The 72,089-nt window shown below is 46.0% G+C and overlaps 1 long non-coding RNA gene across 1 annotated transcript; it reads left to right on the top strand.

Annotated features, from left to right (window-relative positions):
• Positions 1-35,879: 35,879 nt before the first annotated feature.
• On the top strand, positions 35,880-39,921 carry LOC139178069 (uncharacterized). Its single transcript, XR_011562499.1, has 3 exons — positions 35,880-36,060; positions 36,965-37,091; positions 39,715-39,921. It is a non-coding gene; the product is annotated as an uncharacterized lncRNA (long non-coding RNA).
• Positions 39,922-72,089: the final 32,168 nt, after the last annotated feature.

Below are 72,089 nucleotides of genomic sequence, written 5' to 3'. Positions count from 1 at the left end.
TTGTACAGTTCTTCTGTGTATTCTTGCCATCTCTTTTTAATATCTTCTGCTTCTGTTAGGTCCATACCATTTCTGTCTTTATCGAGCTCATCTTTGCATGAAATGTTCCTTTGGTATCTCTGATTTTCTTGAAGAGATCCCTAGTCTTTCCCATTCTGTTGTTTTCCTCTATTTCTTTGCATTGATCGCTGAAGAAGGCTTTCTTATCTCTTCTTGCTATTCTTTGGAACTCTGCATTCAGATGTTTATATCTTTCCTTTTCTCCTTTGCTTTTCGCTTCTCTTTTTTTCACAGCTATTTGTAAGGCCTCCCCAGACAGCCATTTTGCTTTTTTTGCATTTCTTTTCTATGGGAGTGGTCTTGATCCCTGTCTCCTGTACAATGTCACGAACCTCATTCCATAGTTCATCAGGCACTCTATCAGATCTAGGCCCTTAAATCTATTTCTCACTTCCACTGTATGACCACCTGATCTGCCTCTTGAGAAATTTGTATGCAGGTCAGGAAGCAACAGTTAGAAGTGGACATGGAACAACAGACTGGTTCCAAATAGGAAAAGGAGTTCGTCAAGGCTATATATTGTCACCCTGTTTATTTAACTTATATGCAGAGTACATCATGAGAAATGCTGGACTGGAAGAAACACAAGCTGGAATCAAGATTGCCAGGAGAAATATCAATAACCTCAGATATGCAGATGACACCACCCTTATGGCAGAAAGTGAAGAGGAACTAAAAAGCCTCTTGATGAAAGTGAAAGTGGAGAGTGAAAAAGTTGGCTTAAAGCTCAACATTCAGAAAACGAAGATCATGGCATCCGGTCCCATCCCTTCATGGGAAATAGATGGAGAAACAGTGGAAACAGTGTCAGACTTTATTTTTCTGGGCTCCAAAATCACTGCAGATGGTGACTGCAGCCATGAAATTAAAAGACTCTTACTCCTTGGAAGGAAAGTTATGACCAACCTAGATAGCATATTCAAAAGCAGAGGCATTACTTTGCCAACAAAGGTTCGTCTAGTCAAGGCTATAGTTTTTCCTGTGGTCATGTATGGATGTGAGAGTTGGACTGTGAAGAAGGCTGAGCGCCAAAGAATTGATGCTTTTGAACTGTGGTGTTGGAGAAGACTCTTGAGAGTCCCTTGGACTGCAAGGAGATCCAACCAGTCCATTCTGAAGGAGATCAGCCCTGGGATTTCTTTGGAAGGAATGATGCTGAAGCTCAAACTCCAGTACTTTGGCCACCTCATGCGAAGAGTTGACTCATTGGAAAAGACTCTGATGCTGGGAGGGATTGGGGGCAGGAGGAGAAGGGGACGACAGAGGATGAGATGGCTGGATGGCATCACTGACTCGATGGCTGTGAGTCTGAGTGAACTCCGGGAGTTGGTGATAGACAGGGAGGCCTAGCGTGCTGCAATTCACGGGGTCACAAAGAGTCGGACACAACTGAGCGATTGATCTGATCTGATCCGAAGGGTTCCTAGTTTTCACCCTGATAGCTGTTTATATGAATGTCCTAATCTCCAAACAACTGGAGAAAATAAGTACAGTCGATCCACGCAGAGTTGTTAATGCTACTGTGTTCCTTGGACAAAGGAATTCTATCCTGCTCCCCAGGAAATCTGCAGGGAAGAACCAGTGGCAACAGGTAGCTACTTGTAACCCATAAGCCTGTGGGTGTGATTCCGATTTTGTGTTAGCCTGGCTTCCCAGCTGCGCATGATACTATGAAGCAGCAACACTGCTGTGTTTGCTCTGTAAACTTCAACACCACTGTCCAGCACTCTCCTTTAAATCTAAGATTGTTCTCTTCACCTACCTTAAGTAAGAAACAACATTTGTCACCAAAAGCACCTATTGAGCGTTAGTTGTGTGCTAATGTTAAATTCTCACAGCAACCGAATGAAACAGAACTACTATTATGGCCATTTTCAGACAAGAAACTAGGCACAGAGACGTTAAGCAACTTGCCCAAGGTCACACAGCAAAAAGAGAGACAAGACAGGTCTGAAACGGGGCAAACTACAAGCAAGGTGTGAAGCTGAGTAAACAACCCTTCTGAATTTCAGCTTTATTTTTAAAAGGCCAACAACCTAAGATGATTTTCTAAATTTAGTTTCATGATTCCAAGAAGACAAAAACGACTTTTGGTATATGTCCAATCAGCATAACGTCATCATGGAGAAAAAAAATCTGCCAACACAACACATGCCTTTATAAGCAAGTCAATGCCTTTGCAATAATGTTCTCTTCCTTTGACAAAGAGAGTTTTACATTTTTCTAGAAGCAGACAGCCTGCTGCTCAAAATTTATTAAAAACATGCTTAGTATTCTGCCCCAGTCCTTTTTCCAGTTCTGAATGTGAAAATGTTTTTTATTGCTCTGCATGATTGCCTCGTTGATGACCAAGCTTGGGGTCAGTGGTCAAGCTTGGGGTCAGTGGTCAAGCTTGGAGTCAGCAGGGAGTGATCATTGTGTACTTTCTCAGCAACAACACGATGCTTAGAAAGCTTAGAGAAGCTGATAATCTGGATAATGTGCTGTAAGACCTGTAACATATAATAGATATGACCATCAGTCAACTCTCTATATCACAATTCTAATGAGGATCTGAAAGTGTTAGTCGCTCAGTCATGTCTGACTCTTTGCGACCCTACGGACTGATAGCCCTCCAGGCTCCTCTGTCCATGGAATTCTCCAGTCAAGACTACTGTTGTGGGTAGCCATTCTCTTCTCCAGGGGATCTTTCTGACCCAGGGATTGAACCCAGGTCTCCTACATTGCAGGAGAATTCTTTACCATCTGAGTCACCAGGGAAGCCCTTAATTGGGAGAGGTGGTAATTTTTTTAAAGCATTTTAGATATTTTAAACAATTAAGTTATTTGGCAGTACAGCTCTCAGTCATGGCATATTTGCTCATGATACCGTGAGCTCTTGAGCACTTTCTTCTATTCGCTCTCACCTGTCCGACCCAAGAGCAGTTCATGGACAAGAAAGTGGTGAGAGGAGGGAGGCAGGAAGGCACCCCAGAGGCTCTGGCTTCACTTGGCCTGGGATTCTCATTTTTTCTTAAGTCAACAGGCTTATGAGAACAGCTCACAGCAGGCTCCGCCCGTAAGCATCAACGTTTGCACTGAACAGAAGATGTCTGAATCTCCTCATCACGACCCTACATTCTGGGTCCAGCCAGCAGTCTGGACTCTGAGCAAGTGTCTTTAATCTCAGAAAGTCAGTCACGTATTCTATAAAATGGAACAAATGAATCCTGGGATCTTAAAATAGACAACAGGTATGAAGTGTTGTGTTCAGAAAGTATGGGAAAGAGTTTTCGTTCAGAAGATGTTGGTTCTGCCAATTAGAGAGCTGATGGAATCGGTGATCTGGAAGGTGTGAATTGCAGTTGGGGATGGGCTCTTTTTGTTTCCTGTTTCCAAGTTAGTGGCATTGCACAGTCTTCACTTAAATGGGAGAAATAGTGTCCACTGGTAATTATTTTGCTCTCAGTCCTTTTGAGGAAGAGTATCAAGGTAAGCGGGCTTCCCTGGTGGCTCAGACAGTAAACAATCTACCTGCCAATGCAGGAGACCCAAGTTTGATCCCTGCATCAGGAAGATCCCCTGGAGGAGGAAATGGCAACCCACTCCAGTATTCTTGCCTGGAGAATCCCACCAACAGAGGAGCCTGGTGGGCTACAGTCCCTAGAGTTGGAAAGAGTGAGACACAACTGAGCAGCTAACACAACACACACATCTAGCAAAGGCGAGAAATTGATGGGAGAAGAAAGGACTCAGCTGATGGGAGCACCAGTCTTGAGGGTATCTCTAGTGATCCTAGACCAGAGGTGCCCACGTCTGTTGAGGACTAGGCTCATGTCCAGAACTCACTGTGGAAACAGTGGAGGATCACTGAGTCCGGTGCTGAAGAACCCAAGTTTGAAAATATGTTTCTTATACCAATGAACAGGCCAAAATCCAGCATAACTCAAAAGAGTTGTTCAAGGGCATGTGGCCATTCAGAAAGAGAGGTACAAATCTGGTGACCTCCACGAGGGTTTCCCAACTAGCTTCCATCAGTGACTTTATGGTCTGTGTAGGTTGGAGCAGGAAATCCAAAACTGTTTTGTTATCCTAGCCTGGATGTATTTTGTACTAATTTCAAATACATTCAATTGAAAACTGATGCTGAAGCTGAAGCTCTAATACTTTGGCCACCTGATGTGAAGAGCCAGCTCATTGGAAAAGACCCTGATACTGGGAAAGATTGAAAACAAAAGGAGAAGGGGGCAGCAGAAGATGAGATGGTTAGATAATATTACCAACTCAATGGATGTGAATTTGAGCAGACTCTGGAAGATGGTGAAGGACGGGGAAGCCTTGTGTGCTGAAGAACAACCACCAGTGAAATAAGTAAAAGTCATGATGTTAGCCAACAAAAATATTTATGTTGGTCTTCCCTAGCAGTTCAGTGGTTAAGACTGAGCACCCTCTGCTTGGGGCATAGATTCAGCCCTGGCCAGGGAACTAAGATCCCATATGCTGCCAGGTGAAAAAGCATATTGTGTAAAATACAGTTATTCTAATTGCTAAGATCACTTAACTACTTAAGACTTAGATATAGAAAAATGCAAGAATTTTAATTCTACAGGCAAAATTATATAGGATATTAAAGCAGAGTCCAAAGGCACCATTCAAAATATAATGTCAGAAAAAAAGTATAGAAGACATTAAAATAAGCAAATTTAATTACTGTCTAGGGTATCTTTCATTGTCTTTGAGCCATTAAGCAACCGTGTAAGTGGTAGGCAGCCAACAATAATGAAGATGGCTCTTGTCCATGTAAGGCACCTTCTGTCTGGTGGAGATGCACTAGATTATTGCACTGTGGATTTGATTAATTTTGTATCTATGTTTAAATTCATTTCTATATTCCTTTTTTCTTGATGGTCTATACATGTGTGAATGTGCATGTTTATTTTAATCTTCCTTTGAACCATTTATAACATCATACTGAATTCCTGATTAATTACGGTGCTGAATAAAATCCTTGATATGTGTTAATTTTATAGGTTTCTGAGGGTCATTATTTTGTTGTTGTTGTTTAGTCACTAAGTCATGTCTGAATCTTTGCAACCCATGGACTGTAATCCCCCAGGCTTCTCTGTCCATGGAATTCTCCAGGCAAGAATACTGGAGTGAGTTGCCCTTTCCTTCTCCAGGGAATCTTCCTGACCCAAGGAATGAACCCTTGGCTCCTGCATTGCAGGCATATTCTGTACCACTGGGCCACCAGGAATGTCTTGCCACTTAAGAGCACACACAAAAGACAGTGGCCAGTTTCATCCAAAAGGCTAGAATGCAAGCTTTATCTCTAACTAATAAATGAAACTCTATGTCTTCCCAGAGCCTCTGCAGCCCAAAGCTGTCTCAGATACCTGTGTGTTCACCAATCCCCTCCCAGCTGGCACAGCGGTAAAAAATCCACCTGCCAATGCCGGAGACCCAAGTTGGATACATGGATTGAGAAGGTCCCTTGGAGTGAGAAATGGCAATCCACTCCAGTATTCTAGCCTGGGAAACCCCACAGACAGAGGAGCCTGGTGGGCTACCGTCCATGGGGTTGCAAAGAGTAGGACACGACTGAGCGGCTGAACAGCAACAAAGCAGCAACAACGAAAGCTACATGAAGCAGCCACCAATCGGAAGTTCACCACAGAGAACATGTTCAATGGAAGTAGAAGGTTAAGCTAGAATAAAAAAATTCAGAGGTAGAAGTACTCCAGTTGGCATTTCCATCAAGCTTCACACCACCCGGGGAGGCAGGCACAGCTCCTCCCTCCTTCCTGTGTTTAAAGGTTGTAAATGTCACTCACTCAGATGGAGGCAACAGGAAGTTGACAGCAGAAGTTCCCTGAGAGCCAGCAAAGACGATGAATGCCTGGAACCGTGTTCATGCATCGTGTCAGCTCTGTGTTTAAACAGTTAGGGAGCGGCTTTGACCTCCTGGAATCTTACTGATAAGTTTCAGTCAGTGTAAGAAGAGACTTCCTGGTTTTATCTTAATCTCCTTGAATGTGACTGATTCACATGATACGCGTTTGATGCAAATGCATGGGAAGGAAATCAGTCCACGTGGAAACATAGAGCAGCAGAAGTAAGGCCCTCCCCACCTCAATAGGGGACAAATTATACCTTTTTAGGGAAAATTATGAAAATATATTGCTGCTGTTCGGTTGCTAAGTCATGTCTGATTCTTTGCAGTGCCATGGACTGCAGTATGCCAAACTTCCCTGTCCTTCACCATCTCCTGGAGTTTGCTCAAATTCATGTCCTTTGAGTCAGTAATGCCATCCAATCATCTCATCCTGTCATCACCTTCTCCTCCTGCCTTCAATCTTTCCCAGCATCAGCGTCTTTTCCAATGAGTCAGCTCTTTATATCAAGTGGCCAAAGTGTTGGAGTTTCAGCTTCAGCATCAGTCCTTCCAATGAGTATCCAGGACTGATGTCCTTTAGGATGGACTGGTGGGATCTCCTTGCAGTCCAAGGGACTCTCAAGAGTCTTCTCCAGCACCATAGTTCCAAAGCCTCAGTTCTTCAAGGCTCAGCATTCTTCATGGTCCATCTCTCACATCCCTACATGACTACTGGAAAAATCATAGCTTTCAACAAATTATTTACTAAGGCATTTCTAGGATGAGTTCCTCTTCAATGGGAAGAATGAAGGAAGCATTTTAGGAGAATATGTAAACTGAGTAGAGTAGAAAGGAAAGCAAGCCCAGGGAAGCTGATTTTTCTGGAGCTATAGTGGGTTGGGGGTCAGGGACTGGATGTGAAGGGTGGTTTGGAATCAGATTGGAGAGGGCTGCATCTCGCCTGCTAGGACTGGAACCAGAACAGGCACAGGAGCAGTACTGAAGAGTTTTGATCAATTACCTGATGTTATTTGAGGTTGTCAGAATGAAGAATTAATTGGAATAAGCTTAGCTTTGGAGAGAGAAACTAAACAAGCCATAAAGGCAAGTCTTAAATGGGAAGTAATCAGGCTGGTGCCCAGCACACAGGGTGAGATCAAGAAATAGTTGTTGGGAACTGGGCTGTGAAGCAACAGTAGAAAAGGAGACAGATTCAAGAGAGACTGCGAAACGAAAATGTGTAGGACTCATCAGTGCATTGGATCTGCACCATCCCCCTCCCAAAATGAGCTTCCTGGTGGCTCAGACAGTAAAGAATCTGCCTGCAGTGTGGGAGACCTGGGTTTGATCCCTGGGTCGGGAAGATCCCCTGGAAGAGGGCATGGAAACCCACTCCAGTATTCTTGCCTGGAGAATCCCCATGGACTGAGGAGCCTGACAGGCTGCAGCCCATGGGGTTGCAAAGACTTGGACATGACTGAGTGACTTAGCACAGCACAGCACCCCCAAAATAACACAGTCAGAGCGACTTTGACTGGGGGAAGGGCCAGCCTATTCAGACACCACATTCACCTTGGAAGACTCAGTGCTGACAGTGACCCAGTGGGTCCTATTTTCCTCAGCCAACCACGGAGAAACTCTTCTAGACTCATTTTCTGTTTCAGAGCCTAAGTCCCAACCTTCTGTTACTGGTGTCGTTTCTAAAATGCTATATGAAAAATAACCACCTCATGCAAAAAGAAGCAACAGTTTTTGCCCAAAATATAGCCTGGAAATATTTTCTTAGGAACAGCTGGAATGTCATAATTCACTAAGCAGCAACCTCGTCTCTGGGACAGTGTTCTCCCCCGAGAAACCATCCTTGTTGTTGTTCAGTCTGGGCAGTGGGTCTCTAGATAGGAATCTGGAGCACACAAATGCTAAGACAGATATCCAGAAGGCAGCTGAGTTCACCTGTAGCTTTCCAAGGAAATGACTGTGAATCCAAGGGATGTGTGTCACTGGCACAGGAAAACTGAGCAACTGAGGATCCAACCAGGACTCATCAAGGGTGTGGTGGACAGAATCCTAACATGACCCACGGGTAAGCCACACACCCTGGTAGAATCCCCTCCTCTTAGAAGGGCCCTGTGGATGTGGGGGGACATTCCACAAGTGATGAGGTTCGTCGTGCGGTGCAGGTGACTTGATCAGGTGAGCGTTAAGACAAATGTGGCTCTTCAAAGTTAGAGGGATCTGATGCAAGAGGAACTCTTCATTGCTGCTGTGAAGACAGACAGGATCGAGTGGCAAGGAGTATTCACTGCTTCTGGAGCTGGGAGCAGCTCCAAGTCAACAACCTGCAAAAGAGTGGAGACCTCAGTCATAAAACTGTGAAGACTGAATTGTGCTGTCAACAATTCCTGAGTGGGACAGCCAAGCCAGCCAAGACAGCACCTTGATCTCAGTCTTGTGCTGAGTGTGGGCTTCTGATGTTTATATTATGAATGAGTTTTGCTCTAAACTTTGTTAGGCTTGTGGTGCTCCATCATGCGGCACTAGGAAATGAAAACTGAAGTCTCAAGGCAGTTCATGTCCCTTTGCTATAATTTATTATCACTGTTTTTATTATTCTCAAGTATCCCAGCCTGGGTCCCAACAAGAAAGAGCATGTGATTAAGTCAACTGAGGAAAGTTAATGGAGGGGGTGTCTACAGAGATGTGTGTTAGCTGCTCATGCATGCGTGCATGCTAAGTCGGTCAGTCATGTCCGTCTCTTTGTGACTCCATGGGCTATAACCCACAAGTCTCCTCTGTCCATGCAATTCTCCAGGCAAGGATACTGGGTCACCACTCCCTCCTCTAGGGGATCTTCCCAACCCAGGGATTGGACCAATGTCCCTCGTGTCTCCTGCACTGGCAGGTGGGGGTTGTTTACCACTAATGCCACCTGGGAAGCTCCGTGTTACTTGCTCAGTCATGTCCAACTCTCTGTCACTCCATAGACTGTAGCCATCCAGGCTCCTCCATCCATGAAATTCTCCAGGCAAGAATACTGGAGCAGGTTGCCATTCCTTTCTCCAGAGGATTTTCCCAACCCAGGGGTCGAACCCAGGTCTCCTGCATTTCAGGCGGATTCTTTACCACCTGAGCCACCACCGCCTATGAGATGTGAATGTGGACCGAGTAAAAGAAATCCACAAGGGAAGGTGGAGTGCCGCAGGGCTGAGGGCTCCAGGGAGACCCAAAGGCTCAGCAGAGGGAGCTTCCAGAGCCCAGAGGGCAGCTGCATTAAAAGGAACCACGGCTTCAGGGCAGGAAGTAACCAAGACACTGAGATCTCACAAGTGGGAACATCTGCCCCAGAACCACAGACCAAAACCAAGAGCAAGACGCAGGGAAACTGGTCCTTGTGCTCACCGGGAGGGACAGGGTGGAGAGCAAGACGGAAAAGCAGACTCGACTCTTCAACACAGCAGAAACATCGATACCAAAGGGGGCCCTGGACTGGGGCAGTCAGAGCTCGCGTGACATCTGGCCTCTAGAAGGAAAGGTGACGTGTTGTAAACTGGAGAATCGCAGTGCCTGTGACACATGTAACTCCTCTCGAGCTGGGACAGACTCGGGATGAGGCAGAGATGAAGGCCAGGCCTCAGTGACGCCAGAAGTGGTCATCATCAGTTAAAAAGACACTGGTTACCACTTTTATGGGCTTCCCGGAGGGCACTAGTGGTAAAGAACCTGCCTGCCAATGCAGGAGACATAAGAGACGCGAGTTCAATCCCTGGGTTGGGAAGATCACCTAGGGGAGGACACAGCAACCCACTCCGGTATTCTTGCCTGGAGAACCCCATGGGCAGAGAAGCCTGGTGGGCTGTGGTCCATAGAGTTGCAAAGAGTCGGACATGACTGAAACGACTCGGCACAGCACAGCACATCCCTTTTATAACGTCCTAGTGACTGCTTTTTAAATGGATGGACAGTGGTGGACAGTTTTGACTATGTGGCCACTGGTTTAAAAGATGCTGACTTTGTTTTCTCATTCAGATGTGTGGGACAAGGGGACTTGAACGTAGGCTCAGTCATGCCCCCTCAGAATCGTGGTAAACATGGCTAACAGTGTAGGCACAGAACCACAGTTAGTTGTACATTTGTGATTTTTATCACTCTGTATGTTTGCCAAGGGAATGTGGAGCTTCCGACTCCCGGTAGAGGTAACTCCCATTTCCACCTGCGCAGGAACCGCGCACAGATGGCTGAGAGGAAAAGCAATTCTCTGTGAATGAGCTGGGCCTTTGTGATGGGCCTTGAGTTTGCAGGAAGGAGCAGTGAAAAGTACTCTAGAGGCAGGGGCAGTGTCTGCAAAGGCATGAAGTGAGTCTATTCAGGCATAGAGACGTGGTCCATCGTGACTGGAGTGCAGAGCATGTGTGTGCACCTCGTGAGCAAGGACACTGAAATTGCAGACGGGGGCAAGGCAAGGTGGTGTGAAGAGAGTCACTGCCCACAAAAGCAACTAGTATGGTCTTCCCAACAGTCATGTTTGGGTATGAGATTTGGACCATAAAGAAGACTGAGCATTGAAGGATTGATGCTTTCCAACTGTGGTGTTGGAGAAGACTCTTGAGAGTCCTTTTGACTGCAAGGGGATCAAACCAGTCAATCCTAAAGGAAATCAACCCTGATAGTCACTGGAAGGACTGATGCTGAAGCTCCAGTTCTTTGGCCACCTGATGCAAAGAACCGACTCATTAGAAAAGACCCTGATGCTGGGAAAAATTGAAGGCAAAAGGAGAAGAGGGTGGCAGAGGATGAGATAGTTAGATAGCATCACCAGCCCAGTGGACATGAATATGAGCAAACTCTGGGAGATAGCAGAAGACAGGAGAGCCTGGCATGCTGCAATCCATGGGGTCACAAAGAGTTGGACACAACTGAGTGACTGAACTACAATAAGAAAATGTCTACAGTGCAGAGATGCCTCAAGTTTGAATATAAACCCTTTCACTTGACAGCTTCTCAGGATTAAAATCCAAAGATTAAGTTCCCCTTTACTCATAAGTTAAAATCTAAAGAAATGAAAATGACAAATTTCTAAGCCAAAGGAATTCAAGTACAAAATCTAAAAGCTAAAGAAAAAAATGTAAAGCCTAAAAATATTTTAAGGAAAAAATTTTAAAGTTTAAAGAAATTAAAATGAGGCAAAAAGTACTCTAGCTTGTTCTCTCTCAACCTGGGGCCCCTCTCAGGTGCCTGGGCTACATTCAGCTCCCTTCTGCAGCTGCACCTGAGTTGTCTCCCCAACTCGGGCATGAAGCCTTCAAGACCTAAGAGGTTTCTCTTACTCATCTGACTTACTTCACTCAGTATGACCATCTCTACATCCATCTATGTTGCTGCATTATTTGATTCTTTTTGATGAGTGAGTAATATTCCATTGCCAAAAATTGATGCCTTCAAACTGTGGTTCTGGAGAAGGCTCTTTAAATTCTCCTGGAAAGCAAGGAGATCCAACCTGTCGATCTTTATAGAGGTCAACTCTGAATATTTACTGGAAGGACTGATGCTGAAGCTGAAGCTCTAATATTTTGGTCATCTGATTCAAACAGACGACTCATTGGAAAAGTCCTGAGGCTGGGAAAGATCAAGGGCAGAAGGAAAAGAGGGTGTCAGAGGAAGAGATGGCTGGATGGCATCACTGATGCAATGGACGTGAACTTGGGCAAACTCTGGGAGATGGTGAGGGATGGGGACACAATGCATGCTTCTGTCCATGGGGTCACAAAGAGTCAGACATGACTGGGTGACTGAAAAGCCATAGCAAATATATCTTTATCCATTCCTCTGTCAAAGGACATTTAGGTATTTAGGTTGCTTCCATGTCTTGGCTATTGTAAAAAAAAAGTGCTGCCATGAACACTGGGGTACATGTATCCTTTCAGACCATGTGTTTCTCTGGATATATGCCCAGGAGAGAGATTATCTTACTGAGTCAGACAGAGAAAGAGAAATATCATACCATATCCCTTATATGCAGAATCTAGAAAGAAATTATACAAATGAACTGATTTACAAAACAGATACAGACTCACAGATTTAGAGAACAAACTTTGGTTACCAGGGTGAAGGGTGGCGAGAAGGGATAGTTAGGGAGTTTGGGATGGACATGTACACACTGCTGTATTTAAAATAAATAAGCAACAAGGTCCTACTGTATAGCACATGGAACTCTGCTCAGCGTTAAGTGGCAGCTTGGATGGGAAGGGAGTTTGGGGGAGAGTGGATTATGTACATGTATGACTGAGTCCCTTCCCTGTTCACCTGGAAGTATCACATTATTAATTGGCTACAACCCAGTACAACATAAAAAGTTAAAAGACCACAGAAGTTGAGTACATCCAACACCATGGCCCCCACGAGCCCAGTCTTTAAAGAATCTGAAGAGCTCTTTGGAACGGTAAGACATCTCAATGCTAGTGGCACATCACGAGGTGTAGAGAATTGAGGTCCTACGCGTTACGAGTCCATGGGGATGCTACACACGTGGGTGTCAGGAGCACCATATGTGAACAGGATGGCAGGGGTTGGCGGCCACGCATTTTGCACAGACTTGCCAGTTCTCCACATCATGCTTAAGAGTGCTCTCTTTTCTCTGTTCACATGCATGCTCCATAAAGCATGTATTGAGCCCTTCCGAGTGCAGGCCCATGAAGCAGCCCTGAATGCGGACTCCACAACTTCTGATCCAAGCCCAGGCAAATCTCCCCTCGTGTCTGGTCTTGACACGATGATTTACCGTACCTTGGAAAGAAAGGAAAAAATGTGCACTATCTCTTCCTCTCAGAGAGTCATATTTCAGACATCTGTACCTGGTGGCTTAATAGTAAATAATCCACCTGCCATTACAGGAAACACAAGAGGCTCAGGTTCAATCCCTGAGTCAGAAAGATCCCCTGGAGGAGGGCATAGCAACCCACTCCAGTATTCTTGTCTGGAGAATCCCATGGATGGAGGAGCCTGGTGGGTACAGTCCATGGAGCCACCAAGAGCTGGACAACGATTGGGTGACTGAGCACGCAGTAGTACCTTCTGCAAAGGTGAAATTTGCAATCATGTCGCGCCCGTCTCCAGAGTTCATTTAAGAGGCCCCTCCTCTGCATCTGTGTATTGCAATCCTCTCAATCCCCATTTCCCTGACCTCCCCATTTCCTGCAGGTCCCAGGTTTCCAGGGGTGATGGGCTCTGTCTAAAGGCATCACCTTTGCTTTCTCTTATGAGTTCCCCTGGGTCACAGTGGTGGCCGCCACCCTGTCCTGCTGAGGAATCGTGTAAGTCTATGAACGTTGCCCCACCGGACGCTTTCCCTCCATCCCCACCCATATTCCAGCTCCAGACCCAGTCTCAGCAGACTCAAGAACAAGCACATTGGTGCTTCCAAAGTTGGACTCCTCTGAACCTGCCTGCACTCTCAAATCACGTTTATCCCTCTCCTGTAATGCAGGCTTGGCTTAGCATATAGTCTAGGACATCAGAGTTCTTCTCCAAATGCCTCTAGTGGCTTATCTGCCCCTACGTTCAGTTTTTCTTGAGAGTCCCTTGGACTGCAAGGAGATCCAACCAGTCCATCCTAAAGGAGATAAGTCCTGGGTGTTCATTGGAAGGACTGATGCTGAAGCTTAAACTGCAATCCTTTGGCCACCTGATGTGAAGAGCTGACTCATTTGAAAAGACCCTGATGCTGGGAAAGATTGAGGGCAGGAGGAGAAGAGGATGACAGAGGATGAGATTGTTGGATGGCATCACCAACTCAACGGACATGAGTTTGAGTAAACTCTGGGAGTTGGTGATGGACAGGGAGGCCTGGCGTGCTACAGTTCATGGGGTCGCAAAGAGTCAGACACGACTGAGTGACTGAACTGAACTGAACCGAACTGAAGCTAAGCTGAGCTTCTAATAGTGAGATGTATTTCTTAAGCTACAAAAAATTCTGCCTTCCCCACGAAATGGAAGGTTAGGATCATTTGCCAGAATTCAGTACCTCCCTCCCTTTTATCTTCTTTTAGCTTTCCAGTCTGACATTTGTGGTTCTAGCATATCACACTAGATTTTACCTTGGGAAGTATCCCACAGTGAGAGGGATTCAATCTGGAAGTTCTAAACCTGCCAAAGGCATTCACCACACAATGCGATATTGCCTACGTGTCCCCGAGTGACATAATCCTTCCTGGAGGCAGTCCCCATCAGAGCCAGCTGAATCTACTCCCAATCTTGTGTTGTATATCCTGCCTCACCCTGAATAGCTCTTCGTTGACATGCCTTCTCTCCAGGTCTTAATTCTGTACCAACTGCCTGGGAGATGCCATCATGGGGTACAGACATCAAAATAACAATTCCACCCACTTGCTCAGATGTCCTTTGCCTACTTTATGCTGACTCTCCAGTGCTGCCCTCTTTCACCTCAAGTTCCTGGCCTGCCAGGCTGGCCCAGTCCTCAGGGTGACATACCTGTCCCCAGTGGCTCCCAGATGGTGGCCCAGATCCCCACACCCTCCCGGGAGTCATCCCAGGCTGTTTACTGAGACCGCCTTTCTCTGGTTAGACTTTTCTCGTCCCTTGTTATCCTTACTGATCTGACAAAAAACAAGGAATCTCCTTTTCAAAGCTTCTTTTAAGAGTACTTGGATTAAATCCATCTCACTTTCCCTTTCTAAAGACCTATCCTGATAGGTCCTTTCTGAAGGTCCCTATCTGAAGACCTCAGTGTTTCTCCAGCCTTGTCACTTGGCTTCTGTCCCTGTTCTAAGTCTGAGGAATAGGCTTAATACCATTGCCATCCCTCCTTGATTCCCAGAGACAACCAGATAAGTTCATGTGGACAGTTTCCTGGGCTTCGGTTTTACAGTAACTTAGTTCCATTTTTTTCTCCATCTTAGTCCAGATAGAGAGCGTATTCTCTTTATAATCAGGTCCTTATTACTTTACTTATATGTTGATAAAATTGGCCACCTGTGTGCACAGAGCATCACTTGGGGTCTGGGACTCTGAAACCTCAAGCCACATTCTGTGCTTGCAAGAGACACAAAAATCAGGCACCCAGGAGCCTGTCTCCACTTGCACTCTCTCTATTGGTGATCCTTTCCAGCCCCGAGGCTTTCAGTTCCACCCCCAGACTGACGACTCACAAATTAATATTTCACGTGAGCGCCGAACTAGTTCTGCTTCTCAAAATCTCCATGAGGGTTTTTAATCAGCATCACAAATTAATATATCAAACTCTTTATTCCCCGACTGGAAACTGGCTCCTGCCATGTCTCTCCCTCTTCAGTAAGCTGTCCCCAGCTCCCAGCTGTGCAAGCTTAAAACACTGATTTCATCTTTGATTTCTACCTTGATTTTCTTTTCTCTTTTTTAATTTTTTAATTAAATTATTTATTTTAACAGGAGGCTGATTACAATATTGTGGTGGGTTTTGGCCATATGTTGACATGAATCTGCAAATATTATTGTTCCGCCCGCACAATATTACCCTAACGTGCCAAATTCCCTTCGTGTCCACCGCTATAACCATGTTCCAACCCATCACCTCTCACTCGATTGTCTTTCTGCATCTGCTCCTGCCTTCCTGTAGTGCTAAGACCACAGAAGCTGGAGGGAATCAGGGCATTCGGCTCCTCCAGGTAAAAGTCTTGCCACTCCTCCTAGAGTGTAATTCATCTTCTTCCTGTGGCCAAACAACTCACACAAGTCTCCCCTCTAACCCCACCTGCCCCCTCCCTCCCAGTCCACCATTTTCCAGCCACAGGGATTATCTCTCTGCTCCTAAATGTGCACCCAAGCTCGCCCCCTTCTCGGTGCTCAGGCACTAGCCAGTCCTTTGTCTGGAATGTTCTTTCCTTGGATCTTCACATGGCTGACTCTTCCAAGCAGATCTTAGCTCAATGCCCCTCCTTAATGGACTTTCAATGGGACTGTCCAGCCAAAATTATCCCCATCCCTTCCTCTCTCAGCCCCTTTCCATCAGATTACCCCATTACATGTCCTGCATTGTACTTATCCCACTATCTGGGATAACCTGGATTGTTTATTTATCCCCTTGTAACCTAGTATTGTCAGCTTCATGAGATCAGTTACCTTAACTGGGACATTTTCCTCTTGGTTCCCACCAGAGCACCGGTGGAACAAGAAGAAACATCATCTTTGCGCATCTCAAACCACGTGGGCTGCCTGAGAAGCACCCCCCTTGTCAGAAGCGAGGTGATTTATTTAAGTCTTGATAAGAAAGGAGAATTAAAACTCAACATTCAGAAAACTAAGATCATGACATCTGCTCCCATCACTTTATGGCAAATTGATTGAGAAACAGTGGCAGACTTTATTTTTTGGGCTCCAAAATCACTGCAGATGGTGACTGCAGCCATGAAGTTAAAAGATGGTTACTCCTTGGAATAAAAGCTATGACCAACCTAGACAGCATATTAAAAAGCAGAGACATTACTTTGCCAACAAAGGTCTGTCTAGTTAAGGCTATGATTTTTCCAGTGGTCATGTATGGATGTGAGAGTCGGACTATAAAGAAAACTGAACACTGAAGAATTGATGCTTTTGAACTGTGGTGTTGGAGAAGACTCTTGAGAGTCTCTTAGACTTCAAGGAGATCCAGCCAGTCCATCCTAAAGGAAATTGGTCCTGAATATTTGAAAGGACTGATGTTGAAGCTGAAACTCCAATAGTTTGGCCACCTGATGCAAAGAGCTGACTTATTGGAAAAGACCCTGATGCTGGGAAAGATTGAAGGCAGGAGGAGAAGGGACTGACAGAGGATGAGGTGGTTGGATGGCATCACCAACTCGATGAACATGAATTTGAGTAAGCTCCGGGGGTTGGTGATGGACAGGGAGGCCTGGCATGCTGCAGTCCATGTGGTCACAGAGTCAGATATGACTGAGCGACTAAACTGAGCTGACTGAAGAAAGGAGAGAAGCCAGAAAACTGGGGAGACAACGCAGAGAAAAATACCATTCCTCTCCCCAAAACAGCCCAGAGGAATAGAGTGGGAAAACTTGTTCAGGAACACTGCTGCTGGACGCCAGAAAAGCAGAGCGAAGCCCCTCCTGTGCTTCTAGCCCCGGGGACCTGCCCATCCACCCATCATCTCAGAAGCTTCACATCGCATCCAACCCTCCTTTCACTCCACAGAGCAGGGAGCCTCCTATGGGTCCTACTCCTCTTATGCCCATCTGTGGTCCCCTTTATTCCAGCTGCTCTGGGCTGCCACAGGCTTGGTTCCAGCCTCACCATCCTCAGCTTGATCATCACAGTGCTCACACCCTCTACATACCCATCATCCTCCACGAAGGGGATCTTTCCAAACTGGGCTCTTGTCATGCTACTCCCTGCTTTAAAAACCAAGCTAGTTCGGGGCAGGGAAAATATGAGATGAGTCTGGAGCATTTTGTGGTGGCCTGAAGTAAGAAAATGCTCAGAAATGAAAGAAAGAAAGAGAGACAGGAAGGAAGGAATAAAGGAAGGAAAGAAGGGGAAGCAGAGACAAAGGTAGGCAGGAAGGGAGGGAAGAGGGAGGGATGGACGTGGAAAGGAAGGAAAGGCAAGGGTGGATGGAGACACGTCAAAAGGATACAGGAGCTGAACTGATAAAGATCTCTATGACCAGAGTTGAAACAGTTCAGCAACAAAGCACATAATAATGACAGTATTGGATTGTAACACAAAGAAGCCAATAAATATTCACGAGTTCATAGTGATATAAACAAATGATGGAATAAATACATCACAAGTATTCCTTGCAGAATAATTCCAACAAATAAATGTAGAACAGGTGGGGGAAATGGAAAATGAATGTTAGAACACCATAGCAAAAGTTATTGCAGGCAAGATTCACCAGTGAATGCTTGTATTAAAGGGCAAATACTTAAGGAGAAAGATTTTCATTTAACCTCAAAGTATCTTCCCCAAAATTAAATAGGGAAACGTGGTAACTTCATAATGGAGAAACCCCACCTGCAACATCTTCACTGAGGCACTGAGGTTAATATCACCAAACTGAGCACCTCTTTTCCACGTGCAGAGAGCAGTCCATCACCTCTGGGGCACTCTTCCTATAAATCTATAACCTCAATACGATCTTGCAGAAACATCATAAAAATCCAAAGAGACATTTTACAAAACACCAAACCAACAGTCTTCCAAAATGTCAGGGGAATGAATGATTTGGGGAATACTCAGGAAGAGACCGGCAGAGACTAAAGACTTGAAACTGAGTGCAAATGGAACCTCCATTGGATCTTGGACGAGATAAGGACATTAGTGGGGAAACACAAAATCTTAATAGTCTGTGGTTTAGTTATGATATTATGCCCATATTAATTTCTAATTTTGACAAACGCACCATGGTCAATCAGTTTAGTCACTCAGTCGTGTCCAACTCTTTGCGACCCCATGGACTGCAACACGCCAGGCTTCCCTGTCCATCACCAACTCCCGGAGCTTACTCAAACTCATGTCCACCCAACCTCTGTCATCCCCTTCTCCTCCTGCCTTCAATCTTTCCCAGCACCAGGGTCTTTTCCAATGAGTCAGTTCTTCGCATCAGGTGGCCAAAGGATTGGAGTTTCAGCTTCAACATCAGTCCTTCCAATGAATATTCAGGACTGATTTCCTTTAGGATGGACTGATTCCATCTCCTTGCAGTTCAAGGGACCCTCAAGAGTCTTCTTTAACACCACAGTTCAAAAGCATCAATTCTTCATGCTCAGCTTTCTTTATAGTCCAACTCTCACATCCATACATGACTACTGGAAAAACCATTGCTTTGACTAGATGGCCTTTTGTTGGCAAAGCAATGTCTCTGCTTTTGAATATGCTGTCTAGTTGGTCATAACTTTTCTTCCAAGGAGCAAGTGTCTTTTAATTTCATGGCTGCAGTCACCACCTGCAGTGACTTTGGAGCCCGAGGGTGGCAATGGATGTTCACATTAGAGGAAGTCGGGTATGTAGGAATTCTCTGTCCTGCTTTTGCAACTCTTCTGTAAATCTAAAGTTACTCAGGGGCTTCCCTGGTGGTTCAGTGCTGAGAATCCACCTGCCAATGCAGGAGGCATGGATTCTTTGATCCCTGTCCAGGAAGATCCCACATGTTGTGAGGCAACTAAGCCTGAGAGCCACAGCTTCAGACGCCTCTGCGCCCAGAGCCCATGCTCCACAGCAAGAGAAGCCCCCGCAGCGAAAAGCCTCCTCATTTTGACTGGGGAGTAGCCCCAATCCTCCCCAACTAGAGAAAGCACGAGCACAGCAACAGTGGCCCAGAGCGGCCGAAAACAAATACAGAAATGTTGAAATAAAAGGCAAGCAAAATAATTTAAAAGCCCCTTGCTAGCTTGGCAGGGCCAGTAGAATCCAACCTCTTTGCTGCAGCAACAGAACCGCCCAGGATCTTAGCTCCTGGGGATTCTTGAGGAAAGGTCCCCCTCCATGTGCCACCCCCCAGTACCTTCAAGCAGCATCACTCTCCAACCGCGTGAAGCTCTTCACAGCCCTCTAGGCAGCCCAAGTTTCATAGTCACAGGCCCCAAGCCTTCATCCCTCCTTCATCTTGGAGTCTGTTTCTTAATCAAGTTCTTGGTCAAAGTCAAAGCAGAATTCACTTTTGCATGACTTTCCTGAGCCCCCACTTCCACCACGGGCAGATTAACTCTTCCTGCCCCACGTCGCCCCCTCCCCACCCTCTACACCCTGTGATGACTTCTGCCATGGCCCCCTCCCCATTGTCTGCACAATGACTAAACTCTTGGTTCCCAGGACAGAACTGGGGCATATTTATCTTCATGGTCCTCAGTCAATACTAACGATGTGTGAGATTAATCGGGAAGGAGGGTGTTCCTGGAGCTGGACAAACCCATCTGGTTAATCAGCTTCTGTAGGCAGAGCCTTGGGGAGGGCAGGGAGGGCTGGCACCCTGCGTCCTGGGAGATGGTGCTCATCCATCACTCTCCAGCCCTGCCAGCAGCCAGCAGCAAAGTGCCTGCACCAAAGGTCACCTCCTCGGCTTCTGTGAAAAGCCAGGGTCTAAGCTAAAATGCATAACAACTAGGAAGAAAAGCTTTCTACTCAAGAAATGAGTTGCTTTTAGACATAGCTGAACTAACCAGCAATGCAAAAAAGGTTACTGGAATGTGAACAGGAACTAGATTTACTACTCATTAAACCAAACCATTTGATAGAATTCCCCCTTATGGCTCAGAACGTAAAGAGTCTGCTTGCAGTGCAGGAGACCTGGGTTAGATCCCTGGGTTGAGAAGGTCCCCTGGAGAAGGGAATGGCAACCCACTCCAGTATTCTTGCCTAGAGAATCTCATGGACAGAGTGAGAGAGTCAATTCCTAAACAGGTTGATAAGAAGTCCGGGGGTCCCCGAGGAGAAAGGACTCTGGGGCTCTTGAAGAGGAGAAAGGGGTCTGGGGTTCTCAGGAGGAGGAAAGGACAAACTTTTTTTTCCTCTACATTCCTTAGTCTTAGTCACAGAAAAGGTATTTTTCTTTAAGCCCAGAACTGATAATTATACAATGAACAACTCAGTTTAAACTCTGTGAAAGTGAAAGTGAAGTCGCTCAGCCATGTCCGACTCTTTGTGATCCCGTGGACTGTGTAGCCCACCAGGCTTCTCCATCCATGGAATTTTCTAGGCATGAGTACTGGAGTGGGTTGCCATTTCCTTCTCCATTAAACTCTGTACTGGGGATTATATCCTAGGGAAGGACTAGGATTATATCCTAGGAAAGGACTGATGTTGAGGCTGAAACTCCAATACTTTGGCCTCCTGATGTGAAGAGCTGACTCATTTGAAAAGACTCTGATGCTGGGAAAGATTGAAGGCGGGAGGAGAAGGGGATGACAGAGGATGAGATGGTTGGATGGCATCACTGACTCAATGGACATGAGTTTGATTAAACTCTGGGAGCTGGTGATGGACAGGGAGCCCTTGGGGTTGCAAAGAGCTGGACACGACTGAGTGACTGAACTGAAGTGAACTGAACTGAGGGATTATATAACAACAATGTATCCTGCTTGAGGACAGTTTTTCCTTCCTGAAAACCTTCTGGCTAATCCTGTTACCTTAAAATGTAAATTATGGCAGTGGGTCTGGTAAAATTTTCACAAACTTGAGACATTCTTTTGATTTGTTGTAATAATTAATTCCCTGGAGAAGGAAATGACAACCCCCTCCTGTATTGTTGCTTGGAAAATCCCAAGGACAGAGGAGCTTGGCAGGCTACAGTCCATAGGGTCAAAAGAGTTGGACACAACTTAGCACTATCTTTCTTAACTAATTAAAAAAGCATATAACTCCCTTGCTAACACTAGCGAGGGGGCACTCTCCGCCCCCCTTCTGATGTCTGTGGCAGCAGCTTTCCCTGTCCCTCTCATACTTTAATAAAACTCTGCTACACAGAAGTCTTGAGCGATGAAGCCTGGTTCCTGGTCTCGAAGCTAAATCTTCTTCTTCAGAGATCGTGATCCAAAACTGTTCACTGTAAGCTATCAAGAGGAGCCTGGCAGGTTACAGTCCATGGGATCACAAAGAGTCGGACACAGTTGAGCAACTAATACTTTCACTCTCTGTGGCCAGCTTGAATTAGTCTATGTATTTAAAGGTAATAAGTCCCCATTCTTTTGTAAAAGCCTAAACCTTACATATTTCAAACTTTCTCAAAACTCACTCCTTTGTGCTCACTTGAACCCAAGTGACTACAGATTCTGAAGCTGCCTGCTCGCCTGCAGCAGATTCTGAAAGGACGACGTTTGCCTTGTAATTTAGACTTCAGTCCCACAGTTTGATATCCGCAGCTCTCCCAGACCTCAGGCTACTGATGTGAGAGCACCTTCGGTCTGGCTTTTTCAGGTCAGTGAAGACTGCTTTTTTAAAGTTTTTCTTGGTATGTGCTTTTCCGTATTGATTTCTCCCAATTCCAAAATAGAGTTCAAACAGTACAGCCGTAATAGCTCTCGGATTTCAAACCCCTTGCTCTTGATTTGTGGCTCTTAATGTTTCATGCATGTGGCCCTTACATAACTCTGCGTCTCCACCTCGGTATCGATTCCCTGCCCTCACCTTCAATATTTGATCACAGCAATGAGAAGAGCCAAATAAGTAACTGCAGCTTTTGGAGCTGGACTCAAAAGTAATTCTTCTTCCCGTTAATGCAGGAGGAGAAAAGGAAAAGAAGAGAAAGGAAATTGCGTTTATTTCTCAGAAGAGCAGCCCGCTATTTTCTGAAAATGATACTTTTATTGAGTTCATTTTCAGGACAGGACACAGAGAGGCCAGCTAGGAGGAGCTCCTGCTATTTCTTCCCACCTCCTTCTTGGCCTTAGGAACAGGCGGTAGGTCAACAGCTCCCAACTTGTCCCCGCTGGCTCTCTGTCAAGAAGTGGGATCAAGGAAGCCTGGCATCCGCATACCCCTGAGTCGCCTCCCCATGACGCTCCACGGTGGGCCTTCTTCCGGGCTCCTGAGCTTCCCACCAGAAAAGCCATGATGCTTCCATTTCACTTGCAGCAGCCCTCCTGGTTCCCCATCATCGGGGAAATATCTGTCAGTTTCCCAGAGAGGTTTTGGGCATATTTAACCAAGGGTTCATCCACCTAGTCAACTAGCCTAAAACGGAGAAATTCTTTCTTCTATCTCTAATTATATCCTCGCACCTATATCCCACCTGGCTGGTCACCGAGTCCTGAGGCTGCCCCTCAGAAGGACCTCTGTAATGTAGCCCCCTTTTTTTTTCCTATCTTCAAGGCACTAGTGAAGGGTCAGACTTTATATTTCCACCTGGAACTACAGTTAAGAAGGACTTTTGCATCCCTTTCCAGAGGTTACAGGGGAGAAGGGACCAGGAAGAGGAAGCAGATGGGTCCCAGCCCCAGAAGGAAAGTGAGCTCTTGGAGGATTGATATATGGGATAATGGGAGCGATGAAGGCAAGTCTTATTTTCTAAGATCCTGAGTAAGGTTTCTAAACCTGAGTAAGACAGAACAGACTGGAATCTCCAAAAACTTAGTTATCCCATTATAATTGTGAACGGACATTGATTAGGATTATGACTTACATTCAATCATCTCTTTTAGTTTCTTGATGTCATTCGATAGTTAGATGGGTTTTATAATAACAAAATGTAGTGCTATTTAACTCAGGTTGGCCCAAAGATATAAAAATATGTCTCACCTTTTATAACATACAGCAGAAAGTATCCCCAGTTGTATGTCCGTAAACCTCTCGTGGGATAAAACAGTGTACCTAAGCTTGTTAATAAATGAGCCACTGTAAATTAAAAATGTTTCATGGACTCCTAGTGTTAATATAGCTTTTAGCCTAGTGACACTTCAGCATGTCCAAACATAAAACTAAATATGAAATCTTTATACTAGTAACTTTGAGACAATTGTAAAACTGAAATAATTTGAAAAATTAAACCACCAGTCTTAGCTTTATTAATTACGTACTTTGAATACTAAGAATTATGTCATTTTACTGAAACTAAATCGGTGTTCTGAACACAAATATGATGTAGACCGTCCCTGTGCAGCTCCTACTGGACTTGACAAGTTTCACAGTGTAAATACCACAGGCCCTGGGATAATCCCAATGGCTATGAAACCACAGTGAACAGTCTAGCACAGATGTGTTTGGAAAAACAGAAAAGGAGGAAGAAGATGGAGAAAGTATATTTGAAAAGAAAACTGTTCAGGGACTTCCCTGTTGGTCCAGTGGTTAAGAATCCACCTTCTTATGCAGGGGACACAGGTTCGGTCCCTGGTCAGGAAACTAAGATCCCGCATGCTGCAGGGCAGCCAAGTCCATGCCCCACAACTCCTGAGTCTGCTCACTCTAGAGCTGGAGTGCCACAATTCAAGAAAAGCCCTCACACTGCAAGGAAAACCCCATTCGCCCCAACAAAGATCCCTAGGGCCGCGACTAAGACCCAAATGAACAAACGCTGTTGCTGTTTAGTTGGTAAGTCATGCACAACTCTGTGACCCCATGGAATGTAGCCCACCAGGCTCCTTTATCCATGGAATTTCCCAGGTAAGAATTCTGGAGTAGGGTAGCCATTTCCCTCTCCAGGGGATCTTCCCAACCCAGGGATCGAATCCATGTCTCCTGCATTACAGGCAGATTTTTCACTGCTGAGCCACAAAGGAAGCCCAAATAAATAAACATTTTTGTAAAAAGAGAGTGGCTCAGAACTTTATTACATTGATGAAGGACATCACCTATAGATCCACCAATTCCTAAATTCCAGAGTAAGACAAATTTTTAAGAAAGATACTTCCTGACTCAGAACTAATAGGGAAGCTTATATCGATTTAAGCCTCAAGCCAATAAATATTACAAACTCTGGTGGGGGTGGGGGGCAGGCGCTGGGGAGGAAAAAACTCTTGAAGGCCCTGGAGATGAGCCTAGAGAATAAAGAGTCTGGAGGCACATGATCCTTGGAGAAGGGAAGCAAACGTGTGAGCACAACACTCAGCACTTGGCCAGGCTTTTCTCTGAGGACACTTCTGATTAAAGACAGCAGATGGGGGCATACAGCTCAAACAGAAAGCAGTGGTCTTGCTGGAATGGAAGAAATGGGGCTGAAGTGATCAGAAACTAAGAAAAAAGTCCTAGAGAGGAAGGAGACATAGGTGGAAGCTCCAAAACCTTCACACTAAATTGAGTCAAGTCCCTGCATAACTCCAAGAAGCCCAAGAGAAATATTTCAGGAGCTTTCTGCCACTAGAGAGACAGGGATTGGCGTTCAAGTCTCACCAGCTAGGCAAGCAAGCTGAATGCCTCAAGCTTCCCACTGAAATCCCTGAAGAGCCACATAGTCGGAATAAACATCACATTTTAGGACTAACAGATTCACTGTCCGACCAAGAGTAAAATCTAATTAATTAGCAGCAAAGCCTTAAACAAACTCTCAACAGGATTTAGGGGCTTACCTGGTAATTTAACCGCCTTCCAGAGCAAGTATGACATCCTGCAGAGGAAGATATCAAAATCCAGAGTTCCTACAATGTTCCAAAGAAAATATCAGCCTAAAGTCAAAGATTACTAGACATGAAAAAGGAGCAGAAAAAGCGGTCACCATGTGAAGAGAAGAAAAAAGCAGTCAAATGAGATTGTCATACTGAGTGAAGCAAGTCAGACACAGAAAGACAAATATCGTATGGTATTGCTTATATGTGGAAGAAAAAACAAATGAACTCATTTATAAAACAGAAGTAGAGTTACAGATGTAGAAAACAAACAGGTTACCAGGGGGTAAGGGGAAGAGAGGTAAACTGGGGGGTTGGGCTTTACATAAACACACTACCACATGTAAACTGGGGGCTTTCCAGGCGGCGCTAGTGGTGAAGAATCTGCCTGCCAATGCAGGAGATGCACGGCATGGGTTCCATCCCTGGGTCGGGAAGATCCCCTAGAGGAGGGCATGGCAACACACTCCAGTATCCTTGCCTGGGAAATCCCATGGACAGAGGAGCCTGGTGGGCCACAGTCCATGGGGTCACAGGGTCGACACAACTGAAGCAACTTAGCATGCACACACACACTTATATAAAATATAAAACTAATACGAACCTGCTGCATAGCACAGGTAACTCTACTCAGCACACTGCAGTGGCCTCAATGGAAAAAGAACCTACAAAAGAAGTAAAAGAGTGGATGATGCATATACTTACATAGCTGACTCACTCTGAGTGCATCGGAAATAACACAACATTGTAAATCAACTATAAAAATAAGTCAGTAAGTCGCACTGAATAGATTGAGCAAAAGCAAGCAATAAAGTGATAGACCATCAGTGAATTCCTTAACTTTTCATTACCTAATTTATTTAATACTTTATTCTTAATGAGCCTGATTTCTTAAGTTATCCTTTTAAATTGTTCAATTCTGGGACATCGTAAAGAAAACCCAAACTGACCAAATGCTGCTCAATTTATTCAGCCCTTCACTTCAGAATGTATCGTGATTGACAATGAACACAATTTTAGACCCATTAAGGCACAGTGTTCCTCATGCCCCTTACACATTTTCATTTTCTGGTACCAAGTTTTCAAGTTTTATTGTAATGTCACCTTCATTGTGTGTTTGAGCAAGATCTACCTTTCAGTAAAAACATTCAAAAGCATTTTAATCCTAAAAGAAAAATGCCTAAATTTAGACATGGCTTTTTGTGGACATTTTCATGCATAACATTAACAGGAAATAACTCCTGCCCACTAAGTGTGTGTGGTACAGACTCAGCACTCACTTCTTTTGTGCGCTGGAAACCACATTACGTTTTCTCTGAGGCTCACGGTTGACCTCACTCTTCTAGTAAGAATTTTATCTTGTTCAAATAAAGCAGAGATTTGGTATTCCTTTCATGTGGTCAGGAAAGCCTGAAAGGTCAAACGTGATAAGAGATTCTATCTTTGGGAAGATTTGGAAAATGGCATATATAATTATTGCATTCATTGGGCTTCCCTGGTGGTTCAGACTAAAGAGTCTGCCTGCAGTGCAGGAGGCTAGGTTCGATCCCCGGGTTGGGAAGATCCCCTGTGGGAGGGTATGGCAACCCACCCCCGTATTCTTGCCTGGAGAATCCCATGGACAGAGGATTCTGGTGGGTTACAGGCCATAGGGTCACAAAGAGTTGTACATTACTGAGTGACTAAGACAACACTTGCTCCAAAAACTGTTATCACTAAACGTTATAGTTGAGTCATGACTCCCAGTAAAAAATGGATTTTCAGCCAACATTCTGGTTTGTACACTTTTATCTTTACCAGTGTTATTAGTGTTTTCTCCTTTATATCAAAACCTGAAACTGAAAGTTGTTCGGTCACACCTTTCTCATATCAAAGCCTACACATTTTACAGTGGATATAAAACCAATGACAGCCGTTAATTTTGATGTCTGTTTTCATCTTTCTGGTGGTTAAGACTAAATCCACAAATGTTGTTTGTTCAACAGAACATTTTGTCTTTGGTACAGGTGATGGAAATGGGTAATATTTACTTTTTAAAACATTTGTGTGTGATTTCTTCTCTTACTTTAGTAAGATGTCCATTCACATCCATTCATTAAGATATGGGTCTCATTTGAATATTTCATCCTTGGTAATCTTCACATGCTTTATTTTTTAACCAAAATTCCAGGTTCAGCCATTCTACCGTTTAGTTTTGCAGGCATTTCTACTAGGAAATTTCTATTGCTTTCTACAAATATTGTACTGTGGGTATCACACAAAAAAATCATCGTGCTTGCTAATAGTGAGCAGATAACACGACTCTTTAAGAACATTGCATCAATGTACTTCCAGGTCCGCAAGTCTTTCTTCAGCGCGCTCACTCACTGTTCGTTCAGACTGTTCCCCATGGCAGTAATTACCTGTGTGATTTCTCTGGTTCTAGGTGCAAATGCTGTCTTATGTTCTTATAATTAAGAGTTTGGATGTTGGTAGCCACAGATACCATCTTACCCAAAGCTACGTTACAAAATATGAAAAAATAGTTGCAAAATGCTTCACCTTTAAACTTAAAATCTGTAAGTTGGTGGCTATACTTTCTTCTTCCAATAGAAATCATGGCAATGTAAAATACTCAATTTTCTATCAGGCTTATGGAAAGAAAATCAGAATCGTCAATTTGAATCAGATTGCCTTTGCTAGAAACATTCACACACGACCCAAATGGTGTGACGAGGCTTCATCTCTCCTGCCCTATTTGCCGATTTCATGAATATCATTTTCCTCATCTCCTAACAGCAGGCTGGCGCTCTGTCACTTCCAGCTGTGGTTTGGATAAGGAATACTCTTTCCCACTCTCATTGTTTGATCAAAAATTCAATCTTCCTTTAATAATGACTATAAAGAGATTTTATCTGACCTGTTTAAGTTTTGTATCTGATGAGAACAATTTTCTTGCTCATTTTCATTTTTTTTCAATAATGAAACCTAACTAATTATACAATGTATAACATTGAGTTTGCAAGTTTCATCTGAGTCACACACCACAGAAGTCTGCTCAGTTTCATTGTTTCCAGATTAATTTTAAATGTGAGCAGAGTTCCTTTCATGAAGATTTTCCTATTTCCTTCTCAGCTTTCTATTTCTGAGTCCCACTTCCATATCTTCTATTGCACACATACACACACAAAAAAACTTGACTGTATTTATTCTCCATGATCTAAAGTTTATAATATGCATTTCAGATTAAAATATACAATGGAATGCTGTTTGAACTGTATTCATTTAAATACGTTTTCATCAAAAATATAAATACATGGAATTCGTGTGAGTGCTCAGTCAGGTCCAATTCTTTGCTACCCCATGGACTGTGGCCAGTCAGGCTCCTCTGTCCATGGAATTTTCAAGGCAAGAATACTAGAGACGGTTGCCATTTCATATATGGAATTTAGAAAGATTGATGGCACCAATGATCCTACATGCCCGGCAATAAAGGGGACTCAGACATAAAGAACAGACTTTTGGACTTGGTGGGAGAAGGCGAGGGCGGGATGACTTGAGAGAATAGCATTGACACATATACATTAACAGACAGTAATTCAAGTCAAATCCTAAAGGAATCTAGTCAAACCAGTCAATCCTAAAGGAAATCAAACCAGAATATTCACTGGAAGGACTAATGCCGAAGCCGAAGATCCAATACTTTGGATGGCATCACTGACTCAAAAGACATGAGTTTGAGCAAGCTCTGGGAGATAGTGAAGGACAGGAAAGCCTGGCGTGCTGCAGTCCATGGGGCTGCAAAGAGTCGGACACGACTGAGCGACCGAAAAACAACAGTATACAATAACATATGTAACAGAAATGACCACTGCACGTTCAAGGCAGGAAACAGGGCACCCGAAGCCGGTGCTCCGGGACAACCCAGAGGGACGGGGTGGGGAGGGAGGTGCGAAGGGGCTTCAGGATGGAGGGGACATGTGGATAACTTCGGCCTATTCATGTTGATGTAGGGCAAAAACCGTCACAATACCGTAAAGTAATTATCCTCCAATTAAAATTAATACATTAATTTTTTAAAAAGAAAAAGGAAAAAATAAATACATGAAACATATATCTATAAATGTACAAATTATATCTATAAAAATATAATCTGTACACTTATATATGCAGCTGCTGCTAAGTTGCTTCAGTCGTGTCCGACTCTGTGCGACCCCATGCACTGCAGCCTACCAGGCTTCTCCATCCATGGGATTCTCCAGGCAAGCACACTGGAGTGGGCTGCCATTTCCTTCTCCAATGCATGAAAGTGAAAAGTGAAAGTGAAGTCGCTCAATTGTGCCGACTCTTCACGACCCCATGGACTGCAGCCTACCAGGCTCCTCCATCCATGGGATTTTCCAGGCAACAGTACTGGAGTGGGGTGCCATTGCCTTCTCCTATATATATGAAATATATCTATAAATATATATCTATAAATGTACCAATTAAAATAACATTAAAATGACAACTAAAAATATACTCCATGTATTATCTCAAAACATTTATTCTTCTTGTAAAATATTTAAACCAATTTTTATAATTGAAGGTCAAACACAAACTGTGATTAATGAACTCAAATTTTTTAAATCAAAATCATATAAATAAAGCTGTAGTTATATAAATTTGTTAAACTATAATTCAAGTGCTAAATATTTTTATAGCTGTAAAGTTATTTACAGTTTTCCTGTTGAAATCCTCCTAGATGCCAGTGTAAAGACTCCCCATCATGCTGCACTCCAGGGACTGGTGTATCTAGATGGACCCCAGCACTTGCCCCTTGCAGGACCCATGATGCAAAGTCTGGGGCGACTCACATGCCTGTTCACATTCAGAGTGGTCTCCTCTGCTCTGAGGCCACAGGGCAGATGTGGAGAAGTTGACCTGGGGGCCTGAATGGTGTTAGCCAAGAGATAAGCGGTTTGCTGTGCCTCGTGGAGGACAGGTGCTGCCCACAAACAAGTCTGTCTGTGTCTGTTCTCCCAACACCGAGCCCAGAGCAGGGGCAAGGCCGGCAGTGCCTACTGGGCCCTCTACAGAACCACGTGCACAGGTGAGCAGGGACCGTGAGCAGTGATGCTCAGGGAGGGGTCTTTCTAAAAGCCAAAGCCACACCCACAGTCCAGATGCCCACTCACAGAGGAATAACTGAATCATTTGCTGTGCTTTCATAAAACGGATATGGAACAGCCACAGAAATGAAAGAGCTAGACGGACCTGCAACAACACAAGTGAATGCCACGCACGTCAGTTGAACAAGAGAAGCTCAAGGTAAAAAGTGATTGGTTTCACTGAAAGCAAACAAGCAAACAGATCTTGGACTGTGCCTGCTGGAAAATCCTTAAAGAGATAGGAATACCAGACTACCATAACTGCCTCCTGAGAAACATGTATGCTGGTCAAGAAGCAACAGTTAGAACCGGACATGGAACAACTGACCAGTTCAAAATTGGGAAAGGAGTATGACAAGGCTGTATATGGTCACCCTGTTTATTTAGCTTATACACGAAGTACATCATGCGAAATGCCAGGCTGGATGAAGCACAAGCAGTAGTCAAGATTGCCAGGAGAAATACCAACAACCTCAGATATGCAGATGACACCACCCTTATGGCAGAAAGCGAAGAGAAGCAAAAGAGCCTCTTGATGAAAGTGAAAGAGAAGAGTGAAAAAGCTGGCCTAAAGCCCAACATTCAAAAAACTAAGATCATGGCATCCGGTCCCATCACTTCTTAACAAACAGATGGGGTAATGTGGAAGCAGTGACAGATTTCCTTTTGTTGGTCTCCAAAATCACAGAGGACCATGACTGCAGCCGTGAAATTAAAAGACGCTTGCTCCTTGGAAGGAAAGCTGTGACAAACCTAGACAGCATATGAAAAAGCAGAGACATCACTATATGCCAACCAAAGTCTGTATAGGCAAAGCTATGGTTTTTCCAGTAGTCGTGTACAACGTAAGAGGTGGACCCTAAAGAAGGCTGAGCGCTGAAGAACTGATGCCTTTGAACTGTGGTGTTGGAGAAAAGTCTTGAGAGTCCCTTGGACAGGAAGGAAATCAAACCAGTCAATCCTAAAGGAAATCAACTATGAATATTCACTGGAAGGACTGATGCTGACGTTCCAGTACTTAGGCTGCTTGATGTGAAGAGTGGACTCTTTGGAAAAGACCCTGATGCTGGGAAAGACTGAGGGCAAGAGGAGAAAGGGGTGACAGAGGATGAGATGGTTGGATCATATCACCAAATCAATGGACATGAGTTTGAGTAAATTCAAGAAGACAGTAAAGGATACAGATGCCTGGAGTGCTATAGTCCATGGGGTCAGACATGACTTAGCAACTGAACAACAACGAGTGTCAGGAATAATTATAAAGCGGAGCCAGGAAGGGGTCACCACAATAGTCAATGGTTGGCATGTGGGTAGCTTTTAAGGGGATGGGGAGGGACAGTCACTGCAGGGGGCATGGGTGTCTTTAGCCTGTGGGGACACTGGAATTGTCTTTGCTATGGTCTGCCTATTTGTGTCTCCCAAACTCAAATGTTGGAGACCTAATGACCAAGGGGACACTATTAGGAGATGAGCCTCTTGGGAGCTGATTAGGTCCTGAAAGTGGATGCTTCCTGAATGCGGTCACTGTCCTTCTAAAAGAGGCCCCAGGGACTTCCTTCACCCTTTCACCCATGTGGGGCACAGTGAGAAGTGTGAATTCAGAGGAGGGCCCCCACCTCACCACATGGACAGCATGGCCACGGATGTCCAGCCTCTGGAATGGTGAGGAATAAATGTCTGTTGTTTCTAAGCTGCCCAGATTCTGGTGTTTCCTCAGAGGAGCCAGGATGGAGGAATAGGGCAGTTTTCTCTCTGACTTTGGTGGGGTTGTATGCGTTTCACTGGTACATTTCACAGCATCATTTATTAAGCACACATTTACAGTGGTGTACTTTTCTGTATATTACACATCAAGAGAAAAAATTTTTTTAATGAATGGAGGGCAAAAATTAGAAGATAGCAGCTCTAGATGACTTGTTTAATCATTCATTCAGCAAATATTTATCCATACTGTGTGCCAGGCTCTTCACAAAATGTTCAGAAGCAAATTCAACATTTGAGATCCCACTCTGTCTTTTAAGAAGACATTTGTAAGCAGTCTCCTCACTTCCTCTCAGCTTGTGGCCAGAAATACTGCAAAGGGTAAGACACGTACGTCCTCTCCTTGAAAACTTGCCCCTGCCTGTCCTGAGTGCTGGTGAGAATCAGGGCTCTTTTCTAATGATGCTCAAAACAGACGATGCAGGCCTGCATCACTGACATCCACCAGTGTCCTTTATTAAGTAACCTGCAAACTCTCCCTTGGACTTCCCAGGCGGTGCAGTGGTAAAGAATCCATCTGCCAACGTAGCAACTGCGAGAGACGGGGGTTTGATCCCTGGGTAGGGAAGATCCCTGGAGTAGGAAATAGCAACCTGCTCTGGTATTCTTCCCTAGAGAACTCATGGACAGAGGGCTGCACTCCAGGGGGTTGCAAGGAGTTGTAGACACACAAACACCCCTTCTCTCAGCTTTCCTGCAGGAGGGAGACTTGGGGAGTGTTATCAGAGCCCCTCCAGAGCTGTCCTTGGTGCTGAACCTTGCAGAGCAAGGAACTCTGAATCTTTCAACTTCTCCTCATTCTTCAAAACATATCAGCTCTTTTTGGGAGAGGGGACTACCATCTCAATTTTTTATTTTAGCAGGGGTTGGTGGCCAAGAAATTTAAAACACAAATACAATAAATTCTTTCTCGTGTTTTCAGTGGAGCAAAACACACTCATCCATCATTCTTTACACCACTCCGATGGACAGCTTATTTTCTAATGAACTAAGCTTCTCGACAACCTCAAATGTACACCAATAACCAGGCTCAAATGAGGGCTTAGCTCATAATCCCCACAACTCTGTGATATTCAGGAAACATATAAAGACTGCTTGTAGACTGTGTATAACTGAAATTCATAGACCAGCATCCCAGCAAAGGCGGTCACTCTGGTCTTTGCCAGAGAAGCAGGTGAGATGAATTCAAATCCTCTCAGGCAGATTCTTTACCGTTTGAGCTACAGGAAAGTCTTCTAAAACACCACAGGCTGGCAATTCCATGCACTTAAGACTCAGTCATGGACAACCACCTTCTGACTCTAGCGGTGGAACATGATGCTCAGAAAATAAGTGGAAAACTTAATATAAATAAACCACACTTGAATTCTAGTAGACTATGTGGCATTATTAAATTTTTTCTTGTAATGCTTAATATCTTTCTTGATTTCTCAATATCTCTTTACAGCATTTGGAGAACATTTTCAAAGCCCCGTTGTAGCTAATTTAATACCTACGAATTCCCCATGGATATGTAGAAAGATTGTACAGCTTAGGGGATTAAGTACTCTACATCTTATTACAAAAGTACAGGTTCAAAATATATAAAGCCCTATTATCTGAAGAATATTTTCCCTGTATATAAAATAAGTTACTTTAGGAGAGAAAATTATCATGTTAAAAGGCACATCACATCACCATCAATAAAACAATGTGTTTAAATACAAGTCAAAGAGTTAAAAGTCAAGAAAACTAAGAAGAAAGTTATCATTTCAGTATGATATTACCCTGTATTTATATAAAACTCTTTTAATGGAATTATTATTATATTATTCATATAACCTTGAATTCCTTTCATTGTTATCCAGTAATATAATCCCAATTAGCAGTACTACTCTCACTCTTTTGTGTTATTACAACCACTCTTCAAGAGAACTCAAAGTAAATAAGTTTAATTAAAGTTAATCTTTGGAATCCCCACTGAGGCAGAATGAAGTGGACATCATCCTCTTTGTACATAGAAATGTATGTCCATGAGAAGAATCCCAGATGAGGACTGCGGTGTTACCAAGGGGAAAACATCCAGGTGTTTGAGATGAATGTGGTCCTGTGTGCTTACTGGATGCTGACTTAGGTCTCCCAGTTATGAGTCTGCACTTCATTGGTGACCAGTCTTTATGATGATGATCAACAGGCAGTCAGAATACCATTCCGGGCAGGGTGTCTCAGAAGCTTTCAGAACATCTCTGAGAGCTGTGCATGGACCAGCCCTGGTCCACTGGCATCCAGGTGAGAGGAGAAGGGGGAGATGGGGCAGAGCGAGGGGAGGAGGAGAAACTGTCATGTCATCCTGTTCATTTCCAGCATAGTCCAAAAGCCCAAACCAAGAAAATCATTGCTGAAAGCATCATGCCTTGTCTCAGTAGAAATGAAAAAATTGTCTGTATTTGTCCCTTTTGTTTCTTGATCAGATCATAATTTACTCAGGTGACAAAAGAGGTCAATTTCTAAGAACCGGAAACATTTGGACTTCCCTGGTGGCTCAGAAAGTAAAGAATCTGCCTGCAATGTGGCAGACACAGGTTCCGTCCCCGGGCTGGGAAACCTCCCTGGAGAAGGGGATGGCAACCCACTGCAGTGTTCTTGCCTGGAGAACTACATGGACAGAGGAGTCTTGCAGGCAACAGTCCATGGAGTCACAAAGAGTTGGACATGACTGAGTAACGAACACTTTCACTTTCAAAAGAGGAGTGTCCCTCTTGAAATCTTATATCATTTCCGTTATAAATTCTCTCTATGGTATATCATAGAGAGTGCACAAAACAAAACCAACTAGTAAAGGATCACAAACTAAACACCATTGTAACCACAAACTGGGTCAAGATACTGTCGGCACCTCAAGATATTTGTCGGCACCCCAAATAGCTTACAGAAAGTTGAATATTCAAAGAAAACAAAATGTTCACACCTTCTTTTTTAAGGGTGTCTTGGCATAGCATCCATATAAATTTTAGAATCAGCTTCTCAATTACACATACATACACTTCACCCAGTTAGCAGTTTTACTGGAATTGCATTGAATCTAGAGACCATGTTGGAAGCACTGATGTCTACAAAATAGTGAACCTTCCCCTTTGTAAACATGATATACTCTTCCACTTATTATTTTAAATTTCTCTTATTAATAGTGCTCTCATAAAGTCTTACATATTTGTGCCACTTGTTCTTAAATATTTGATGTTTTTATGTTGTTGTAAATATCTTTTTAGATTTAATTTTCTAATTTGTATGCTTATAGATATCAATTTAGAGTTTCTATGCATTATTTTAGTGACCTGACTACCCTTATTATAAATTCCAATAGTCTATTAATGGACATAATCACATTATCTGTCAGAAAAGTTTTGGCTTTCCTACTTTTCAACCTTCGTACTTTCAAAATTCTCATTATTACTTCTTTTACTTTTTATTAATTTTTACTGGAGTATGGTTGGTTTACAATGCTGTGTTACTTTCTGCTGTACAGCAGAGTGAATCAGTTATATATATACATACATCCGCTCTTTTTTAGATTCTTTTGCCGTATAGGTCATTACAGAGTATTGAGTAGAGTTCCCTGTGCTCTACAGCAGGTTCTTATTATCAATAGTCATCTATTTCACAAGTGTGTATTTGTTGATTCCAATTTCCCAGTTTATCCCTCCCCTATTTTTCCTTTTGGCAGCCATAAGTGTGTTTTCTACGTCTGTGACTCTATTTCTGTTTGGTAAATAAGTTCATTTGTACCATTTTTTGATGCCACATAGAAGAGATACCACAAGATATGTGTAATATCACTTTTTGTGAATATCACTAATTTGTGAAATACAAATGCAACAGTGTATATAACATTTTTAATGTGCTATCTTACTAAGAAGCTATTCAAAGATGTGAACTAAAGAATCATCACTGAGTGGAGGTCCTTTGAGCCAGCCCTTTTCTCAGGAGCCCTGTCACTGGCACCATCCCCACAATTAATCCCCTTAATCCCCATGAATTCCGTGTGTTCCATAGTTGCCAGGTGTCCTACCAATCCCAGGAAGTTACAGAGCTAAAGGCGATTATTGAGGAGCAGGTAACAATGGGGAGCACTCACCCAACATTCTGTGGTTACCTGGTACTTAATAATTTGAGAAGGCTCCACAAAGGTTCCCCCACCTCACCCTGGCACTCAGAGGAACTGCCACCTCACACCATGAGCACAACTTGGCACCATGGGAAACAGGTGACGTGTTGGAGAGCACGTGAGCTTCTGAGCTCCGGTTACCTGCAGAGAGCTGCGTGCTTACCATGGAGTAGATGGGACCTCACCCCAGAACACTCCATACAATTGCTGGAGGGGGACTAGAAGGCTTCGGTGCCACTCTAACAGCAGAATTGACCTGGTTAGAAACGGTGACCCTGTGGAGCCCCCAGGACAAGGACAGCTAGTTCTCCTGTTGAGCCAAGTGGCCTTCTGTAAGCTTCCAGACAGGAAGGGAGGCTCCAGGTCACCCAGGTTTGATGGAGGAGCAATGATCAAGAGACGCGGATGCTTTCCTCAACCAAGCCTTCTTTTAAAGGATGTTTCTTCCTGCAACTTCACTCATGGTGTTTCCTGATGTCTTGTTTTGCAAAACAAATGGCATCTAGAGGCTCTAAGACCATAACCAGGGGACAGAGCTGTCCCCCTTTGGAAACACGTAAAAAGGATGCTGTCCCAAGAAAATTATCAAAACCACAGTCAAACATTTATGTACAAAGTTGATCGAAATGAGTTTGCTTCAAAAGGGGGAGAAATTAGAAAGGGTTTGAATGCATAAACCTAGATTTGAAGCATCACAATTTATCCTCTGGATGCATGTCACACAACCCTGGGACTCTCAGCCAGCACTGAGCAACCAGTGCTCAGCAATAATAGAGGGCCCATACTGAGTTGTTAGGCAGGAAAATAAATTTTTAGAAATTCATATAAAATGATCTGGCATACGCTTTGGAAAGACAAAATGAGAAGTTTAGGGAAAATAAAGCATATCAAGACATAATAATGAGTTTTTACAGTGGGAAAATAGTTGCTGTTTGTCTTCTTTTATGTACCCTCGTCTGTTCTCCAAGTTCTCAATAATGCATGTTTATAATTTTATCACCAGGAACAGGTTACACCTAGAAGGCTCCGTGCATTAGTGAGATACTCCGTGTGAAGGGCGGAAACCATCACCCAGGATTCAGTCTCCTTAGGCCTGTGTTCAAATCCTGGTTCAGCCTGTCATCATCATGGTGAGTATCTCGGTCACACTGGCCCTGCCATGCTGTCAACTATAAAGAGGAGACTCACCCCACTTCTCAGGGTGCTGAGGAGGGCGCTAAGAGATGTGCTTAAAAGTACCAGGAAGCAGATTACTTTAACAGAGATGAACCTGTCCGTTCCCCACATTGTCAGTGAGACCTTGACAATGGAATCAGATCGATAATTCTAAACATGGCACATTTCAATGAATGTACTTCAGGGAAAGAGCAGCCTCATGTCTCATCCACCCAGGTCTTGGGGGTGGTCTTGGCACCTGGAAGTGGCCCCCATCCCCACGGCTGCTGCTGTGCCCATCACCTCCAGACATTCCCTCCTGCTCGTCTTCTGACTCCTGGGAGTGCAGGTGTGGTTCTGACCTTGGTGTGGAGAGATGCCTCTTCACTTGTAGGACGATAGAGTCTGCGTTTCATCACCAGGTATCACTCAGTGTTGGAGCGTTCCATCACTTTTAGATATTTGTCCACCCTAAGTGTGAATCAGGAAACAGTTGTACACGTGATTCCACTAAGAATGCCTTGGGGGAGAGGTGGGTGTGGTCCACTCAGTGCTGGCCATGGAGGAACCTGCCCCAAACTGGTGTGAAGTCCAGGAGAGAGGGGTGGGTTGTCATGTGGGGGTCAGGGGCTGGAGAGATTTCTGTACCGCTGGGAGCATCACCCCTGTGAACACACACCAGCTCAGGCCGCCTGCCTCTGTAAAATGCTCAGTGTCCCGAGTCAAGGCTCCTCTCATTCTCCAGGCCACCACTACCTCTTCCAGGCTCAGGATCACAGGAGGGGGCAGGAAGTCCCTGAAGCTCCAGGCCTCCTTTCCCCCAATTCTTGACTGTCCCATCAGGGGCTCAGACCCTTTCTCATGATAGCCTCCCTGCCTGCAGTGGGAGATGTTACTGTTGGAAAAGTACTGTACGTAGAACCCCTGAAGGCCATGAAGACTTGACTCATACTTAGAGGGTACGGCCAGATCCCCGGAGGGCCGTGGGAGTGTCTGCATCAAGTATAAAAGGATGGGGTGTGATGGGAGGACAGGGATGTGCAGGGACCGGGCTGGCCTCTGCTGGGCGCTGATTTGGGCTTATTCACATGTGGGTCGCCTTGCTCTGCCCAGGCACAGGGAAACCCTGCCCCTCTGGTTCCACTGCCACCCTCTCCCTGTGCCTCGGTTCTTTATTCAACAGTCAGCAAGTGGCCTGCCCAGCTCAGATTGCCACCAGCGCATGGCCGCAGGTGGGTGGAGAGGTGGACCAAGGCAAGTGGGTCTCCTGCCCCTACTGAGCCAGGGAAGGGGGGCCCAGGGAGGCCAACAGGCAGTAAATGAATCAACACGATTATGAGCCGAATAGCACCAGCAGGAACCATTGAGGTCACACACTGGTGATGGGATGCCGTGCAGGATCGAGGTCGCATGCTGGTGATGGGGTGCAGTGCAGGATGGAGGTGGACGCAGGTTTGTGGAGAGAGGATGGAGCACCGCTCAGAACCCTGAATGGCACGGAAGAGCCCTGCAGAGGTCAGGGAGGGCAGGGACCTTTCCAACTAGAAAGACTTGTTCCAGGAATAAGAAGGTCAGAAGGGTGTGAAATGAAAAGGCCAGGGTGGGGCTTGCAGCAGGCATGGAAGTACCAGCTAGGGTACCAGCCTCCCATCCAGGGGAAAGGATGCAGATGACCATGCAAGGGTCCAAGGCCACAGCCCAGAGTCCAGTCAGTCTGGAGGCTGTGGGGGCACTGATCTGACCGAGTAGACTGGTGTGGAGACCAGTCTACACAGGACAGGGGGCAGGAGACCACTGTGAGTTAGCTACCATGTTGAGCAGGAAGCATCCGGAGGTGAGTGAGCCCGAAAATGAAACCTGAAGTGTGATGGAGCTATGAACGCTCAGTTAGAAACCAGAGAGCACCTGGGAAGGACTGTCACCTCCCAGCTCGGGTGTCCCATCCCCTCTGTGCAGTCTCCTTTCTTGAGGAAGCCCCTCCCACCACCCCAGCCTCAGCCAGCCCTTGCCATTCTCTGAGCAAGTGTAGCATGTTTCCCTGCTGCCCTCTGTGTGTGCTTGACGCAGCCTCGCCTCTTCTCCACCAGAACGTTTGCTACTCTCCACTTTTGAGACCACAGATTGAGTCCTCTGGGGGCCCAAAGAGGCTGCATGTGTCTCTGCTCCTGCTCTCCTCCAACTGTGCAGTCTGGTTCCTTTGTGTCCAAGCAAGAGTGGCTGTTCCTCAAGCAGGAGTCACATCTGATGCTGAATCTGGCAAAAGGAGATATTCAGTAAAAAGTCCAATTCACTGCACCTGAGCAGCATCAGTGCTTCAAGGGGAAGTGGAGAAGTACCAGCCACAAACACTCTGGGAAGCAGACACACAGACATCCCACTACCCACTCATCATGTCTACACTGGTCTCCAGTGCCTCTCAACACACCCTTGACCACTGGCCATTCCTCCTGGCCTTGATTCTGCTCTCACATCCCTCCTCCAGGGCAGCAGGCAGCCCAGTCCCCAGTGCAGACCTTGGCTCCATCCCAGACACACCCTCTTCTGACTTTAGAGATTCCACAAGAGCATTCTGGCTAATCCCTTCGCTTTCTGGTCCAGGTTTCCAGAAGAACCGCGCCCCCTCCACCCGCCCCCGCATCCCATACTGTTCCCTTTAAAAGCAGCTGCCAGCCCAAGACTCTGAATTGAAACAGGAGAGATGAAGCCAGTGAAGTAAGAGAGTAGAACATGGAGACAGGAGGTAGGACATCACTGGCTCTTTCTGTCTAACCTTCTTCCTTTATCACATAGGCTGAAGAGCATTTGCCTTGAGCTTATGCAGGCTTGAATCTTCAAGCTGCATTTGCTGAAAATTCAATGCCATGGTTGATTTCACGCTGAGTGAAATTTCACTGTAACTTTATCTACTGTGCTGCCAATTTGGGAATTACAAAGCTCCCCCAATTAAATAATTTTACCCATGAAGTTCTCATTTATAAATTTCTAGAGTCCTTTGGCATTAACCCTACTGCTAAAATCCAATTCTTCAATGTCAAAATATTAGAGTAAGACTTCCCTGGTGGTTCAGTGATTAAGAATCTGCCTTGCAATGCATGGGCCACAGTTTCAATGCTTGGTCTGGAAACTAGGATCCCATGCGCCTCAGAGTAACTAAGTGCAAGTCGCAACTACTGAACCCATGCGTTCTGGAGTCTGTGAGCTACAACTGGAAAGTCTGTGAGCTACAGCTGGAAATCCTGTGTGCTACAGCTGGAGAGACTGTGAGCTACAGCTGGAGAGCCTGTGTGCTACAGCTAGAGAGTCTGTGAGCTACAGCTGGAGAGCCTGTGAGCTACAGCTGGAGAGTCTGTGAGCTACAGCTGGAAAGTCTGTGAGCTACAACTGGAAAGTCTGTGAGCTACAGCTGGAAATCCTGTGTGCTACAGCTGGAGAGTCTGTGAGCTACAGCTGGAGAGCCTGTGTGCTACAGCTAGAGAGTCTGTGAGCTACAGCTGGAGAACCTGTGAGCTACAGCTGGAGAGCCTGTGAGCTACAGCTGGAGAGCCTGTGAGCTACAGCTGGAAATCCTGTGTGCTACAGCTGGAGAGCCTGTGTGCTACAGCTGGAGGGTCTGTGTGCTACAGCTGGAGAGTCTGTGAGCTACAGCTGGAAATCCTGTGTGCTACAGCTAGAGAGCCTGTGAGCTAAAGCTGGAGAGTCTGTGAGCTACAGCTGGAAATCCTGTGTGCTACAGCTGGAGAGTCTGTGTGCTACAGCTGGAGAGCCTGTGAGCTACAGCTGGAGAGTCTGTGAGCTACAGCTGGAAATCCTGTGTGCTACAGCTGGAGAGCCTGTGTGCTACAGCTGGAGAGTCTGTGTGCTACAGCTGGAGAGTCTGTGAGCTACAGCTGGAAATCCTGTGTGCTACAGCTAGAGAGCCTGTGAGCTAAAGCTGGAGAGTCTGTGAGCTACAGCTGGAAATCCTGTGTGCTACAGCTGGAGAGTCTGTGTGCTACAGCTGGAGAGCCTGTGAGCTACAGCTGGAGAGCCTGTGAGCTACAGCTGGAGAGTCTGTGAGCTACAGCTGGAGAGTCTGTGAGCTACAGCTGGAGAGCCTGTGAGCTACAGCTGGAGAGCCTGTGAGCTACAGCTGGAGAGCCTGTGAGCTACAGCTGGAGAGCCTGTGTGCTATAGCTGGAGAGTCTGTGTGCTACAGCTGGAGAGCCTGTGAGCTACAGCTGGAAAGTCTGTGAGCTACAACTGGAAAGTCTGTGAGCTACAGCTGGAAATCCTGTGTGCTACAGCTGGAGAGTCTGTGAGCTACAGCTGGAGAGCCTGTGTGCTACAGCTAGAGAGTCTGTGAGCTACAGCTGGAGAACCTGTGAGCTACAGCTGGAGAGTCTGTGAGCTACAGCTGGAGAGTCTGTGAGCTATAGCTGGAGAGTCTGTGTGCTACAGCTGGGGAGTCTATGTACTACAGCTGGAGAGCCTGTGAGCTGCAGCTGGAGAGCCTGTGAGCCACAGCTGGACTGGAGAGCCTGTGTGCAACAACTGGAGAGCCTGTGAGCTACAGCTGGAGAGCCTGTGAGCTACAGCTGGAGAACTTGTGTGCTACAGCTGGAGAGTCTATGTACTACAGCTGGAGAGCCTGTGAGCTACAGCTGGAGAACTTGTGTGCTACAGCTGGAGAGTCTATGTGCTACAGCTGGAGAGCCTGTGAGCTACAGCTGGAGAACTTGTGTGCTACAGCTGGAGAGTCTATGTACTACAGCTGGAGAGCCTATGAGCTGCAGCTGGAGAGCCTGTGAGCCACAGCTGGAGAGCCTGTGAGCCACAGCTGGACTAGAGAGCCTGTGTGCAACAACTGGAGAGCCTGTGAGCTACAGCTGGAGAGCCTGTGAGCTACAGCTGGAGAGCCTGTGAGCTACAGCTGGAGAGTCTATGTACTACAGCTGGAGAGCCTGTGAGCTACAGCTGGAGAACTTGTGTGCTACAGCTGGAGAGTCTATGTGCTACAGCTGGAGAGCCTGTGAGCTACAGCTGGAGAACTTGTGTGCTACAGCTGGAGAGCCTGTGAGCTACAGCTGGAGAGCCTGTGAGCTATAGCTGGAGAGCCTTTGAGCTACAACTGGAAATCCTGTGAGCTACAACTGGAGAGCCTGTGTGCTACAGTGAAATGTCATGCATGATACAACTTAAGACCCAATGCAGCCAAATAAGTAAATAAAAATTAGAGTGATAATGAAGCTTAGGAACCTCTGTTGACATGAGGGTGTATTCCCTCACAGTCGTAAGTGTAATGATTACTCCCGCAAAGTAGGGGGCGGTTCCCAGTGTTAAAAGGAATGATTTTAGTGCTGAAGCTTCAGAAACATCTCTTGGGGCTCCCTGGTTCTCCAGTGGTAAAGAATCTGCCTGCCAGTGCAGGAGATATAGGTTCAGTCCCTGACCCAGGAAGATGCCACATGCCATGAAGCACCTAAGCCCGTGCATCACAACTACTGTGCTCTAGAGCCTGGGTGCTGAGACTACTGAGCCCGTGCATTGCACTTACTGAAGCCTGAGCTCTAGAGCTCGTCTCCAGAACAAGAGAAGCCACTGCGATGAGAAGCCTGTGCACTGCAAGGAGAGCAGCTCCTTGGAGAGTATCTCTTGCTCGCCACAACTAGAAAAAGCCCACGCACAGCAATGAAGACCCAGCACAGCCAAAAATCAGTGAATGATTTAAAAATAAATAAATAAATAAACCATCCCTTGGCTCAAAGAGCGCAAGCTTCAGGGAGCTATGCAGGTCAATGGGGCTCAGTGCCAACATCTTGAATGTTCACTGCTCCTTCAGAACCAGATCCAGTCTCCAACAATAAGGCTAACATGCGAGCCTCAGAACTGAATCACAGGAATGCTTCCAGGCAGGCTTTCCAGCAGAAAAGTTATCCTCTGAGGCTGACTCTGCCTGGCTTTCTGCCCACACACATTTAAACCTTTCAAATTTCCCAACTGTTCCTGCTGAAGGACTTCTAGAACAGAACTCTTTTCTACCATTGCTTTCATTCATTACGTACAAATAAAAATACCTGACAGTAATTAGGAATTCATGATGAAGCCATGTGAAAATCAAACTAAACATGTTTCTGGTGTCTGAGATGAAAGAGACTCAATTCCTCGTGCTGAAGACAAAAATTAAATAGAATTGTTATTTCAGGCTGAAAGGAAGCATGCACTTTTTTATTGAAATAGAGTTGATTTACAATGTGTTCATTTCTGCTGTACAGCAAAGTGACTCAGTTATTTTCACTTATTTTCCATTGTGGTTTATGACAGGATATTGTAGGACCATGTTGTTAATCCATCCTATCACTCAGTCATGTCCGGTTCTTTGCGATCCCATGGAATGTAGCTCCACCCCCCAGGCTCTTCTGTCCATGGGATTCTTCAGGCAAGGATACTGGAGTGGGATGTCATTGCCTTCTCCAGGGGCTCTTCCCAACCCCGGGATTGAACCTGGGTCTCCCACATTGCAGGTACATTCTTTAACATCTGAGCCACCAGTGAAGTCCCATCCTATATTTAGTCCCATCCCTGCTGGCAAACACAAGTCTGTTTTCTATATCTTTTTGTGTTTTATAGTGTTTTTATATTTCATAGACAGGTATGTTCATTTGTGCCTTATTTTAGATTCAACATATAAGTGATATCATATGATATTTGTCTTTCTCTGAGTAACTTCCATAGTGTGCTAATATACAGACCCATCCACATTGCTGCAGGTGGCATTATTTCATTCTTTTTAGCATGTGCTTTTAAAGAAGGCAGCTCAGGCAGTTCCCTTTCAAACTATAATCTTTCAAACTATAATCAACCCTCTGTATCCACAAGTTTTGCATCCACGGATTCAACTGGTTGAATCCCCAAAAGCAGAACCTATGGATATGGAGGGCTGGTTATATTCTTGCTGCATGTGTGATCAGTCATGTCCAGCTCTTTGCAACCCCATGGACTATAGCCCCCCAGGCTCCTCTGTCCATGGAACTTCCCAGGCAAGAATATTGGAGTGGGTTCTCATTCCCTCCTCCAGGGGATCTTCCCAACCCAGGGATCAAACCCTTCTCCACATCTCCTGCATTGGCAGGCAGATTCTCTGTGGATGAGCCACATGGGAAATATTCATGGTACTACACCATTTCATACAAGGCACTTGAATACCCATGGATTTTGGTATCTTTAGGGGCTTATGGAACCAATCCCCCATGGATACCTAGGGATGATTGTAATTGTAGTTGAAATAAGATTTTATCATTTAAATAGTTTGCACTAGACTCTTTTTAAAAGGAAGCATATATGGGAAAACATTTTGATAAGTTATCTGAAGTAAATGTAAGACTTGGAGGACAAAGTTGATATGAGATAGGGGACCAGAGCAGGAAGTTGGGGCCTCCAGCAAGAGATGAGAGGAAGAGAGGAGGAAAAGTGAATATTGGAGACATGGAAGAATACGGGGGTGAGTTGAGGACGTGGAGAGGAGATTTTGTGAACTGAACTATCTAAAATTGCTTGCATTGACACAGTATTAACTCTATCATGTTCCTCAAGGTTTCCATAAAGTCTTTTACACATTTAAATGCTTGGGTGAGTGAAGAATTGTATGTCAGGATGAAAGCCATTCAGATCAAGGATTACACTCACTCACTGGTAAGATATTTGCTACACTCAAATAAGTCAATAGAGGCAGGTTTCTGCTGACCCAAAGGCAACCCTGAGGATTTAACCACTAGAGCATTTATCAACAAAGGAGGTATCAATAAAATTACTTCCACAAAGGTGAACTAAGGATTTAAACAATTCAATCCAGATTTTAAACAGGCAAAGTTCTCCTAGCAGATAATATGAGTAAACTGATGAGAAAGGTGATGACGATGAGCATGCACAATGAAAAGCACGATGACCTTTTGACAATGGTATGATAATGACGTACATAATGGTGATGGCGATGGTGATGATGATGGTAATAGGAATGGTGGTGATCATGATGGTGGCGATGGGATGGTGGTGATGCTGGTAATAGCTACGGTGATGGTGGTGGTGATAACGATGGTGATGGTTATGGTGGTGGTGATGGTAATAGTTATGGTGATGGTTGTGATGGTGGTGATGGGATGGTGGTGATGCTGGTAATAGCTGTGGTGATGGTGGTGGTGATAACGATGGTGATGGTTGTGATGGTGGTGGTGGTGGTTATGGTGGTGGTGGTGCTTCTGATGGTGATAATGAACATGACGATGGTTGTGGTAAAGACGATGGTGATTACAGCTAACATCTTTGAGTGCTTACTCTCTGTTAGGTCTGTGACAGCTTAATTAAGCTATTGAATTTAATCATCACAATATATAAGCTTCACCTGCTGCTATTGTCATTTTGTAGATGAGAATAATAACAACTCCATCATCTAACTGGAAAGAGACATAGAGGATATTCAAACCTGGAATGACCATGAGTCCAAAGAATCTTTGGTGTTCCAGGAACAAGAAGTCAGTTAACAATGGAAACATGCCTTGGGAGTGAGTCACGGGGTGAGTGACAGCACTGCACCTGTTAAGGCAGTGCCTAGTGTAAGCGCTGCACACACACACACACTACCTACTGCCTAGGGAGGACTATTGCCTCAGAGGACACAAGAGGCAGAAAGAGGGGCGGGTGGAAAGGGGCTCTGGAGCTGTGTGTACCTAAAAGAGAAGAACTGAAAAAAAGGCAGGAAATAACCACAGCACATGTACCAAGATCTCTGCAGCCTCCACCTGTCATCACTGAGTCCCACTCCCCCCACCTCCAGGTCCTCCACCTCCAGAGGAGTCTGCTGCAGTCATCAGTAATTTAGTACACGACCACACAGACAACCCCAGCAGGGTTGCCAGACTAAACACGGGGAGCCCAGTTGTGTCTGGATTTCAGACAAGCGAGAAATACATTTGAGCACAAGTTTAGTGCCACACATGGGAAATTCACAGGTAGCTGGAAATCCTCACTGTCTGTTGCTGAATCTGGTAACTGTACTTTTCCAAAATCAAACTCCTTCTATTGTTCCATTTCTCTCTACTGCTCATTGATTCAGGATAATGGTGGTGAAAGTAAAGTCTGATGCTATAAAGAACAATATTGCATAGGAACCTGGAATGCTATTAATAGGTCCATGAATCAAGGTAAATTGGATGTGGTCAAGCAGGACATGGCAAGAGTGAATACTTACATCTTAAGAAGTGGTGAACTAAAATAGATGAGAATGGGAGAACTTAATACAGATGACCATTATATCTACTACTGTGTGCAAGAATCCCTTAGGAAAAATGGAGTAGCCCTCATAGTCAACAAAAGAGTCTGAAATTCAGCACTTGGGTGCAATCTCAAAAAATGACACAATGATCTCAGTTCATTTCCAAGGCAAGCCATTCAACATCACAGTCATCCGAGTCTATACCCCAACCACTAATGCTGAAAAAACTGAAGTTGAATGGTACTATGCAGACTTACAAGACCTTCTAGAGTTAACATCAAAAGAAAAAAAAGGATGTCTTTTTCATCATACAGGACCAGAAAGCAAAAGTAGGAAGTCAAGAGATACCTGGAGTAACAGGCAAGTTTAGCCTTGGAGTACAAAATGAAGCAAGTTAAAAGCTAACAGAGTTTCAGGAAGTCAAAAGAACACACTTGTCATAGAATACTCCCTCTTCCAACAACACAAGAGATGACTCTATACATGGACATCACCAGATTGTCAATAACAAAATCAGATTGATTATATTCTTTGCAGCCAAAGATGGAGAAGGAGAATGGAAGACAGGAACAAATTCACTGTGTTTTTCCACAAATTCAGATTCTCGAGCTTTGAGAATGGGGAAGACAGGCAGGAGGGGTTGGATTTTCTGCTTAGTTTTTGTGTGGTTGTGGCCAATTTAAGATGCTTGCAAGCAGTTCTTACTAAAGACTGCCGCAAATGCATGGAGGCAGCTGGAAGGAGGTTGTGTTTATCTTAAATAATCAGCTCCCAGGCATTCAATCAACAATAAGTATTAGGCACTCCCTCCTCGCCAGACAGCCCAGTAGGCTCAGGGGTTGCCCTGGAGATAACAGGGAATAAGCTTCCTACCTTCATGGAGGCCACACACAGTTACAGCCTGAGTTGTGTCCCTTAAAATGCATGTGTTGAAGTTCTAAACTCCCACTACCTCATAATGTGACCTTATGGGTCTTTACAAGATGCAGGCTGCGTGCCAAATTGCTTCAGTCGTATCTGACTCTTTGGGACCCTAGGGACTGTAGCCCGCCAGGCTCCTCTGTCCATGGGATTTTCCAGGCAAGAATCCTAAGTGTGTTGCCATGCCCTCCTCCAGGAAATCTTACTGACTCAAGGATCGAACCTGTGTCTTCTGCATTTCAGGTGGATTCTTTGCTGTCTGAGTGACCTGGGAAGCCCTCTTTATGAGATGAAAGTGAAAGTGAAAGCCACTCAGTAATGTCTGACTCTTTGTAACCCCATGGACTGTACAGTTCATGGAATTCTCCAGGCCAGAATATAGGAGTGGGTAGCCTTTCCCTTCTCCAAGGGATCTTCCCAGTCTAGAAATCAAACCGGGGTCTCCTGCATTGCAGCCAGATTCTTTACTAACTGAGGTATCAGGGATATCTTTATATCCCTGATATATACCAGATATATCCCTGATATATCTGATATATCCCAAATATCTTTACGAGATAATCAAGATACCTCAAGGATATATCAGGGATATACCAGGGATATCAGGGATATACCAGATATACCAGGTATATCAGAGATATGCCAGATATATCTGATATATACCAGATATCTTTATGAGATAATCAAGCTCAAATAAGTCCATTAACTTTGGGCTGTACTTCAACAGGACGGCTGTCCTTATAGAGGGGAAATTTGGACACAGGGAAGATGACGTGGAGGCAGAGAGTGGTGTGAACATTTATAAGCCAGGCAACACCAGAGGCTGCTAGAGGCTCAGAGAGAGGTCTGGAGCAGACCCATCACCTGCCCCTTCAGAGGGAGCCTGGCTCTACCAACCTCTTGATCTCAGACTTCTGGTCTCCATAATCATCAGACAATAAATTTCTGCTGTTCTAAGCCACTTAATATGTAATAGTTCATTATGACAGTCCTAGTAAAGTAATACACACATCAATCAAATAAAACTCCAAATAAAGAGGGGTGTTCAGGCCTCAGGGGTCAATTTCAGAGGGTCTTTCCTGGTCAGAAGATAGGGCCATGCTGAGCTGACTGGAGCCTGTGGGTGGACAGGTAGAAGGTCAGTGGAGGGGGTGAAGCCCATGACCCAGAGGGGAACAGTGAGCAGTCCCCAGGCCTCCTGTGAGTGTGGGTCAGGCGGCCCCATCCTCTAATGGGAAATCTGAGACTTGACACAGAGGGTCAGATTCACTCATCAGCAAGTCTTTCCAGATCTGTAAATACATCACTGATGAGATTAAGGCACCTCCTCAAAATCCCATCAGGAAGCAAGTGATGCAAACAGAACTAATAGAAGATGAGACAGCCTCCCAGCCTGTAAAGCATCAGCCTTGAGCAAACAAGAGGAATATGTAGCCGGAAGTGGGAGTGGGAGGCGGGCGTCTGTGCTCTTCCAAGCCCAGTCTCAGAGGATGGATGCCCTGATTTCAGGTGTCCCCTCCCAGATCTTCTTCTGGAAATAGCCTGGTGTTGAAAGGGACACCATATCTTGCTACCACAGCACATTGGGAACATCCCTAAAGAATACCCGACTCACTTTGCTCCAATTTTATGCTCACTAAGCAACCTTTTAAATTCTAATTTGGTGTCTGACTCGGTGATTTTTCTCTAGGCCCGGAGCCAGGACTATTCTCAGAACCAACCTTTAGGCTGCAAATGAAGAGTGGGCAGCATCGTGACCCCCCGATAGGACCATGCAAGCCAGAGAAGTGGAGGAAGGGAGAACTGAGTGATGAGCAGTGATGAGGAGTGAGGAGCGGGGGGCCAGAGTTTGCCCAGAACCAGGTCTAGCTGGCCCAGCAGGCAGCCCTGGAAGGAGAGTGAGGCTGTTAACCCCAGGCATGTGATCAACAGGTCCCATGGAACCTAGAGAAGGCAGAGCCCCACTGAGCAAGCAGGCTGACAGGAGTCAAGGTCACTGACTCCCATCAAGGTTGTGGCCCTGGGTCAGTAGGGCCCAGAAGACAGCATCAGCCTCCAACAAGCCCTGCAAGGCGGCTCCCCTGATACTTGCAGGCAGCCCCCTCCGCACTGCCAAAGCCCCTCCCCCTTTGCTCCCCAGACATCTGGCTCCAATGCCCAGCTCAGTGTGTTTCTTGCAGTTCTGCTAGGGTTGTACAACCATTGAGAGTTGGATGAAAGGTAAAACCAGCTCCAGGTTATTTTCCTCTGCATAGGTTTTCCTTTCCCTAAGCTACACCCCACTAATGTTCACATTAATCGTGAAATAGATCATAACTCAAAACTAATGGAGAATTATCCTGTAAGACCCAGCTGGCAGACTCTCTAATTCATTGAAGTTCTTGTCCAGTATGAGATAAGATGGTTGTGTTAAGTTTAAAATGTGTGGTCATTTAAAATGTGTGGCTCCTCTGTCCATGGATTTTCCCAGCAAAAATTCTGGAGTGAGCTGACATTTCTTTCTCCAAGGGACTTTCCAGATCCAGAGATCCAACCTGGGTCTCTTGCACTTCCTGCATTGGCAGGCGAGTTCTTTACCACCACACCACCTGGGAAGCCCATTTAAAATATATGGTCATAACATTGCAAATCAACTATTTGTTGTTGTTTGGTCACTAAGTCATGTCTGACTCTTTTTGACCCCATAGACTGTAGCAAAACAGGCTTCCCTGTCCTTCACTCTCTTCCAGAGTTTGCCCAAGTTCACATCCACTGATTCAGTGATGCCATCCAACCATCTCATCCCCTGTCATCCCCTTCTCCTGCCTTCAGTCTTTCTCAGCATCAGGGTCTTTTGCAGTAAGTCGGCTCTTTGCACCAGGTGGCCGAAGTGTTGGAGCTTCAGCTTCAGCATCAGTCCTTCCACTGAATATTCAGGATTGATTTGCTTTAGAATTGACTGGTTTGACCTCCTTGCTGTCCAAGGGACTCTCAAGACTCTAAGTCAACTATGATACAATATAAAATAAATTTTTTAAAAAATGTGTGGCCACAAAACCTCAAACCAGAAGCTCACTTCGAGCTTGGAAGCTCAAAGTGGACAGTGCTAACTGGATCAGGGACTTCTGCTGAATTTCCACTCCGTTCAGAACACTGATGTAGCCCACCCTGTCTCCTTGTCCGTGAGAGTAACACTTCATGCGGAATTTATGGACTTACTTCATGGTGCAAGGAAGAGGGACCCTTCGGCCTGAGGCTATTTTCTACACTGGCTGGTATCCTGGATGAGGATCTGACCCCACAGGCATCCTTTGCAAGTTGGCAGAAGTGTCTACTGTGGCTTACACATCCCCTGGTCCTGAGACCCTCTGCACCATGGGCCATTCTCCATCAGCACCTGTGTCTCTCAGGGTGAGGTTGCTCCTGCATCTTCAGAGTCCTCTGTCCTCAGCTGAAGTTGTGAATGCTGGGGTTGGGGAGGATGTGACATCATCCATCTTTGCATAGACCTGCCCGGTGCAGTGGCGGCTGCCCCGCAGTGAGGGAACCCTCCCGCTGTCTGGGGGGCTCCTTGTGGTCCTCTCCACCAGGAGCTTCCCCTGAGGAAATAGGGAGCTGGTGTCTCCTTCTCCTAGCCCCTTCGCACGTCCCTCTAGCCTGGGGGGCACCCCCTTGATCTGCGAAGGAGGCACTGCGTTTGCAGCCTCCACACTCCCCCAACCCTGTGGTGTAGCGTGTGCTTCTAGAGTTTGCTCCTGGTATCGAAGCCAAGATTCGGCATGCTAAAACCCAAATAGGACAAATGAATCAGCTCGTAAGACGTGTCCCTCTTCTCACAATTCTTGCAACCTAAAACTAGAGCTTTCAAGGCTCTTTTGGCAGCAAAACCAAGAATGTAACCTTGTGTTCTTTCCGGGTCCTTCTGTGTCTTCTGTTCCTGGGACAATGAGCCTTGTCCTCGTGTCCAGGTTAATGGCAGGAGAATCCCAAGGTGAATGGGAATTTCAAGGAGAAAAATATATCAGGGTATATTTCCAAATAGTACCCTGCTCCCAGGGTTAGATGCATGCTCATCTGTCTGCATCTGAGGGTGAATATCCATGTTTAGTAAGAATGAAGAACACAGTCTATAAGATGGAGAATTAATTCTACTGGACAAGGCCTCATGGGACACCAGAGAGTCTGAGCCTGAGATGGACAGGAGCTGCTGCCAATGATTTTTTGCTCACACTCAGTCATGTCTGACTCTTTGCAACTCCAGGGACTGTAGCCCACCAGGCTCCTCTGTCCGTGGGATTTCCCAGGCAAGAATTCTGCAGTGGATTGCCACCTCCTACTCCAGGGGATCTTCCCAACCTATGGATGGAACCCACATCTCTTGCGTCTTCTGGGTTGGCCAGAGGATTCTTTACCACTGTGCTACCTGGAATTGTACCCATTGTCTATCTGCCCCCCCCCAAGATGGGAAAATGGGGGCTCTGAAGAGTCCCCTAGGAACACTGGCTGCCACATCCCCCCTCCTCCCAGAAGCTGACCCCTGACCCCAGGGGACACAGCAGACCAGCCTTGGTCCATGCTTCCCACACCCATCCCTTTCCATGTTATTTCCAAAACACTAACTGCTATGCAGTTTTAAAATAATGAGAATAATTTGTAAAGAAACAAAGAGGTGAGCAGATGGTTCAGTTTCAAATAATGAAACCACCCAGAGCACTCTGACCAGGACTGATGCCGCCTGAACCCCCAGGGACTAGGCTCGGGAAATGGCACGAAAAATGGCTCAGTGCCATCTGCACGCTGGAGCCCCCAGCACTCAACGTCACAGGCTCGTCCAGACCTCTGCGACCGGAACCGCCACTCTCTCAAATTAAAAGGCGACAGTTCTGCGGAGAGCTGGGGCAGTTGTTTGCAGATCTCAAGTCTGGTCCGTGTCACTCCCTTCCGACTGTGACCCACATGGAGACTCTCGTGGGAGCTTGGAAACATGCCGGACTAGCACCTTCACGTTGACGCTTGCTTCTCACCAGGAGCTTGGAGGACCCATCCTGGGAGCCCCTGTGTCTGAGCAGTCGTGCCCTGTTGATTGTGCTATCCTCTCATTAGGAGGAATTACAAATTCTGACCATCAGATTATGAAGTTTATGAAACCTTCCTGACCCTCAGGAGACCCTTACTCCATGGACCCTCAACTTCCCATCTCCACGCCAGTGAGCGGCAGATCTCACAGTGGTGAGGTCATAGCTGTACCGTTATTGTTCTGAATTTACAACCTCTTGATTTATTCTTCATCAAAAGAATAAAGCCCTGTCCGTATGGCTCTAAATCCTTTGGCTTGCAGACTGGGGCTTTCATCTAGCCACTGCTTCTGTTTTTTCTCCCAAGATGCAAACAAAATACTGTTCTGTCTAAAAGAACTAACTCTGGAGGAGAGAAAAGTCCATATAAATTGGGAAAACATTTTACTTAGATTGTATTTTACAGGAAATATCTCAAAGTTGTGTTTAGTTGGTGTCAGGGACTGTGGGCAGTCCCTAAGTTCAGCGCCCTAAAGGAGGAGGCAAGTGCTTGCCGAGGGCTGGCTCAGCTCCATCCTTTGCCAGAATCCAGGGTTCATCCTGTGCCAGACCTCATAACTCCTCCTAACAAGGGCAGCAGCCTGGCAGGGACTGTAGCTCTGGAAGAGCTGATTCATGAGACAGAAGAACCACGAGAGCTCATAAAAATGAACCTCTCATCCTTGGAGCAACAGCCTAGGAGACATCTGAGCAAGAGGGTAGACCCAGGAGCACCGTGCAAGGTGCTTTCACAGGTCAGCATGGTCAACAGTACACGACCACTCAGACTCGGGGCCAGGAGGCAGTCATGTTCACTGTGCTTCGGATGAAACTGCATGGCGGTCCCAGACTCCAGTGTCTGGATTAAAGCTGTTTTTGTTAACTAATTTCCTCCCAGACACCTCTGTTTCCTTTTCTGTTTAATGCATATACCAAACCTCTCTTTGCCCAAGAATGCATTAGCTTTACTTTATCCCTGGATGTTATGTATTATTCAAGCAGCAATATTTTCCTGACCAGTTGATGTTAGCTATGAGGTGGACTCCGAGCGTTTCCATCTGGACTGAAAGTCCTGGTTATGCCAGGAACACTCAGTGCACTGGGGCTGAGAGTGACGAATGCTATACACCAGGGCTGCAGTCAAAGCAATGGTGTTTCCAACAGTCATGTACAGATGTGACAGCTGGACCGTAAAGAAGGCTGAGTGCCAAAGAATTGATACCTTGGAACTGTGGTGCTGGAGAAGACTCTTGAAAGTACCCTGGACAGCAAGCAATCCAACCAGTCCATCCTAAAGGAAATCAACCCTGAATATTCACTGGAAGGACTGAGGCTGAAGCTGAAGCTCCAATACTTTGGCCACCTGATGAGAAGAACTGACTCATTAGAAAAGATCCTGATGCTGGGAAAGATTGAGGGCAGGAGGAGAAGGGGGCGACAGAGGATGAGATGGCTGGATGGCATCACCAACTTAAAGAACATGAGTTTGAGCAAGCTCCGGGAGATGGTAAAGGACAGGGAGGCCTGGTGTGCTGCAGTCCATGGGGTTGCATTAAGACACGACTTAGCGACTGAACTATAACAACAAACTCCAGGGCAGACACCTTGGGGTCAAGAGGAATGTCACAGGAATAAGTCAAGTCTTCCCTCCCTCCTGGCATCTCCTGGACCTGGTGCCCTTGAATGCAGGCCGCCATGGCGCTGGGAAGGAGTGGAAGTGAGGGGAGACTGTCCAGTGTTGGAGCAGTGGAGAGGGTGTCCTGGTCCTTTATTCAGAATGTTCTTTTATGAGCCAAACCGAGATGGCAATTTTCCCAGCTTCTGTGCCTTCCCAGTAAACAAAATAAAATATTCTAAACCTGGCATGTGTCTTCCTTTGGCTTCCCTGGTGGCTCAGTCAGTAAAGAACCTGCCTGCCAATGCAGGAGACAGAGGTTCAATCTCTAGGTCAGGAAGATCCCCTGGAGAAGGAAATGGCAACCCACTCCAGTATTCTTCCCTGGTACATCCCATGGACAGAGGAGCCTGGTGGGCTACAGTCCACGGGGTCGCAAAGAGTCGGACACGATTTAGTGACTAAGCTACCAGCACCACGTGTGTTGGTTGTCCAGAATCCGAGAGCCACCTGTGACAGAGGGCGGCGTTGATCAGGGCGGCGGAGAGCAGTCAGAGGACAGATGGTCAGGAAGTCAGGGGCGCTGATGGGAGAGTTCGGAAGGTGAGTATCTCACTGCCACTCCGTTCTTCCAAGAGACAGAGCGCTTACAGGTGACGGGGAGTCTACACTGGCTGCACAACCACAGCTGGGGACCCTCTCGGTGGAGACCACTAGGGTGGTCCCTCCTTGCTGGTGATTATCTTTGCGTGGCAACTCGATTTCCTCTAAAAAAGCAAAAATTCCAGAGTCACTGGCATTCGGCTTTCCCTTCACCCCACAGAAAGACACAGCCTAAGGAAGCCCACGCAGAGTAACACACCCAGAGAACCACCCCAAACTCTGATTATTGCTCTCCAGTGATTTGCCACTTTCTGCCTTCAGAATGGATCGATTCCAGCTTACTGGTGTGCTTGCCTTTGCTGACAGAGATGCTTTTATTAATTGACATGTCCTTGAAAAGTGCCCCCAAGTGGAGGAAAGAGCATCACACTTTTGTGCCCTTATTAAAATAAGCCCCTGAGGGAGAGGGTGCCTCGTGCCTGGGCTGAAACCTGCTCTTGCCACGTATCCACAGGACCCCCTCCCTCCCTCCCTTTCTTTCCTTTCCTTTCTTTTTTCACAACAAAACGTCTTACGGGCTCTCTCTTACTTACGGGGAAAAACATGGCCCACTTAACAAGTTGATTTCTTCCAAGGCTGTGCAATTTCTCTGTAGTTTATGAACAATTTTTGTCCACAAGGACTAAAGCAAATATTGCTTACAATATAATCAGATGAATAGAGCCAGGGCAGAAAAACAAATCCTTTCGATTACTGTCACAGCTTCCTGACACACCTGGTGATTTCTCGAAATTCGTGAGCCTGCAGTGGCTAAAGGTCAACATAATCTGCAGTCAGGAAAAAAGAAACAGAAAATTCAGGACCTGAGTTTCAACGTTATTGTTGCTTCCAGGACCTTACTGTGGAGATAAATGACTTCTTCCCAAGTGCATAGAGCCCTGAGTTGTTGAATTATTGTGGGATGATTTTACCACGTGTGGAGCAGAAGTCAGCTCAGGCTGCCATAACAACAGACACCACAAACTCAGTGGCTTTGTTGTTGCTGTTCAGTCGCTCAGTCGTGCCCGACTGTGACCCCATGGACCACAGCACACCAGGCTTCCCTGCCCTTCACCATCTCCCAGATTTTGCTCAAACTCATGTCCATTTAGTCAGTAATGCCATCCCACCATCTCATCCTCTGTCGTCCCCTTCTCCTCCTGCACTCAGTCTTTCCCACATCAGGGTCTTAAACAATAAGAGCCCATTTCTCATAATTCTGGAGATCAGGGGGCAGTGTGGTCAGGTGGGGGGAGGGCCCTCTTCCTGGCTTGCAGATGGACACCTCCTTGTTGCATCTTCACATGCCCTTTTCTTAGTGTGTGGAAAGAGAGCTCTTTCTCTTCCACTCCTTATAATGCCACTGAATTTCCTGGATTAAGGCCTCATCCTTATGACGTCATCTAACCTTACTTTGTTGTTTAGTCGCTAAGTCATGTTCGACTCTTTTTTGACCCCATGGACTATAGCCCGCCAGGCTCCTCTGTCTGTGGGACTTTCCAGGCAAGAATACTGGAGTGGGTTTCCATTTCCTACTCCAGGGGATCTTCCTGACCCAGGGATCAAAGTCCCGTCTCCTACATCTTCTGCACTGGCAGAAAGATTCTTCATTACTGAGTCACCTGGGAAAACCCTGTACGTAGCAGTATACATACGTATATACAGACACAGACATGGACATACACACAGATAGAGCAAAGATGTAGAGACAGGTGTTGACGTATGACGGGAAGCTGAGCACACGGGCAAAACAGTCATGGTGATTCCGGGAGCGTGAGCTGGCGTGTGCGCACACAGTGCGGGAGCGTGGGCTGGCGTGTGCACACACAGTGCGGGAGCGTGAGTTGGCGTGTGCGCACACAGTGCGGGAGCGTGAGTTGGCGTGTGCGCACACAGTGCGGGAGCGTGAGCTGGCGTGTGCGCACACAGTGCGGGAGCGTGAGCTGGCGTGTGCGCACACAGTGTGGGATAGTGAGTTGGCGTGTGCACACAGTGTGGGAGCGTGAGCTGGAGTGTGTACACACAGTGTGGGAGCGTGAGTTGGCGTGTGCACACGCGGTGTGGCATCATTGTAGGTGCTCAGAAGGAGGCATTGAGCAGACTCTGGGAATCAATCAGGTTTCAGGAGGCCGGGTTGAGGTGTGGGTGGAGGTGAGCTGCCAGGTGCTGGCCAAGACGGGTGGATGGGGACATACTCAGGCTTGTGAGGAAGTTGGGAGACCAGGTGGGCAGGAACGTGGGTGCCCCTGAGTTCCAGACTAAGGATTTTGGAAAGCACCAGTGTAAACTCTGGAGCTACTACAGTCCTGGGAGAGGGGTCTTGTGGTCAGAGAAGTGTTTGAGATCATGGATTTGCCAGAAGTCCAGAGAATGCGCTGGAAGGGAGTGTTTCTCACACCCAGGTAAGAGGGAGGAGATGGAGAAAAGGCCATGTGTCGAAGGTGATCATCTTAATTAATGCATCTCTACACTTGAGCTAACTTTTACATCATCAGTAGGGGAAAACTAACCTGTCTCACAGCAGTCTAAACCCAGCTCGTGTTCCCTATTAGTGGGTGAACAATCCAGTGCTTGGTGAATTCTGCTTCACAATGATAGGAAGAGCTGACATCGAAGGATCAAAGAGCAACATCGGTGTGAACGCTTGGCCACCACAAACTTTTACATTTCATACCATGGTACCTGGTTCAGGGGGAAAAAAAAAAACATGCTTTTCACATATTAACACTGCTGATTCATTCCAAAATCCTCCTGAAACCATCAATGTGAAGATAGAACAGCAAACAGAAATGCAACTGAGGATCTGAAGCTTTCCCGTATAATAATCATCAGAGGTAATCAAATATTTAGGTCTGGTTTGGGTTCTTTAGCCCAATAAGTAAATTGTTATGATTCCACACAAAATAAATGTCATTTGCTGGACTAATGAAAATGGTTGGCTGCACAGGGAGTTTTAAAAGCTAAGCATAGTTATTATGATAAACGTTTCTCTATCCACAGTAAAAAGAGTTTTTATTCCTGTGATCACAATATTCAAAAAAGCCATCTTATAGATCTTAAATATTTCGTGATTCACCATAATAGAACTGAAAATAAATATAGATGTGCTTTCTCAGAACTTCTGGTATGTATCAAAAGCTATTATTAAGATGTCCTTTCTGCTGAAATTTCAGAAGCAGAAAAAGCTGGCTAAGAACTAAAGCTCCCCTCCCCCATTGACAGCAGCCCATCATCCTTCCTGCTGTACACAGAGGAAATGAAACAGACATCGTTATCACTTTTGTCTCATAAGTGTGGGGAGTGGGGGATGACAGGTGGAGAGGAAATTGATTTTTTTGGCTGACTTGAAAAAAACAATTTTATAAGAAAAAGCATGTGCTCATGAAAGGGCTGGTGCAAATGATTTAAAGAGAGGAAAAGAAACACTGAATTTTGGGGGGGAAAAAAGAAGCACAGTGGTGGTGATCTTGCTACTGCCCTCCTGGGGGACGGAAACCCTCCTTCCCTTCTGTGATGGGTGGCAAATGCTAGAAATGTGAAGCAGCGTGTCTAATCAATAATGAGGGCAAGTGAGGTCAGTGGAGGCCACTCTCTAGACTATCGCAGGTAATACTGAAAGGAGGCACCTCTCCTAGACCACAGGGAGCAAACTTGACTCTGCATTATAAACAACTCGAAAGAACGGGAAAAAAGATGTGTGTAAACCATTTCCTTTTTTATTGGAAAGTGAAGTTAGTTGGAGAAGGCATACAGTGAGGATAGAAACGTGTCCCATTAAAATAAGATTATCTGATCTGCTGAATGGCAATGTTGACTAAAACGAAAAAATGCACAATGCAAAGGTTGAGACTGCTTTCTTCACTGCTAAGGACACTAGCCTGGGAACCAGCCTCTCATCGTTCTGAGGGACTGATACAGACAGGTAAGAGACAAAACAAGATACAGAGGAGGTTTTGCAAGAGAAAAATGTAGTTGAACATCAAAGATTACTGCTAATCACAAAACCAGACACATAGAGTTAATGAGTTTAGTGCTCTTCTATGTGTGGAAAGATGCAAGAGTCTGGGCTTATGGAAATTTTTCCTTTGATATGAGTCTTAGTTGTCTAGGGTCAGTATTCTGTTTGTTTGTTTGTTTTTTCCTTCATCATGAATGACTTTATGGCGGCTCATCCTTTGTTTACTGAAATGGCCCCAGCAGAATATCCAAGAAGGAGTTCAAATGGATATTTATTCATGGACAGTAAACATCTGAGCACATTTGAGAAGTCCCAGGACACAGTCAGTTGTTGGACTATAGAGAAAGCTGAGCGCCCAAGAATTGATGCTTTTGAACTGTGGTGTTGGAGAAAACTCTTGAGAGTCCCCTGAACTGCAAGGAAATCCAACCAGTCCATCCTAGAGGTGATCAGTCCTGAGTGTCCATTGGAAGGACTGATGCTGAAGCTGAAACTCCAATACTTTGGCCACCTGATGTGAAGAACTGACTCATTGGAAAATACCCTGATGCTGGGAAAGATTGAAAGTGAGAGGTGAAGGGGACGACAGAAGATGACATGGTTGGATGGCGTCACCGACTCAATGGACATGAGTTTGAGTAAACTCCAGGAGCTGATGATGGACAGGGAGGCCTGGTGTGCTGCAGTCCATGGGGTCACAAAGAGTCAGACACGACTGAGCGACTGAACTGAACTTAGGACACAGTCAGCTTTCCCCAGGCTACTCCAGGGTCACATGACTGACACCCCAGCTTCTCCCCCAGCCTCAGCCGGGACTGGACCAGGAGCACCTATGCACCGCCCCCAAATCATGGTCTTCACCCCCTCCCACTGAATCACCTGTTCTGCACTCAGTAGCTCCTGTGCTGCCCCCGTGACACAACAGGGATTCCATGAAGGTGCCATCAATAGTCGCAATTACCTTCAGACAGCTCTGCAAGGAGGACTTGAAGTCACCACAGCATCATCCCAGGAGAGGGAACGTCACTCAATAACCAACACGTGCGCTGCGGCCTTTCAGTGGGGCCTATTGTCTCTTATTCACACACACTCCTTCAGTGTCACTCCCAACCCTCCCGCACTGGCTCACGTTCCCTGAGAGAGCTTCACGTGAACCTGAAGACCTGCCCCGCTCCGACCCCTGCCAATAACTTAGAAACAGGAAGTCCCTTGAGGGCTACCCCTGAGGTTGGTACTATGTGGAATGAATGGAGCCGAGAGGCGGAAATTGCCCTGAAGACCACACACTCCCAGGCCAGGCGCCTGCTGGAGCCGATCAACGCAGGAGACGTGGGAAGGAACACAGCCGCCCTCGGAAGCAAGGTGGGAAAGAAGCCGGGGAAGAGGCCTGGAGGGAAGCTGGCCCCGTCCCAGAGGACTGGGCTGGGCTGTCTGGCTCATGTGAGCACGTGTGCATGAAGCATGTAAAACAATGTCTGCGCTTAGCAGGCAAGATGGGAGTGGTTTGCCCTTCTGTTGCTACTGTTGCAAAACATTATGCATGATTCTGAACTACTTTAATAATAAGAAACAAATTAATTCCAAATTGACTCAGCATGGGGGGGTGGGTGATGGGAAGAGATGGTGTATTAATAACAACTTCATAATTAACAAAATGCCAAGAAGAGAAAGGGTTAGTGTGGGATAAAAACATTCAGGGAAAATATATTGGAAAGCAAGTATAGAAACTGTTTTAGCAAAGGTTTAGACTGTGTGTGTGTGTGTGTGTATGGGGGGAAGGCAGTTTTAATAAAGGAAAATTCTTAACCAGAACCCTGGAGAAGGAAATGGCAACCCACTCCAGTACTCTTGCCTGGAGAATCCCATGGACAGAGGAGCCTGGTAGGCTACAGTCCACGGGGTTGCAAAGAGTCGGACATGACTGATCAACTTCACTTTCTTTCTTTCTTTTTCTTTCGTTCTTTTTTTTTCTTTCTTTCTTTCTTCTTTCTTAACCAGGAAGAAAAAAAGAGAAGCAAGTTGCTATAAGAATCAAGCACACTTGAGCAACATCAAAGTCCTCATCGGTCTGTAGTTACTTGGGTTTGTGAGCTGTGGGGGCTGAAGCTGCTCTTTAACACAGGTCTTATTCAACCAGGAGCTGTGGACTCTCTGCTGCAGACAGAGCACTGGCTCCAGTGGCTTCCTCCTTTCCACTTGTTCTTTAACTCCTCACAACCATCTCAGTCATCGCTTCTGGTCCAGAAGAGCTGGTTCTGGTCCCTCCTGGCTCCTGCAAGAGAGAGGGAGACAGCGGCGAGCTCAGGACACTGTCAACCCTCTCTCATCTCTGCCACGGCCAGAGTCCCAGTGAGGGGTGTTCACAATCACAAACATCTTGGCTAAAATAAAACAAATAAGACTCCAGATAGGAAAACAATTTTTAATTCTCATCAGTTGTTTAAATCAAGTCCCTAAACATGAAACCGACATTGTCCCCTTGAGGAAGACACAGGGTGTGGGGTCTCCAAGAGGAAGAGCCACTTCTCTTGCTGTGCAGTCACCTTACAGGAATCACAACCCTCTGACTTGGTAAGCTGAAAATTCCAAGTCAAGAAGGACTGCAGGCTCAGGGGCAGCAGGGAAGATTAGGGGTAACTTCACAGATGGGTACCAACTTTCAAGATGGTACCCAGGGTGTGTATGCTTAGTCACCCAGTCGTGTCCAGCTCTTCGTGACTGTATGCCAGGTTCCTAGGTCCACGGAGTTCTCCAGACAAGAAGACTGGATGGGTAGCCATTCCCTTCTCCAGGGGATCTTCCCAACCCAGGGATCCAACTCTCATCTCCCAGGTCTCCTGCATTGGCAGGTGGATTCTTTATCCACTGAGCCAAACAGGCAAACCAAAAAAAGCCCTTTTAGCTTTCTTTCAAATTGTAGCAGGACAGGCTCTGTCTCTCTGACCCCAGGCAATGGAGACCAGTTTACCACCTGCTCATTCCCTTCCACTCTGTGCCCCCCCACCCACACCCAGCTCTCAGTCCAGATTTTTATACAGCTTCAGCAATTCTGAGGGATGCTGAGGCATGCGTGTCTTTATTTTTGTTTGCCTACTCCATTTGGCTTCTGGGTCTAATTTGCATTTTGCGTGGCCATGGCATCTCTTAGTCCTATTTGACTTTTTAAAAATTGTCCATGCTTTGCGAAAACTGTTTCCAATCTATTTTACAGATAGATTGTAAACAGTGTCCGACTTACTCTGTCAAGACTGTCTGCCTTCCTCACATCCTCGCACCCACACAGAGTCCTCAGGGGGCTTCCCTCTGCGTGCTGATCTTGCCAGCCCTTGAGTGTTCTGATATGAAAGAGCATGCCTTCCTGGAAGACGGGAAATGTGATCATGAGAAGAACACAGCCTGATACACAGCAGGCTCTCAACGGGTGAGGAGGGAAGGCAGGAGTGCATGAACAAGAATGAATGAAGGCTACCAACCTGCCCTAAGGCACAAGCATCTGTGCAGCAGTCACCTCCCATGGACACATCAGTGAAATTGCTCCCCTTTTCTCTTGTGGATGATTTCTCCCCAGTGTCCTGAGGCTGCACCCAGAGACAGCCGCCTGTCAATCAGGAAGGGAAATTCTGCCTTGAAAAAGTTTTCCATTCATCAGCTGCCTCTCTGGGCTTTGTCTGTCAAGCAGACAAGCCATATCGAAAACTTCGCATGATCTTAAACTTCCTAGTAGCACTGACAGTAATCACAATAATGACAGGGATGGAAATAATAATAACAATAATATCAGGCACTCTAAATTTGAGTAGCACTTCATAGCTTTCAGACTGCTTTCAAATGCATTTGCAGCTTCCTTCCATGCCTCCAGTAACCCTGAAAATACACAGGTAATCACTGCCGTGGCCACATCTTTATAAGTTTTTGCAATCATAAATCAAGATCCAAGGGTGCAGGGAAACGGAAACTTCATCTGCACAGAGAAGATGTACGTGACCCTCTTGCCGCCTCATTCCAGGAAGAACAGCCACCTTCCTTTATAGCAGGGACCCCCTGAGCAAGGATACTGATCAGGCTTCCCACCCCTTTGGGGTGTTAGATAAACAGTGCAGTAACAATCAACGGTCTGAGGCTTTGCAGGCTAGGGACTGCCAGCCAACGAGTGACCTTCTAAGGCTGGGTCACAATCTCATTTCTTTTCTTTCTCGCTGGAATTTTAATCAGTCTGAGCATCCGTTAATGATTCTTTCCTATCCATTTGATTAAAACACAAAGTCACTGAGGCAGCAGCAAATTGGATTTTTTTTCCCTTGGCCCTTAATGTGCTGCAGTAATGAAATCCATGACTTCCAACCTCCGCTAGTGAAGAGCCGGCATGTACAGTGTGAAAGGCAGGGCCACTCATTTGTCTCCTGGCTGATTATCCTTCCCGAGGAAGGCGTCTCACGGCCGTCCGTCTCTAGGAACAGAGCACCTGTATGGGAGAGCTGAAGACTGAAAGCCATTTCTTTAAAAGCAGCTGCAGCTTTTATCACTAGAGTGAAATCATATCCCACATACTAATTTAATAAACTCCTTCAAGCTTACACAGAGTCCTTTCCTGGAAAAGGATGTGTTTATATCCCACTGGCCAATGCGATGAAAGATTTCCATTTACAATCCAAGGAAGAAACAGGAGTGAAGATTAAAAGCAAGGCTAAGCCAGTCCAGTTCACACTTTGATTAAACTGTAGATTCTGGTCATCACAGAACTGAGCTGTGGAAGTTAAGTAGCTAGGTAACATCCACACCCTTGTCACTCAGATATGTAAAGAAAGCTTTTCCCCTGTGGCCCTCGCTCAGGTCTTTCTGATGGTGACCCCCCTCTTGTCCTGAATCTCATGACCTCAGCCCCACGATGACCAACTGTAGGCAAAGACCATCATGTCAGAGCTCCTTCCTGGGAAAGCAGTGGGGTTGGTTCAGAGTGGTTGCTTCCAGGGCTCAGAAGAACATGAGGCCCATCTTCCCCATCACTTCTCTTTTTCCAGGGAAAAGAAATCGGGTGGTAAGGAATCAAAGAGGAACAAACTGTTGTGGTAGACATCACCTCAGTAACATAGAGAAAAATCCTCATTATAAGAGGATAATCTGAGCTCTCATGCCTGATTTTATATTTGTTCATTCAACAAAAAATTGTTGGTGTTGAGTATCGAGAGCTGAAGATGTATCCTTTAAAATTTTTTTTAAAAACTTTTGTTCTCACAGAGCCTTCCATGTGTTATGAAACTATGCCTTGTCATCTTAAAAATAACCCAATAGTTTTATGGCATGTCTATAGTAGATTCTCAGGCAGGTTAATCCACCACGTCCTCCCGGCACACAAAACTTCAGTACCATGTGATGGACAGCTCCTCACATCATTACAGGTGCTCCCAGGCTAGTATCTCAGCATCTTATCTGCCAGCATCCCAAGCTACAGAAGGTGCTGAGCTTCATACAGACATAATTTGGAAGTGGGAGAGATCGGTGTCCCAGGGCAATCCTCAGGAGAAGGGAACCCATGGGTAAATGTCAACTAAAACTCATGAGGTATCTCGCCACCCCTGCACCCTGGACCAGATACTGAGCATCACTGTCTCCCAAACCCACTCAGGGACACTCACTGCCTTTTGTTACAAGGATGCTCGTTCTTCTCAAGGACGTTTCAGTAGTGAATACGTGCTTACACGTTGCATAGAGCAATGGTTCTCAGTCAGGGGCAATTTTGCCCCTGAGTGGACATTTGGCAACGCCTGAAGACATTTCTGCTTTGCATAGTTGGGATGGGGGTGCCAACGGCATCTGGAGAGTACAGGCCAGGAAGGCTTCCACACACCCTACAGTGCACAGGAAAGCCCCTGGCAACCAAGCATTATTTGGTTCAGAATGCCCCTGGTGCCTCGATGGAGAATCCCTCCATACAAATAGTCTCTCCCTCCAGAGAAAAGGACAGGCATGCTCACTGGCCATTACTGAAAGACTCGGGTCCCCTGAGCTCAAGTTTCCTGAGTGATAACACACCTACTGTGTGCAGAGGCCCATCTGCCTATGCCTACGGGACTCAGGGGCAAGGAGACTGCCCTGCCATGTTCAACAATCTCCTTTGTTTCTGAGTGTTGTGTCTTCTACCAGCCTCTAGGAGACTGACAGCTAACGTGAGCGCTTGGCAGCAGGGTAAAAACTCACACCCTGAGTCACAGCCCTGACACCCTCTAGGGATGAGTGTTGCCTCTTGGACCCAATCTGTAGATGTCTGGGACATGGGACGCTTAGATGTGCTACAAGAGCAACTACAGAACAAGCAGCCGCCTGCAGGGCTGGGGAGCAGGAAGAGCTGTGCGCCCAGTGTGCCTCCTCCTGCCTCGCGAAGCAGGGGGAGGCAGGCTCCTAAAGCAAGGAGAACCCTGGAGCAGGGAGTGTGCTGCTACAGCTCATTGCTAAACTAATAAGCAGCCAGACGCCGCTGATGCTGTGGCCACCACGTGTGACCGTATCAGGCTCTGGAGCCCATCAAAGCAATTCAATAACTCAACGTCAGCGTCTTGGTTTCAACTCATTTTCCCAACAGGCATCTGTTCTGACTTGATTTGCACTGGGTGAGATGACCTGCAGCGTCCATACCCCCAGCAGCAGCAGCAACCCAGGGGGCATGTGTGAAATGTCGCTTCAGTCTTGTACAACTCTGCGACCCCATGGACTGTAGCCGGCCAGGCTCCTCTGTCCACGGGATTCTCCAGGCAAGAATACTGGAGTGGGTTGCCTTGCCTTCCTCCAGGGGATCTTCCCAACCCAGGGATCAAACCCATGTTTCTTATGTCTCCCACATTGGCAGGCAGGCTCTTTACCACTAGGGCCACCTGGGAGGGACCCATACAGACAGGAGGGTGGAGTGAGGAGGAGGGAGCCAGACTCTGGGTCCACATGGGAAGGTCAGGCATGGAAATGTCTTCAGAGCCCAGGAAGGCCCATCTGTAATTTCTAGAACAAAGCAACCTGAAGCCACTGCTTAGTGACCCCCAAAGTCAGGGCACTCACCTCTCACTCACTGACTCCCAGATGGACCATCACTGATGCACAGTTCTGAGTGCTAGTCATGGCATGGGGTCCAAATCTCCTCCTCGTCCATTTCCACTCATTGGCCCTGAATGACCAGTCAGGAGTCAAAGCCATGTGCGTTAAGTTTCGAGTTCGGGTGCAAGTTCCAATCCTTGGGTGAAATAACATGTAAATTAAGTTCTATAGCTTATAATCTAGCCTTGTGACTAGAGGGGAAGCTAATAATTTGATGACTGATCGAGAGCTCTAAGAGAACTCAGGATCCATCAGAGAATAAGAACGATCATTGGCAACCCACCCTCTTACCCACTGTCTGGGGCTGCTTTCACATTTAGCACCAGAGCTCAGTAGTTGTGACAGAGACTTTAATCTCTGGCCAGCAAAGCTGGAAATATTTACTATCTGGTCCTTTACAGGAAAAGACTTAATAAATTCCTGAACCCTTGGGTTCACGGAGGAGAAGAGATTCACCTACAGGCTGCACATGGGTGGGTCCATAAAAGACATGAGTCAGCCAAAAGTATCAAAGTCCCACGTTGGATGGCATCATCGACTCAATGGACATAAACCTGAGCCAACTCCTGAACATAGTGGAGGACAGAGGGACCTGGTGTGCTGCAGTCCATGGAGTCACAAAGAGTCGGACACGACTTAGCAACTGAACAGCAACAACCAAAGTCCCCTCAACACGGTGGTGATGGACATCTTTCAAATCCTAGGGAGAAATCGGCCAGAAGAACCAGGCTCTGATGCAATGAGACACCAGTAATAACACCTGTGAAGGGGCTGGTGGAGGCACAGGTCAGCCCCACTAGGACCCTCCCAGCAGCGGGGATGCACACCTGTGTCTGAGTAAAATAGAAAGGATGGACAGGAGCCCCTGAGAGCAATTAGGAGAACCACCGTTGCTACTGTTCAGTCGCTCGGTCGTGTCTGACTCTTTGTGACCCCATGGACAGCAGCACGCCAGGATTTCCTGTCCTTCACTATCTCCCGGAGTTTGCTCAAACTCACGTGCATTAAGTCAGTGATGCCATCTAGCCATAGAAAAGGCCAAAGAGAAGATAAAATTAAATCTGAGCTTCTCCTCGATTTTTTTGAATTTAATATTAATAACACTCAGGTCCTAAAGATCAGAGTTCCCCGACTGATACCCACAAGGCCCAGTCTTCCCAATTTCTCAGAGAAATTGGTCATGAACCTTTAGAACCATGTAAGCATGGTATTCCTCCTGAAGAGTCCCACTGAATTTTAAAGCCTCTGACCAATCTTGCCGCAAAGAGACCTGCTGAAATCAAGAGTTCCCCAAAGGATTTTGTCCATGGGACCTTTTCACCTGGTAACTGCCATCTGTACCCAGCACTGGCATTCCCAAGATTACTTCCGGGGGATGTTGTACTCCAGCCTAACCCCAAACTTTCCAGGTCAGAAAATCCCTCCATGCCTTGCACCCCAGTGTTAGCATCACACAGCCGTTTCCAGAGGAAAATGGTCCCCTTCGTAGGGTAAGGGGAATCTGACAGTGACCCTCCACAGGAGAAAGATTACAATAATGCTTTGTGCTCAAAATCTTTGTGAAGATGGTCAACCAGCTTGTTTAAGAAACATTTACCCATCCAGCTATGATAACGGCAGACGGGTCCTCCTCTCCCCCAGAATCTGAGCCTGTTCTAAGACACTGACTCAGGACTCCTGCTGATCACCTTGACACTCGCTGAGGAAGATGAAAAGGAGGAGCTGGGAGGGGCAGGCAGTAAGGACCATCCTTTCCTCCTTCTGCCGAGGTTGAGCAGCACTTGCAGCTCATAAGGAGACTGACTCCCAGATTTTTCCCTCCCAGGCATCTGATTCCTGGTGTGTCTGCTCCACCCACCACAGCTGAGGTCTGTGTCACAGAATGGGGTCAAGGTGCCCACAGAGGAGACCTCTCAAGGCCAAGCCTGGAATGAGCCCTCCAGAAGCCCAAGGAAAGGGCCCACTATGCATTCCCCATCATCAGAGCCAGGGTTCCTTTCTCTTAGGCCCCTTTAGAAAGTAAATGTTGGAAAACCTGTGTTTTGTCATAAGACCTGTACTTCTTAGATATTCATTTAGATTCGGAAAGTGAATTTTTTTATACCTCCGGGTCATTTCATAAAAACATTTTCATTCCGGTTTGCTTTTGTTGAACTGTGATACATACGCATTATTTCCAAGTTTGAACTGTATGAAAGACATTCTCTCTCCCCTCCCTGAACTCGAGGCCTCTCTTTTCATCTCCTCTGAGACAGTGACTCTTGCCAAGTTCTTATCTGTCTAGGTCACTTCTGAAATCACAGCAAAGCAAACAAATGAAAATCAATCACCTCCTGGGGGTGGGGAGGCAGGTGAAGGGGAAAAAAAAGAACCTACCCATGTTGAGGAAGGCGCTCTGCCAAGGGCATCATGGGCACTTTGCATATCTAACTTCATCCTCAAACGTGAGCATGAGATGGACATTATCTTCCTTACAGATAAGGAGCCTGAGGCTCTAACCTTGGGCTGTATCTTATCACCAAGGGCACGAAGCCTCCAGCCCAGTAACGAAAGTCCTGGAAATCACTGTGGCTTGCATCATTCATGTCATAATACTTGTTCATAAATTGTATCTAGTTATCTATTGCTGCAGAATCGATGACCCCGAAGCCCTGGGACTTAAACCACACATTTATTTTCTTTTGCTGAGCAGGGCTTAGCAGGGAAGCTAGGCTCTGCTCCATGTGGCATCACTCAGCACAACTCAACTGTTTGTACTTCGGAGAGGGCACATCACAGAGCTGCAAGCTGGTGCTGGATATTGGGTCCCCTCCATGTGGACATCCCCACCCGGTGGCTTGAGCTTCCTCACAGAATGGTACTAGGAACCAACCAACCAACCTAGTGTCCCAGGAGGTGGGAAATAAAATACATCAGTTTCTTGAAACCCAAGTCAGAAAACTGGATGGTCAGTCCTCTGCCCGCTTCTGTCCAAGCAGTCCAGACCTCTCTGCAGAAAGAGAACCAAGGAATTTTGGAAATATGCTTCCAAGCTTCCACAGTCACTTATTTGTCGTATCGTTTATTCGTTCACTTATTTATTCTTAAAAAGCTATTTTGAATATGATTAAAACTGTCCTTCAACTCAGGGACCATGCTTAAGTAGACAAGACTCAAACGGTGGAGAGCAGCCCCAAAAGTCAGAAATGTTTCCCCCAAAAGCCTGTTCCTTAGCTTGTTGCTAGTGATAGAGAAGAATCCAAACCAGTGGAAGACAGTTTCCTATTTTGAAAAATAAGGAGAGATGAATGCAGGGCAGTGCCGCTTGTGGCAGAGCTCACAGCTGAGACACATCTCCTGAGACAAGTTCCTCTGTGTCTCCTATACATGACTGATGATTCAGAGCCCAAACTTCATTTGATCAGCCTGGGACCTTTGCTTCAAGACACTCGCTTTCTTCTCTTTCCTGGGTGAAAAGAGGTCCTTCTTCTCGGCCACAGTGAGTTTGCTTGCAGCCTTCTGGTCTATTCCACCCCCTTCTGATGTTTTATTAACAATTCCTCTTAATTTTCTCAGAGCTTTCATACATAGGGTTAGCTCTAACCCTGACAGAGCTCAGCCTTTTTACCACTCCTTTAAAAAAAAAAAGAAAAGAACTTTTCAGCACAAATTAAGTGAGCTGAAACTCAGGAAGCTGTGAGAGGGCAAGGGGGCCCCACTTTAGGAGCGTCCAAGGTCCAGAATGCCCACACCTGAAAAGCTGACTGGTTGATTACGTCAATGTTCATTGACTAGTTTTGAGAATTACACACATTTTCATTTACTTGTCACCTTGACATGGTAACATCTTCAAACAAACAGGTGTGATTATCACAGGATCACAGAATAGTGATCACACAATGACGCACACCATAGCCGGAGGGAGCCCGTGAAATCTGCAAGCAGCTGAACCTCGGAGACAGGTGAGCATTTTCTCTGGATTCTTCCCAGCCCCCACCGCCACCCCAGGAAAGGGGCGTTTCACTTTCTCCCAGGGGGATCCTCCTTACCCTGAATACAGACTCATGGATTCTTCACTAATTCATTTATTCAAAATTAAGCAAGGGCATCTGGAATAGAGGCATGCCTGAGTCTCATGAGTGTGTGCTCATACACAGGGGTCTATGGCCTTTGGACAGAACAGCTGTGGGCCTTGGGGACCTACGTCCTTGCTTCTCTAGACCGAGCTGGGACTCTGCAAATTGCAGGGAGGTGAGGAGACGCAAAACAGAAGAGACCTCTCAACAGAACGGAGATGAGAGAATAAGGAAGAATCCAGAAACCTGCTCCTCAACGCAAACAGATTCCAGGCAAGTCTGTTCAGCGACCCCCACCTGGCACAGCGTTTGTGCACTCACACACACGTGCTCAAGTGTGCCTCTGGAAGCTCTGCTTTCAAAGAGTTTGTAATGTATGCTGTGAACAGCAAGGAGAGATAAGAAAGCTTTCCAGTTTTCATCCCAATCCAAAGAAGGGCAATGCTAAAGAATGCTCAAACTTTACTGCACAATTGCCCTCATTTCACATGCTAATAAGGTTAGGCTCAAAATCCTTCAAACTAGGCTTCAGCAGTATGTGAACCAAGAATTTCCAACAAACTGAGTTTAGAAAAGGCAGAGGAACCAGAGATCAAATTGTCAACATTCATTGGATCATAGAGAAAGCAAGGGAATTTCAGAAAAACATCTACTTCTGCTTCTTTGACTATGAGAAGACCTTTGACTGTGTGGGTCACAGCAAACTGTGGAAAGTCCTTCAAGAGATGGGAATACCAGACCACTTTACTGTTTCCTATAAAACCTGTATGCAGGTCAAGAAGCAACCTTACATAGAACAGCTGACTGGTTCAAAATTGGAAAAGGATTACGACAAAGCTGTATACTGTCACCCTATTTATATAGCTCATATGTAGAGTACATCATGCAAAATGTCAGGCTGGATAAATAACAAGCTGGAATCAAGATTGCCAGGAGACATATCAATAACCTCAGATATACAGATGATACCACTCTAATGGCAGTAAGTGAAGAAGAATTAAAGAGCCTCTTGATGACGGTGAAAGAGTAGAGTGAAAAAGTTGGCTTAAAACTCAACATTCAAAAAACTAAGATTATGGCATCTGGTCCCATCACTTCATGGCAAATAGATGGGGAAACAGTGGAAATAGTGACAGACTTTATTTTCTTGGGCTCCCAAATCACTGCAGTTGGTGACTGCAGGCATGAAATTTAAAAATATTTGTTTCTTGGAAGGAAAGCTATGACAAACCTAGGCAACATATTAAAAAGCAAAGGCATCACTTTGCCTACAAAGGTCCATACAGTCAAAGCTATGGGTTTTCCAGTAGTCATGTATGGATGTGAGAGTTTGACCTTAAAGAAGTCTAAGCACTTAAGGATTGATGCTTTCAAACTGTGGTGTTGGAGAAGACTCTTGAGAGTCCCCTGGACTGCAAGAAAATCAAACCAGTCAATCCTAAAGGAAATCAACCCTGAATATTCATTGGAAGGACTGATGCTAAAGCTGAAGCTCCGATACTCTGGCCACCAGATGAGGAGAGTCAACTCACTGGAAAAGACCCTGATGCTGGGAAAGTTTGAGGGCGGGAGGAGAAGGGGATGACAGAGGTTGAGATGGTTGGATGGCGTCACTGACTCAATGGACATGAGTCTGAGCAAACTCTGGGTGATGGTGAAGGACAGGGAAGCTTGGTGTGCTGCAGTCCATGGGGTCATAAAGAATTGGACACAACTTAGAGACTGAACAGCAATGAATGCTGTGATGGGGTCTCAGCAATGTGGAGAAGCTTCTTACCTGGCACAGTGCAGGGCACTTAGTAGGAACTCAGCAGATTGTTTGCAAAGGGAACAACATGCAGTGGAGAGGTGCTTGGTGGAGGCAGGGAGGTCAGATCTCCCTGCCTCACCCACCTGTTCTCTCCCAGCCCTGCAAACTCCCACCTGAAGTGCTGGTTCATCTCCAGGCCCCTCCCACTGGGCTTCTTGCTTTCGGTTTACGAATGGGACACACACGTGCACGGGCAGGCACATACGTGCGTGAGTGCACGTGAGAACGTAGGCTCGAACACATCCACACGTACACGCATGTTGCACGTGAAATGAAGTGAAAGGCGCTCAGTCGTGTCTGACTCTTTGCGACCCCATGAATTCTCCAGGCCAGAACACTGGAGGGGGTAGCATTTCCCTTCTCCAGGGGACCTTCCCAACCCAGGGATCGAACCCAGGTCTCCCACATTGCAGGTGGATTCTTCACCAGCTGAGCCACAAGGGAAGCCCAAGAATATTGGAGTGGGTACCCTATCCCTTCTCCAGCAGATCTTCTTGACCCAGGAATCGAACCAGGGATCGAACCCAGGGCTCCTGCATTGCAGGCGGGTTCTTCACCAACTGAGCCATGTGCGCACTTGCAAACACCACGCAGGTACCCACGCACGAACTCCTA

Source organism: Bos indicus, chromosome 20 (assembly GCF_029378745.1).
Source record: "Bos indicus isolate NIAB-ARS_2022 breed Sahiwal x Tharparkar chromosome 20, NIAB-ARS_B.indTharparkar_mat_pri_1.0, whole genome shotgun sequence".
In the NCBI taxonomy this organism is placed as follows: Eukaryota; Metazoa; Chordata; class Mammalia; order Artiodactyla; family Bovidae; genus Bos; species Bos indicus.
Note: the sequence above shows the minus strand (reverse complement) of the source record. Positions and strands in the feature narration are given on the sequence as shown.